Source organism: Lytechinus pictus, chromosome 3 (genome assembly GCF_037042905.1).
Source record: "Lytechinus pictus isolate F3 Inbred chromosome 3, Lp3.0, whole genome shotgun sequence".
Taxonomy (NCBI): Eukaryota; Metazoa; Echinodermata; class Echinoidea; order Temnopleuroida; family Toxopneustidae; genus Lytechinus; species Lytechinus pictus.
The window spans coordinates 71,649,076-71,720,019 of NC_087247.1; the positions used below are offsets into that span (position 1 = coordinate 71,649,076).

Below are 70,944 nucleotides of genomic sequence, written 5' to 3' on the forward strand. Positions count from 1 at the left end.
AGACGGTCCGAAGTGATAGCTGGGTGTAAATAAACAAAATAAAATACCAACGAAAGTTACACAAAAACAACAACAAAAAACAATCAAAATGGTAGAATACATGAAAAAGTGGGTGTTATCATTAAAGGGCATAATTATCCTGTAACGCATTTTAGAGTATATATAGAAAGACGAATTAAATGTTGTATTATATCCGACGCCTTTAGCTCCACGGCGTCATCAACATTTTACAACTCAGGCGGAAAATAATGTTGAAATCATTATTGATGATAAAGTAAATTTACTCGTCTATATATGGCTTGTAAGAATAGTTTGGGGCGGGAAAAGCCTACCTTTGGAAGTAAAGATGACATTCTTGTTTGAAAATGATGGGCAGGTCCCGAGGTTTAACGGATATGAGATGCACATTTTTCATGTTGCCGATGAAAATATTCTTGCCTATTATGTTTTCATAAACTCCAGGAGAAAAATGATAATTATACTTGTGAATCCTCACTGAGCGGTAATTCGATATGTAGAAGTATATGAATGCACAGCGGCCACGGGGCAATAACTCACAAGTGATATATTTCTTTGAATCTAGGCATATACCAAAATAAAGCTCACACTTCACTTTTGGATTCCTACTTTTTTCCCTTTCTCAAGGGCCGCGAAACGGATTGGAAAGTGTGATGGGGTGGGGGCTGCCCATGCAAATAATCATAATCCGATGGTAACTTTTACGTTTTTTTGCAGTGCGTGGGCCGCAGCCCCTCCCCCCGTTTCCGTGGCCCCTGTAATACTTTGATTATTTGTGACATTACATTTTTCTTACGGACCAATTTAATTCATAAGTTTCCGTGTAGCCCTTCTCCCCCTTTTTGGCTGATACGTTTCAAGCATTTCTTTGCTTTTGGAGTTTTACTCTGCATTTTCTGCATTGTTCATGATAGTTATATGCTTTTACATTCTTTATGTCTAAGTCCTATCTTCATACAGTTAAAACATTGTCAATTGTATTTCAGGCCGTATTATGATTATGCTACATGCATTGTAAATTTATTTTGTTTATCCAATCAATAAATCGAAAAAAAAACTTCCAAAAAAGAGTTGGAGAACAATATTGAAATAAAAGAAAGTCCCTTTGAAAATGTGAACATGAAGACTATAGACACAACCGGATATAGGAATTGTATAGCAACGAAAATACAGAAAGATAAAAACAATACTGAATTAATCAAGAACTCATTAATTCCAAATTGACAATGATAAGTGACCAATAGCGTAAAATGGGCAAAAATTGAGTTGGACAGAATGGCGTATCGGGCAAATGTCTTGACATTCCTCATAACAAAACACTGATTGTGATAGATTTTGACCTATTATTGAGATGATAATTTATTTCCTATTGTCTCTCAGTTCTTTCCTATTCTCTTCTGTTTTCTTAACGGTGATTTTTTTATGGGCCGGGGGAGGTGTCCATGGCCCTCACCCCATCTGTAATCCAGCGATTTCAACAGAATATAATTGAAACAAAATATCTACATGGTAGACAAAAATTTTAGTCATGATAGTTCATATCATTGATAAATGATAAAATAATGACGAAATACCATGTGTGGTGAGCGGAAACAATGATGGAACGTTCTGTTATTTGACTATAACAGATATAGGTTTCGATCCCGGGGGTGGGTGGGGTATATATTCCCCAATATAATAATAATGATAACGATGGTGTATTAATAATAGTAATAATAATGTACGTAATTATCATGACGTTGGAAGTGATGGATATCGGATTTACGCACTAATGACCATTTATATTGTTTTTCTCATTATTTTTCTCGAAATCAATTTTTCTTCTAATGTATTGCTATTGAATGAAAACATTCCTTTCGGGAAGTGATACTAACTGCGAATTTTTTTTTTTTTTTAAATCCAAGATGAAATGAAATAATATCCTCATGTTTATATTTTTATACATGATATTATCATTTTGAGATGTACACATCCACGCAAGTAAGCGCATTGCATGGCCTGCTTTTTGTGTTCCGTTTATTTCACCACCCTTTTAAATTTTCTCGAAGTTTCCTTTATTCAGGTTCATGTTGTAAAAGGGTGGAGAATATATAAAAAAGAAATGAGAAGTGAAATTTAAAAGAGTGCATGAAAGGTTTTTTTTTCATCCATGAAAACCGATGACAGTTCATGCAGGGCTGTCGCGCTCGACGTATCATCCATTACATGAACGTGAAAATTAAATGCTCGGGTTTGTATAAAAACTATTATCTTATGCGCTGTCATTGATTACTCATCGACATACATAGATTGTGATTAAAATCTACAATTTTTATGTCAGACTGAATATAAAAATAAGATAGCGCTTCGCGCTCGCATTATTTGAAGAGTTTAGTTGCAAAAGGGGTTAGGTCCACTTTTTACCATTCCGAGAAAAACCATGTTTTTTATTCTCACTTACTGCAATACTCTTATGAGGAACTAAATTGTCATGATGTACTACCCTATCATGTGAACATGAAATTAGGTATGAAGTAAATCTACCTGTCTTCAATTTTTTTCTATATATTCTTTTAAAAATTATCATTGTGGACCTAACCCCTTTTGCTACTAAACTGGAATGAATCCAATCTATTTTGATTAAAAAGGTGATTTATTTTTGCCACTTTTATTCACGTTTTCATATGATTCGAATTTCACAATTTCGTTGTTTTCATCAGAACGACTAAAATTTTAGAGGATTCGAGACAGAAAACAAAACAAATAATGAACAATGGACCTAACCCCTTTTGACAAATGAGCTCTTCAGAATAGTTTGTTTGCAAAAGGGGTTATAGGTCAACTCCAAGAATTTTTTTTTTTTTTTAATTCTCCCCTATTGCAATATTCTTATGCGAAATTTAATGTTTGTGATACCCTACCATGAGAACATAAAATTGGATATAAAAGAAATCAACCAGTCTTCATATCTTTAAAAAAATTCTGTGTGGACCTAACCCCTTTTGCAACTAAACTGAAATGGACCTAACCCCTTAAAAAAAAGTGATTTTTCTTTGCCATTAGATCACTTTTTAATGGAAATTTCAACTTTTTTTGGAATCACCTTATAGAGCTACTACAAATCTATACATTGAGACCAAAAAAAAAATCATATTTGATGAAAAATGGACCTAACCCCTTTTGCAAGTGGGCTCTTCATTTATTGAGCATGATACTCTTCCTAATCATATTATGGTTATAAATAGTGGCTAGAATGTCCCTGTTTTATGTCTAAATCTTTAACAAAAGTCAGTTTGCGCTCCGAACAATATTCGAGATATTTTGTTCTTGGTCTGCCCGTATATTGACGAAAGAAGTAAAGATGAGGAACACTAAAGCCTAATGACTCATATCTGTCGGCAACCAATTACCTCACCCCCCCCCCCTCCGCCACAACCTGCCCCTTCCCGGAGACGGCGCGAATAAGCATGCACCTACTAAACATTAGCACTATTGTCAGTCAGTTTTTTTTTTATTGCAGCTCACGCGCTCGTAGGACTAAATTTAGTTTACTCAAGTATATACTCGACCCCCTATACATGGGCGTACAGAAAGGGCTCAGGACTCACGGTCCCCTCTAAAAGCTGTACCTCCAAGAAAGAAGGATGGGGGGGGGGGCACTCAGTATATAATGCATAGTGGGTATGTGCCGCGAAGGGGACCCCCATTTTTTGACACTCAAATTTCCGTTCCAAGGCATAGCATTTTTGTGTTATTGAGAAAAGAACAAAGAAAGCCGCTCCAAAGCATAGCATTTTTCTTCTTATCGAGAAAAAAAGAAGAAAGAAATCCGCTCGAAAACTTCGCATATTTTTCGTTACGCCGTTCCGGTCGCATTGATCTGCTACAATAAGCTGCAATTTTGGTAAAAAGCGGCCGCAGAGCGCTGTCCGACCACCTCTACGCGAGCGCACTCGGCGCCCGCCGGACTCGCTGCATCATGCACGCATGCCCGTTCCATAGGGATACATACGCACCATAAAAGCGGGGGGGGGGGAGGACAGGGCGGACTTGAGGTGGGGGGGGGGACGGTTCCCCCAAAATTTTTTGTTGATAACCTTTTTTTTTTTGCTTGTCAATTTTGTTTCGTGCGTCCCCCCCTAATTTCACGTAGACCCCCCTGAAATGTTTGTGGTCCCCCCCCCCCTAAAATGTAGGCTGATGACCTTTTTTTCATTTTCCTTGTCAAACAATTTGGGTGATTTCCTAAAATTTAGGTTGATAACCTTTTTTTTGGGAGGGGGAGGGGGCTTGTCAAATTTTACCTGTGTCCATCCCAAAATTTCAGGTGGACCTCCCCTAATTTTTTTTGCTTCCGCCGCCAATGATACGCACTCACACGCTGGCGATCCGTTCCAAGGACCCCCATTTTCACAAACATTTGTAGTTCCAAAAGCCCGGCGTTCCGAGGGCCCTCGATCCTCTTTACAATAAGCCCGCTCCAAGACCCCGTTTTTAGTCTCGCCAGCGGCACACCCCTACCACTTTTTTTGGTCGAGTGCCCCCCCCCCCCGGGGGAGAAAATAAAGACAGAAAAAAGAAAAAGGGTGAGGTATAATAATAATCATGAATATACTTTCAAAAAATTACATTTATGCTCGCCCGCGAGCAGATTTTTTAAATCGTAAAGCCATACACCCCATTGGAACGAAAGATGAAATGAAATCCCCAAAATATAACAATATTCGTGATGTTCTTCGACCCAAGCACGTAGGCAGCTTGACATGTCATTGATTGACTCGTAACCTTTATTATAGCTGGCCTCAAAATAAAAGAAACGGAATAGTAGGCTATATATATTACAAAAAACAGAGCACGCGGTATTGTAGGTGGAGGCTGTAATTTACTGATAGAGGTAGTCTATATAGGACGCACGGTTATTATTTTTCCTTCTTTTTTTCAAGAGTATCATAAATAAAGACATCATACAACACGTGATATGAATCATAATGAGCAAATCAAAAAACGTGATAACAGTTTAGTGAACGGAATTAGAAAAGGAAAAGTTGTGTATAATAAAATGTAACTAAACAGGAAGAAAGAAAGAAAGAAAATAAGAAAGAAAGAAAAAAAAGAAAGGAAGGAAGGAAGAAAGAAATACGAATAGCCATTTTCTTTCCCTTTCACAAGCATCCTTACACGCCTCCCGTCCTGCTCGCCTAGCCTTCCATACACTGAGGAAGTAATAAAGAGAGAAACGAAATATATGAGAGAAAGGAAAAAATCTCTCATATACACACACACACACAAACCCAAATCACCGCAATTTGAAAGAAGTGGGGGTAGCCGGGCTGAACATGCATAACGTCATTGTCGTGATGGTCACTGCACGAAGCACGTTTGACCAAGGATTTGACATGTCCGCGGTATCTGATTCTTTGAAAGTGTGCATTACAGGGGCCTGCACGTCCAAGGCATCTTCCGTATTTACACACGCTTTCTACGAAATCGAAGGAAATATAGGAACAGAACAACCCTGATTTCAGTCTGCGCGGTCAACGTGCAGCAAAGCGGGACTTTGCCCGTATTGTTGACAATGTGATCAAGGTCGATCGTACGTTTCAAAGTAAATGTTGTGCACACGGCACGAATCTGGGCGGTGTTGTCTTGCACTGATCGGAAGTTATCGAATCATTTGGTCTCAAGGTGGCGCTCTTCATATTTCCTTCCTTCGATTAACCATACTTCCAAATAAAGCAGACAATTCGGGACTTCTCATCTATTTTATTTTTTTTGGAAAAACAAAACAGTACATTCTGGCCAATCCAGGCATTGTTAGGAATCAGAACTTGTATATCAATATTGCGGAAAGCAAAGCGCGAAATATATTTTAAAAAATTGAATTAAACCAATGTCACAATTTACCTTTAACAGTCAATTGCCTTGGCTTGACTTGCACAATCAGTCGCGAGTTGGAGCTGTTCACCTATTTCAGCTCAGTCACTCACTTTGAATATTGAATTTGAAAGTGTGTTTGTATCTCAAACTGGTTAAAATTCACAAATGATATTCATGAATACATATATTATTGATATGCCTACAGATTTGAATCTTACAACATTTAGTTATATTTTAAAAGGATCATGAATAACTATGAGTAGGTTAAATTTCGATGTAACGCGGAAAGTCCAATATGGGACTACACAGGCCACCGCGTTCCAGGGAAAATCGAGGCCGCTACGCACGGGCGCCTAAGAAGGCAGCGTACGGTGAAATTCACATGTTGGCGGCTTTATCTATCGTTAGTTTTTATTAAAAAACATATTTATTAGCAACATTATTTCAAAAGCCACCCAAATATTAACGATTGAAATGTATTCTTTTGAATCCTTCGAGCGATAATTCTAAATATCCCTTACTTTCCAAAAAAACGTCCTCCAGAGATACATATGTCAAATCTCACAATATTTCACTCTGAATTTGCTGTTCTTCACATGGCACTGCAGCCTCAGGATGAATTTAACACTTGTAATTGTAAATGACAAAAAGATCGGTATGATCATTTAGAATAATATATTTTTTGAAAGAATTCATAAAAAAGTTGCAGTTTTTTTATATGATTGACTAAAATATATCTATTTTGATTCAATTTTTTTCATGAGAAAAATGGGTCATTTAAAGCGATATTTTAATTTATTTTTTAACTAAGAACCATAACAAAATATATATGATATAAAAGAGGGTGAAAATCTCTTTTATAATCATGCATATTCATATTTTGTAAGGGAACGATGGTTGTGATTGGCTCAGATTTCATGAGACCAAAAAAGGATCCAGCAATCAGCGCGAAGTTTGACGAAATGGAAAATTAATGGCGGCGCCCATAAGATTTCCGGGTTGCACGTACGTGTGCACGAGGGATTGCGAGGGGAACGGTCGCACACAACGGAAGTGCAATGTTGTAAGCCGTTGCGATCGGTCTTGCAACAGTCTTATGGCCCATCATATTATCACACCCAGTCGCAAAACAGGTCTCTGTACATGTAGGTCGCTAGCACATGTGCAAGTGTTGTACGACCTCCAGTCGAGTAAATGCGACTACTTTAGTTGTGCCACCTCTCGCACCAAGTCGTGCAACGTTGAACAACACTCCCACGATGCTCGCCCGACCGATGGTACGACCCCGGATACGAGCTGATGCGAGTGAATCGGTCGTATTTGATCGCGTTCGGATTTTGAACATGTTCAAAGTTCAGATGTGACCAGTCACGACCACCTCGAGTTCGTGCGACCGTCTACAACGACTACGAGTGCTCGCAAGTCACCAAGAGATCGATCGTGCAACAGCAGGAAAAAACTGTTGCAGGCGGTCGTAAACTGGTTGGATGTCAATTGTGAAAGGGGCTGTACGTTCGCATACATGCGAATGCAACAGTAGTGGAATGTTGTAAGCCGTAATTTTGATCGGCCTTGCAACAGTCTTATATTATCGCAACCAGTCACAAGACTGGTCTCTGTAGGTATCTAGCGCATGTGCAAGTGTTGTACGACCTCCAGTCGACTTAATGCGACTATACGTAGTTGTGTCACCTCTCGCACCAAGTCGTACAACGTTTAACAACACTCACACGATGATCGCCCGACCGATGGTACGACCTGATGCGAGTAAATCAATCGTATTTGATCGCGTTTGGATTTTGAACATGTTCAAATTCAGATGCGACCAGTCACGACCACCTCCGACCACCTCAAATTCGTGCTACGTCTACAACCACTGCGAGTGCTCGCAAGACACCAAGAGATCGATCGTGCAACAACAAGAAAAAACTGTTGCAGGCGGTCGTAAACAGGTCGTACGTCAATTGTGAAAGGGGCTTTAGACGGGGGCCGGACAGCCCGACCCTGGGCAGCCCTGGGCATACATGTATGTATTGCCAATGCCATTTGGGGAAATGCATTTGTACGACAATCTATATATTACAATATCTGCGCTGGACGCTGGTCATTAGCCTTTAGATTTATTTGTTATAATGGTCGTACGACTGCATTTCCCAACATGGCAATACATGTGATGAAATGAGCTTTAAGAATTAAAATGTGAACTTTAAGAACCTACTCTTTTGGTATTTCAAACATCATTCTCCGCAGATGAAAACTCTTAGCTCATGCAAATGGTTATTGACCGATCTATTTTAATTTCTGGTCTAATGAACTGTTAAATTAACTGATTAAAGAGACCGTAGTTGCATGAAACGATGCCTTCTACATTCTAAAATTGGGAATATGAGGTACGGACACCGACGTAAGCCTTTTGATGGAAGATGCATGGAAGTGAGGAGAGGGGAAAATTTGCCCTAAAAAAGTTCAAGAAAAAACATAAAACGACAGAAGCAAAATAATGGAAAGCTGGTTGGGGAGGAGGTCATTTATTTATTTATTCTTTTATTTATTTATATATTTATACATATATATCTGTTTATTTATTATGACCTCAATTGAATGTAAATATTGTAATTTAAAACATTTTTTCTTAATAAACACAAATTTTTCCCTAAATTAAAGGAGAATGAAACCCTTGAAACCAGCTGAATCCATATCAAAGAGAAAAATCAAAGAAACATATTGTTGAAAGTTTGAGGAAGATTGAATGAATATTAAGAAAGTTATGAGCATTTGAAAATTGAGATCACTAATGCCATGTAGATCCTCCCGTTGGCAATGCAACCAAGATCTGTGATGTCACACACGTACAACTCCCTCATTACTTTAGTACTTATTTCACTTATATTCTCACTTTTATAGTCTATCACAAGGTGAGGTGTTCTCTTTATGAGAGGACAAGTACAGAGGTAAAGAGATGTTTTGGGGTACATTTTCAGTGTCCAAAAGGGGAGAGTTGTCCAGTTTTGGACACTGAAAATATACCCCAAAACATCTCTTTTTGCTCATTCTAATCATATGACAAACGATTCATCAATGATATAATGTTGTGAAACCTCTGTACTTGTCCTCTCATAAAGAGAACACCTCACCTTGTGATAGACTCTATAAAAGTGAGAATATAAGTGAAATACCGTAAGTACTAAAGTAATGAGGGAGTTGTACGTGTGTGACATCACAGATCTTGGTCGCATTGCCAATAGGAGGATCTACATGGCATTAGTGATCTCAATATTCAAATGCTCATAACTTTCTTATTATTCATTCAATCTTCCTCAAACTTTCAACAATATGTTTCTTTGATTTTTCTCTTTTATATAGATTCAGCTGGTTTCAAGGGTTTCATTCTCCTTTAAGGCTTTTGTTTAAAAAGACTTGATCAGTCGGGGACATCCCGATAGACCGCGGGTCCGATAGACCGCGGGTCCGTTAGACCGCGGGTCCGATAGACCGCGGGTCCGATAGTCCGCGGGTCCGATAGACCGCGGGTCCGATAGTCCGCAGTGTGTGTAAAATTATGATCAGATATATCAAATGTCATCGAGAGGTCCAAAGGTCAAATGATACGAGGCCATGGGGTTCTATCAGGTCGGATCCATGGGGGGGGGGAGGGCCGAGGGGGAACTGCCTCAGCCCCCCCCCCCCACCCCCAGCTCAAAAAAAAGAGGGGGGAAGAGGGGATAAGGGAGAAAATAAAAAAAGAAAGAGGAAGATGGGAAAAGAAGAGAATAGAAAAGAGAGTACGAAGGAGAAAGGAAGAGAAGAAAAAAGAGAAGAAAAAGGGGAAAGGAAAGACAAAGAAAATGGGAGAAGAAAAGGGGAAAGAAGAGAAAAAAAAGAGAGGAGGGAAAAGGAAGAGAAGAAAAGAAAGGAGAATGGAAAAGGAGGAAAAAGAGGAAGGAAGAGAAGAATATTTAAATAGAGGAAGATGGGAAGAATGATAAGAAAAAAGAGAGAGAGGAAGAGGGGAAAAGAAGAGAAGAGAAGAAAGCAAGAGAGAGGGGAAGGGGGGGGGGGAGAAGAAAAAAAAGATTAAAAGAAAAAAAGGGGGAAAGGAAAGAAAAAGAAAAAGGGAAAAGTAAAGGGAGACAGAGAAAAAAAGAGGAAGAGGGGAAAAGAAAGAAAAGAAAAGAACGGAGTAAGGAAAAGGAGGAAAAGAAGAAGAAAAAAAGAGGAAGGAAGATAATAATATTAAAAGAGAGAGGAAGATGGGAAAAGAGAAGAAAAAAAGAGAGAGTAAGGGGGGAGGAAGAGAAGAAAAACGAGAAAAGAGAGAGGAAAAGAGGGAAAGAAAAGACAGAAAAAAGAGAAGAAAAGGGGGAAAGAAAAGATGGGGGAAAAAGAGAAGAAAAGGGGGAAAGGAAGACAAGAAATGAGTGAAGAAAAGGGGAAAATAAAGAGAAGAAAAAGAGAGAGAGAGGAGGAAAAGAAGAGAAGAAGAAAAGGGGAGAGGAAGAGGGGGAAAGAAAGAGAGAAAGAAAGAGAAAGGAAGGAAGGGGAATGAGGATAAGAGAAAGAAAAAAAGAAAGAAAAGGAGATGGGAAACGGAAAAGGGAGATGTTGACCTGCACGTCGATTTGATTGCGCCAAAATGACTTTCGAACTATGGGGCGCCGAACTGATGTTTGAACTGGAGGGGGGCGCCAAATTGATATTCGAACTAGGGGAGTGCTAATTTGAATTTTGACCATATGGCGACAAATACATGTTTCAGAGAGGGGGAGGGAGGGCAAAGTTATATTTCACATGGGGGCGCCAAGTTTATGTTCAACCGAGGGCGACAAATTGACCTTGAACTTAGGGGGCTTAATGCAAATTCATTTTCGACCGGGGGCGCAACATTGCTCGTATTGCCTGTTTATAGTGAAATATATGTCCTGCCCAAAAAACTTAAATTAATGCGGCTGAATTAAAATATCCCGTTTTTACGATAACAGACAAAACCAATGTTTTCGAGTTTTAAGTCTGTTTAGCGAGATAGATACCCTGTTCAGGGTCACAAAAAGGGTTATTATCAAATTCAGCTCGCGCTACGCGCTCGAAATATTTGATTAATGAGGTATGCATCCTCTGCATCAATCCCACATGGAAGTGTTAATGTTTTTCAAGTCAACATACATTGGCCGATCCAGGGGGCAAAGATTCCCCCCCCCCCCCATGGTGGCGCAAAAAAGGGGTAAGAAACAGAAAAAAAGAGAAAAAGGACAAGCAATTAGAATAGGAATTATACCTTAGTCTTTCTTAAGTCAGTATATAAAAAAAATGAGCTCGCGCTTCGCGCTGGCATCAATAAATTGTTTAGTTATATACGCATTCCGACCTTACAGTTTTTTATGCGAACGAGAAGCACAAGCTGAAAATATTTGATATTCTAACCCGACAACTGAAAATGTATTTTTCATTTCATCAAGTTTTCAGCTAGCGCTTCGCGGTCGCATTCATTTCTTAATAGATATGCATCGTGTTCATCATAACAACCACTAACATAGGCGGATCCAGGCGGCCCGAGGGCAACCTCCCCCCTATTGACAGAGCAAATAAATTGGGAAAAACGGGGAAAGAAAAAAAGGGGGGAAGAAAGGAGAAAAAAAGAAGACGAAACATAACAGGAGGAAGACGAGTGAATAAAATAAGGTCAGGAGAAGACTTGGAAAACAATTTTTGAAAATATTTAATGTCACTATATTAAAGGTTCGCTCGCGCATCGCGCTCGCATTGCCTGTTCGATGAAATACATATCTTGCTCAATATGCTGATATATAGTTTAAAATAAGTTAATATCAACATAATTCAGCTCGGACATCGATCTTTCATTATTTTGTTTTATTTACCAATTTATGTTTTTAAGTGCTCTGGAAAATGTCCGTTTTATGGTTTGAATCAACATTTACAACATTTTGTGCGCTCGCACTATTTGCCAAGTAGGCCTACCTATTGTCTTTTTGTATTTCATATAAGATTCTCTAAATATACCTTTTCAGGTGTCTCGATTGTAAAACAATAATAATAAAGGCCTATGAGCTAGCGCTGTGCGCTCGCATTTTGATTGATGAGTTATGTATACCTATATATTAATTCTATAACAAACTACTTAAATCCCCCCATTAAAAAAATCCGGATCGCGATTTGCGCTCGCATTATTTGCTAAAAATATATCAACCAATGAATCCTATTCATGATGACAAAAATACTTAAAATATCCAGTTTTCAGGCCTCATGCACTGTCAACAAATTTCACACACTAGGCTTAACAGATGAATAAATATTAAATAAAATTTGTATGAATTCATAATAACTAAATTGTCCCTTTTTCAGAAATAAATATCGACAAGTTTTAGGAAAAGAAATAGAAGACAGTCATCATTCTTATATGATGACAAAATGTACTTAGACCTAAAATGTCTCGATCCTAGGTCAAAATAATAGTAAAATATCAGCTCGCGCTTCGCGCTCGCATTATTTATATAGTGCTATCAAATTTCACTATATACACAGTGCTGTAAACAGTGCTTAAATTGACCCTTATCGGAATTTCAAATATTATTTTCAGCTCGGGCTCTGCGCTCGCATTATTGATTTTTATGATGAAAAATGAAATGTATTCAGATTGCCAGGATTCTGTCGAACTCTAAAACACGCGCACGCATGTTTTTTGAGATACAAAGCTTGATCTTATTCAAAATGTGCTAAAATTATCCAGTTTCGGATCAGAATATCAAAAATGTTCTGCTCGCGCTTTGCGCTCGCATTATTATTGTAGGAAGATACAAAAAATTACCCATGCTTTTTCATGATTGACAAACATGAATCGAATGTCCCAGTGGGGGATTTGAAATCTCATCTTTTTAGGTTGGAATATCAAAAATGTTCAGCTCGCGCTTCGCGCTCGCATTGTTTAATCGTTGAAATATGTATCGTCTTAATGGCTAACTACAAAACATCCTTAACAAGTCCCTTTTCGACCAGGCCAGAACGAATATTTAACATTTCTGCTCGCGCTTCGCGCTCGTGGTAATTATCTAGTTACATACGCGTCCTGTTCAGGTTCACAAACATTGCCCAAAATGTTCAATTTTCAGAAAAAATAGAGAGAAATGGAAATGGATTAGGATGAAATATGATATTATTTTCCAAATATTATGTCAAAATCTATCACAACCTTGTATTTTTGTAATAAAAATGTCGGCATATTTGCTTGCTCGCTTCACTCACTGGCAACTTCTTATTAATTTTATGCGATACACCATATCGAGCCCCCTCGAAATTGTTGGCTCATTACGGCACTGGGACAACCCCTTCAAAGAAAAAAAAATCAACTTTGAGCGGCCGATCGGGGAAAATATGGGTGAAAAAATGGCCCCTCCCCCTATTGGCGGAAGCTGGGTCCGCCCCTGACTTAGGCTTTCAGGATATAATACATGAAAAATCTATTTTAAAAATCAGATCGCGCTTTGCGTTCTCATTATTTATTTAGGCCATGTGAGATACCTCAATGTGTTTTTAAGAATGAAATCTCAGATTTTCTTTAACGTCTAATCCCCTCCCACTTCATTTATTTTTTTAACTCGGTGCCGTCGCCACCCCCCCCCCCCCCCCCCCCCCCGTGCACCCATGCTGAATAAATACGCCACTGATGAGGAGAATTAGTCGATTGCTTCGAGATTGCATTATTCCCAAGAGGTTACAATTAATATTATTGAAGGGTATTCTAAATCAACAGTACAGAAACTACAGCTCCCGTTCACACAATATTCTAGTAGGGCCTACTCTGGTTAGAAGTTACACCAAATTGAACCCCCCCCCCTCCATCGCTCGCGCTTCGCGCTCCCATTGATATCACATTATATATTGATGGATTTTTTTTTATAGAACACATGAAAAAGTGGTCTTTTTTTTAATGTGATTTTAAGTTAGCCTGGCCAGGAGGGAGTGGGCGCCATTTTTCGAAAAGTACACATGGGCGCCAAAAATCAGGTCAAATTCCCCCCTCCCTCACCACGAAATCCTGGATCCGCGCCTGGGTTCTATAACAATAACCCAATTAGGGCAATCACCCCCTGACAACTACTTCAAGGAAAATATTATCCCCATATTTTTACCGCCGGGGACTGCTACCCCCCCCCCGGAAATTTACTCTCCAGACAATTACCCCGGATAATTACCCCTAGTACGGAGCCTTGAAAATGCCATCAACGTGAAGACATGGCGTGGTACTTTATCTTGCCATGTCTTAATTAATCATTGGTGGCGGAAGGCAAAAAAATTTAGGGGGTCCACCTGAAATTTTGGGATGGACACAGGTAAAAATTTTGACAAGCAAATCAACCAAAATTTATAGGAGGGACCACCAACATTTCTTGACAAGAAAAAAAAGTTTATCAACCAAAATTAGGGGGGGGACAAAAAGATTTTAGGGGGGCCACCTCAATTTAGGGGGGGGACGTAGAAAACAAATTGACAAGCAAACAAAAAGGTTCTCAACTAAAAATCTAGGGGGGACCTAATAATAAGCTTATTTAGTCGACAAGGCAAGATAAAGTATCTCGCCATGTCGTCAAGTCGATGGCATTTTAGAGGCTCCGTATGGCGTCTAGAGGGTAAATTTCCGGGGGGGGGGGGTAACAGTCCCTGCACGATAAAAATATGGGGATAATATTTTCCTTGAAGTAGATGTCAGCGGGCGATTGTCCTTTGGGTCATCGTTATAGAACCCCATGGACTCGTATCATTGGCCTTTTGACCTCTTGATGACATTGGATCTCACTATATCCTGATCATAATTTTGCACACACCGCGGACTATCGGACCCGCGGTCTATCGGACCCGCGGTCTATCGGACCCGCGGTCTATCGGACCCGCGGTCTATCGGACCCGCGGACTATCGGACCCGCGGTCTATCGGACCCGCGGTCTATCGGGCTGTAACCGATCAGTCAGCTCACTGACCAGCAGCGTATATAGCTAGGATTTTGTCAGCAGAGGAGCACAGGGGCGGGGCTTGGTATTTTGCAGGGGGTACCAAAATAGATTCATGTATCAAGTATTTATTATTAAGTACATATTAGCTTTATTCTCACAAGCACGATTAAGTATCTGACAAGGCCTATTTGAATAATGCAAGCGCGAAGCGCAAGCAGTTTTTGTATATGCCATGAAATTCGGAGCTGAAAGTTAGAAAGTTACACAATTCGTAAGTGTAATCATGAACATGATTCGAATCTAATTGTAATGTTAAAATTTCAGAATTTTTTCATATTTTGACATGACAACGGAGCATTTAATACATATTTTTTTATTTTATAATATATAGGGTATTGATGCGAGCGCGAAACGCAATCTGATTTTTATATTCCAATCCGTAAACTGGACATTTTGATGATGTTTTGAAATAAAGAATGTTATGTATCTGTTTTTAAAAAGCCAGTATAAGCCGAGCTGGCTTTTTTTTTAAAATTAGAAACGAAACATTCTAAGGCGCGATAGCTCAATCGGTAGTGAGGGGGTTTGGGATTCCGGGGGCCTGGGTTCGATTCCCACTTGGTGCGCTAGTGCCAAGTAAGGCATTTAAATGCCTTACTAGTAATGGTAGTAAGGCATTTTAATCCTCATTATAGGTCCCTCGGAGTGTACCTTAAGCCATCGGTCCTCTGGTTGATTGCTTATAGAGCATTCACGCTTTCTTAGCAAATGAGGTAAAATAAAAATCGTCAAATCATGAACAACAATGCGAGCGCGAAGCGTGAGCTCAAAATTTCGAATTAAACGAATGATTTTAAACATGTTTTTAATGTAGAAAAAGATGAATATCTTACTAAACAAAAACGTTAGCGCAAAAGCGCGAGCTTAAATTGGGAGAGACTAAGAGCTAAAAATTGGACATACAGTATGCACATTTATTTAATAATGGACTGGATGCGTATTTAACTAAACAATATGAGCGCGAACGGCGAGCTAAATTTTGTTAATTTTCTAAGAAGTTGACACTTCAAGCATGTTTTTTAAAAATAGATAGCAAGTTGTTTATCTCATTTATTAATGCCAACGCGAAGCTCGAGTCGAAAATTTATTCGGCATCTTTTTGTAATCCCGTATAGGGTGCCTATCTCGCTAAACCAAAATAAAATATACACTCGAATCGCGAGCAGAATACTTTGGGTATATTATCTTGAAAATGGGATACTTTCAGCTCCATGTAACCCTTTCGGACACTACACATGACCTTAGGCACCGGGGAGGGGGGGGGGGGCAGAGACAGTTGCGGCCAGACATTTTGTAACTCGTTATAAGTATGTACTTATTCATTGAATTATGTTTATAATGTACGGCATCTTCAATTTTACATTCAAAATGCCCCCCCCCCCATCCCCGATAAATTTTGCATGTCCCCTTTCGGAAAATATATCTTCCATCTTACTTGAAAATTATTTTAATATTTGTGACATTAGAAACGATCGATATTCAATATATGAACCAATTTAAATTGAAGAATTTAAGTTGTAAAAAAACTTAGAACTATTGATAATATTCACAAACTTTTATTTTGAGTAGATCACGATTTTTAATGTCATATTGCCATATATATGTGTGTGTAATATTCCAAATTGAAATTGAAATTTAGTAGACTTATAATTTGAAACTCTAAATAAAAATAATTCCATATCAAAGATAATAAAAAAATGATGATAATCCGTCAAAATATCAAAATGCGTGATTTTCGACAGTCTATTAGATTTTACGCTAAAAATGATACTTTCACGCAAGTGCACTTGGCACCCGCCCGTACGTTATTCCTTAGTATTTCCGCAAGAATTTTAGCTGGGATGCAAAGAATTGACAAATTGTGATATCCAATCAAAAACTCGCTTTAGTATGTACTTATACATGTAATTAAAAACTCGCTTTAGTATGTACTTATACATGTATTATGTACATAATGTACGATATTTTCAATTTTTCTTTCAGAATGCGCACCTGGTAAATGCACATTGTCTCCTTTCGGTTAACATAAAATGAGATATCTTCCATCTTACTTGAAAATTCTTTTAATATTTGTGGCATTAGGACATTTACTATACATTCGATGGATAAACGCATTTAAATCGAAGAATTTAAGTTGCGTAAAAAAACTTCAAACTATTGATAGTTTTCACAAACTTTTATTTTGAGGAAATCGCGGTTGTATGTTTCACTGTGCCATATGTGTGTGTGTAATATTCAAATTTGAAACGCATATTTATGAAACTTATAATTTGTAACACTGAATAAAAATAATTGCATATTGAAGATAATCAAAAGTATTATGATAATCTGTCAAAATATCAAAATGCGTGATTTTCTACATTCTTTCAGATTTTACGCTAAAAATGACACTTTCACGCAAAATTGCGCTTGGCATCCGGCCGTACGCTATTCCTGGGTATTTTTGCAAGACAGTTATCTGGGATGCCAAACATTAGCAAGCATTAACAAATTTTGCCGTCCAAAGTATAAAAAAATTGTTTTGGCCGGTCTACTAAAATATGATATCATAAATGAATTCCTTGTCATAGAAAACTATGAAATAGCTGTATTATTCATGTTTTCGGGCATTCCTTAAAATATAAAATGACAAAGGAATATATATTTATATGTAATTATATTGTTAATTATGTTAATTAGCGCAGTATACTGATTACGCTAATTACATTTGTTAAACAGGGAAAATAATGTCACAAAAGAATTTTTTTATCATAGAAAACCATGGGATAGCTTTAATTGTTTATGTTTTCAGGCTTTCTCAATATAAAATGACAAAGGAATATATATATATATTGCACATATTATGTTAATTACCGCATTATGCTAATTACGAAAATTACATTGGTAAAAAGGTAAAATAATGTCATAAATGAATTCCTAGTCATAGGAAATCATAGGATAGCTGTACTATTCATGTTTTCGGGCATTCTTGATATAAAATGACAAAGAAAGACATATTTATATGTAAAATATTGCTCATAGGTTAATTAGCGCATTATGCTAATTACGCTAAATAAAACAATAACACTTGTTAAACGGGAAAAATAATTTCACAAAAGAATTCCTCATAGAATAATACCATAGGATAGATGTATTATTTATGTTTTCAGGCTGTTGTAGTACTTTGACAAATAAATCTAGTGCATTATGTTAATTATGCTAATTACAGGACTGCATTGGTTAAAATGGAAAAACAATGTCACAAATGAATTCCTCGCCATTGAAAACCATAGGATACACTGTAGCTGTATTGTTCATTTTTTCGGGCATTCTCGATATGAAATGACAAAGAAATATGTACTTTTATATATATTACACATATATGTTAATTAGTGCATTATGCTAATTATGCTAATTACAGCGATTACATTGGTTTAAATTGAAAAAATAATGTCATAAATGAATTCCTCGCTATAGAAAACCTTGAAAGGGTTAAATTGTCTACGTATTGGGCATGTTCTGGATAGACATCCACAAATACATATACATGTATACAGTGTATTACACTTACGCTAATTAGCTCATTATGCTAATAAGGCTGATTACGATAATTGCATAACTTAAATATTCAAAATATTGTTATGCATGGATTCATCGTCACAGAACCTCTTAGAAAAATGATATTATTTATATTTATGTTTTTAGTCTTTCTGGTTTAGAGAAGTACATGTAGCATATTACATTTTGTACATATGCTCATTAGATGATTATGCTAATTAGGCTAATTAAAAAAAATGCTCAAGGTTGCCAAGGTGGCAACCAAGCTGAATTTACTTCAATACCCATCTAGAACACAAATCAACAAAAAAACCTTGTACTTAACAACTTTTCCAGGTCTTGTACATGGCCTATGAGACCATCTACTGGACTACTACGTCATTAAGAAAGAAGTTATGACAGGTTCGGAGGTGTCATAAATATTTAGTGAGGTTGTTGTACCCGATCTTGGTAAAGAGGGCTTCGTGAAACGGTTAGCGGACAAGTAGCTCACTATCTCAGATTTAGTCAAGAAGTTAGACTTATGACGGTGTTGAGAAACGGGCCCGAGGAGTTTTTTAACATTTTTAATTTTTTTTAAATTTTTCCTCGACCTCGTACACAGACGGCTCGCTATCGTGCAGCCACCATAAGGGGGTTTACCGTTTACATTAATAACAATGCAAAATCCCCCCGACGGGGCTCATTGATTTTTGTCTTTTATTTCATAAAAAATATATAACAAGAACTAACTTAGTAGTACCGTACTACTACTACGTCTACGTGGTACTAGTATGGTTGAAACTAGGGCCTTCCCAAATTTGAAAAAAATATATATACCGGTATATTTTTGGCTGATCCAAAGGTTCGATAATCCTATGCATCAAATTATAATAAAGAAAACAAAAATCAGGTTTAATTTTTCCTAAAATGCCTTTTATGTTTTTCAAAATTTGCATTGCATATTCAAGTTCTCAAAATTATTGGGGGCATGTATAAATTATGCTTGCCTCCACTCATATTTTAGGGGTGATCGTCCCCGTGCCTGCTCCACAATCGATCGAGGCCTGTAGCTGTCTCCTGTTATAATATAGGTTACACATCGTAATTCCGAAGGTTCGTAATTCCGAAACACGTAAATTGCCTATACCTCGATGTTCGTTAATCCGAAAACGAAAAAGGGTTTGTTAATCCGACCATTTGTGGCGTTATTCCGAAGGTTCGATTATCCGAAAACTAAATAAGGTTCGTTGTTCCGAAGGTTCGATAATCCGAAAACGAAATAAGGTTCGTTGTTCCGAAGGTTCGATAATCCGAAAACGAAATGAGGTTCGTTGTTCCGAAGGTTCGTTAATCCGAAAACGAAATAAGGTTTGTTCCGAAGGTTCGTTAATCCGAAAATGAAATAAGATTTGTTATTCCGAAGGTTCGTTAATCCGAAAATTAAATAAAGTTCTTTATATTTATTTCGAAGGTTCGTTAATCCAAAAAATGAAAACCGGGAAAGCATAGGAAGGGCAAGTGTGATGGTGGGGGGGGGGGGGGGGAGAAACACCGTTGCTGTTCAATTGTTACGAGGATGAGAAGGCAAGGGCGGCTGAACAAATTTTCGTTTAGGGGGCATAGCCAAAAATGACACTCAAACGTCAAAATGGGCACTTTGGTGATATTTTCACCATGAGATTATCATCTGCGTGAAGTCATTGTGTGTTTTATAATAATTAAGTAGAAAAAAAGCCTTTTAGAAGTGACTTCTGATTATGGAAAAAAGTATATTTAGGCTTTATTTTTCGCGAGAGAGTATAATGAGCGAGCGGTTTGGAAAAATATTCAAAGCTGAAGTCATTTACTGTTAAAATGGCATTTTTGCGAGGTGTTGCGAGCGTGCATCACAAGCTCAAACTTTAGGGTATTTCAATAAGAAATGAAAAAAAAAAAATTCCGAGCAGGTTTCTGCTATCATTAAAAAGATATCTAACAATGGACCCTATAGGGTCCGTGATCTAACTAAAGAATTAACACAACCGCAAAGCAAGAACTTAAATATACTGACCAGAAAAGGAACCTGTTAAGGACTGCATTTAGTGACCTCTTTAGGATACATATTTCACCAATCTAATAATGCGAGTGCGAAGCGCGAGCTGAAAAATTGTCATATTCCAGCCTGAAAATTAATCTAAAATGTATACTTTAAAAAGAGTATTTATTTTGAAAAAAGGAAATTTCCCATTTTGGAAAATTAGCATTTCCCTGTTATTTTTTTGGGGGTGCAAGTGCTCCCTGCCCCCCCCCCCCCTGGGCGGATCCAACTTTCGCCAATAGGGGGGGGGGGGCGAAATTTTTCTCACCCAGAATTTCCCCGATCGGTAGCTCAAAGTTGATTTTTGTTTGTTTGTTTCTTTGAAAGGGTAGTCCTAACAGTCAATAATAAGCTTTATTCTTATAAAATATGTAATAATATCATAAGCCCTTTTGAAATGCGAGCGCGAGCTATAACTATTTTTTTTAATATGATGGGCAATATGTTTGTGATCTTCAAAACAAGATGCCTATGTAACTAGATAACAACTGCGAGCAAGAAGCGCGAGCAGAAATTTTGAATATAAGCTCTGACCTGATCTAAAGGTGACATGTTAAGGAATTTTTGCAGTTAGCCATGAAGACGATACATGTTTCAACCAGGGGCGGCGGAACGAATTTACCTTTGGGGGGGGGGGGGCAAAGCCAAAAAAGGTGCACTTATATGCCAAAACGGGCATTTTGGTGCAAACTGATATTTTCACCATGAGATTATCATCTGTGTAAAGAAGTTGTGTTGTAGTAATTAAGTTGAGCAAAGTTTATTTAATTGATTTCTGATTGATAAGATATATATTTAGGATTTATATTTCGCGAGCAAGCTGTTTGGAATTTTTTCAAATCTGAAGTTGTAAAACTCGCTTGGTCAATTATGGACCTAATTACTGTTGAAAGGGCATCATTGTGAGATGTTGCAAGCGAATCACAAGCTCAAACTTTTGGAAATTTCATGTAGGCCTAATAAGACATAATAATAATAATACATGTATTGGTATTATTTACCAAGGGAAGCCACTTCAGTTCTGAAAACTGTTCTCCTAGCGGGCCATGCTTTTATTATTACCCCGGCTTTAGCTGGGCTGCCTAGGTGCACAAAGCAAGATATTTAATGAATTTCTTCCTACCGGGTACCCATTCACCTCACCTGGGTTGAGTGCAGCACAGTGTGGATAAATTTGTTGCTGAAGGAAATTACGCCATGGCTGGGATTCGAACCTACGACCCTCTGTTTCATTGTCAGAAGACTAATCAACTGGGCCACAACGCCCCACATAAAAAGTAAACAATCCAAGCATTTTTGTAATCATGAAAAAAGGATTAACATTGTTAACACTAGGCGTAATGATCAATAAAATTTTATTAACATTTATATTCTTTTTTATTACCATTTTTATGATGATCATCGTTTAGATTATGATCATCATTAGTATTATTTTCATTTTTGTTACCAGCAGAAGCTCTAATTAAAAATGACATCCCCTCCAATACAAATCCTATTATCTAGCGGTTACTCGCGCGCGACCAACACACTTAATCCCCAAATCTTAAACCATTTGCTTAAGCAGCAATTGCTCAGATAAAATCGAAATTAAGCATATGCTTGATCCGGGCACCTATTCTTAATGCAATACATGCTTTAGCCACAGCACACACATGTATCATCATTCGTTATTACTATTATTGCATAATATCCTGTTTTCTTGTAAGGACAACACCGTTCTTGTTACCAAAATGAATTAATTTCATTTTCGAAAATACGAACCTTATTTAATTTTCGGATTAACGAACCTTATTTCGTTTTCGGATTTACGAACCTTCTGAATTACGATCCTCATTTCGTTTTCGGACTTACCCTAACGAATCTTCGGAATTACGAACCCCATTTCCTTTTCGGACTAACAAACCTTCGGAATTATGAACCTCATTTCGTTTTTGGACTAACGAACCTTTGGAATTACGAACCTCATTTCGTTTTTGGACTAACGAACCTTCGGAATTACGAACCTTCGGAATATCCGAATTACGAATGTATGCGATAATATCGTACTCATGCTTTTTGAAATAATCCATTCTTAATTGTCACAATAACCCCTCCCCACGACTCTTTCTAGCTCTAACTTTTATTTAGCTGTATGCGCTTACAAAATGATGTCACAATGCAGGCTTCGTGTCACCGTTCGTGCACTCCCCTTTTCCTTGAAAATTTTGCGCGATTTTCTTTAACGGCGCATTTGATTGGATTAAATAGATGCAGAGTGGGAGGAGCTGAAGATAACACGGTTTTCAGAATACCGATTTGGAGGTATGTTAGGGGCGTGTTAAATCAGAGAGATAACACAATATTTAAAGGTCAAGTCTACCCCAGAAAAATGTTAGTTTGAATCAATAGAGAAAAATCCAACAAGCATAGCGCTGAAAATTTCATCCAAATCGGATGTAACATAAAGTTATGACATTTTGAAGTTTGGCTTATTTTCCACAAATTAGTTATTTGCACCATTCAGTGACATGTAAATGAGATAGTCGATGATGTCCCTCACTATTTCTTTTGTTTTTTATTGTTTGAATTATACAATATTTCAATTTTTGCAAATTTGACAATAATGACCAACTTGACTGAGCCACAAGATGTCAAAACAATGGTAATTCACATATCCAGGAAGGAATAAAATTCCTTTCACATGACAGTGAAGAGAAAATTAGAATATTTCACATTTCGTTTAATAAAATACAAAAGAAATAGTGAGTGGATGATGTCATCAGTCACCTCATTTGCATACCGACCAGGAATAACAATGCAAAATCCCCCCCCCCCCCCGACGGGGCTCATAGATTTTTTTCTTCATTTCATAAAAATATATAAAAAGAACTGGACCAAAATAAAGATTATTATTCCGTTTTGGCCTGAAAAGCACCAAAACGGGAAAAAATAAACTTATAAAAGGACAAAAAACAGTGACTTCCTTCGGCTGTCGCGCAACTCCACTTCCCTGGTTTATTAGAACTTAATACATAAACATATGGCCATAGAGTCCCTGTACAGATCGAGTTAGAACTTTGGTCTCTGTAATTGGTGAGTGGAGCCAGCGGAACAACCAATATAACAGAGACCAAAGCTTTTGGTCTACCCTGTCCCATGCTATTACCATGGTAATGCAGTTTCCAACACATTCATTTAGAAAATGAATCTTGCATGTCTTTACCCAGGGATGAATATTCATGCCAGCTTTTGATTAGTGATATATTCTCTTCAAGAATTCCAACACTCCTTACAGAAAGATTTCTTTTTCAATCGCAAATGTCATAACTTTTCATCTCTTGTTGTGGGTTTGCACTTTGATACATTACTCTTCATTATTAAATTTTATACATTAACAGTTCTGAAATACATATTTTTTGGTTTAATTGTCAAAGCATTTCAAAGCTGATTTGATAAAGGGAGATACAAATCCTTTTCATTGAGTTTACAGTCATTAAAATTACCCTGTTTAGGTGAGGATATATAAAAAAAATCAGCTCGCGCTTTGCGCTTGGATTACGCCAATGAGATACATCTGTAAATAGTCCTTAAAATTTCCCCTTTTCAGGAAAGTATATCAAAAATTTAAACTCACCTATCCTTCTTGCATTTATTGCTTGGTTAGATACGCATCGTGAGATTACTTCTCCCTAAAATGTCCCCACTGCCGGTCTCAATATCAATAATTGTCAGCTCACACTTTGCGCTTGCATTACTTGTTTAGATATGCATTATGTTAACGATTACAACAAAAATATTAGAATATTCATTCTTAAGATCTTAAGTTGATTTATTTACTGAGATACCTATCATCTCTTTCCTAAAAAGGGCCATTTTACATAATCCTTTTTCAGGTCTGAATATCAGTAATTTTCAGCTCGTGCTTAGCACTCGAATTAATTGTCTTCATTAATACACATTTTCATGATTAAAAAAAAGAATATTCCGTCTAATGTCTTAAATTTGAAAAATATTCACACTCGCACTGATATGTTTTGTTTTGACTGGTCGAGTGAAGAATATATATAATACACTTTAAAAGGGGCGTGATTTTAGCGCTTGCCCTTGGCGCCGTTGGTCCTAGATACGCCACTGACGACAATATGCATGAAAATCATCCGGGTCTGGAGACTTGGAAATATCTAACTGAAGCAACCTTTTTTAGAACCATATCCTCACTAATCTCCATGGTATCAAGCATCGAGGTGACCACACAGTCAGATGGAATAGGAGCATCTCCTACCGGTTCACACTTGAAAAATGATGTAACAATGCTTCAGCCTTCTCATGGTCATTTACAGTGAGAGTTGGCCCATGCTCAGAATCAGAGAAAAGCGGGGGTATTAACTTTCATCTTGGAACCAACATAATTCCAGAATTTCTTGGGATTAACCCGAGCTTCACATGCCACATTCCTCTCTTTTTGTTTCTGGATATTCCTTGTCAAAGCCCTAACTTTGTTGTAAGAGCTTATTATTTATAAAAAAACTTTATGTATATTGTTGTTAACCAAAGTTTGTTTGTTACTCAAGTAAAAGGTATTCCATAACAAGATCGGATGATTTAGAAATACAAATCATTGTACTATCACTGAGATTTTCCATGACTCGGCCTGTGGGGATAGGGAATGATACAGGCATGAGGAGCTTTTGCACTTCACTGAGTTGTGCATATAACTGTTTTGTAAAAATAGCGAAATATTTAAAGTACACACCCAAAGAATCAAAAGTATTTTATAATGACTTTTTGTGGTCATCATTGTAAAGGGGAAGTATTACTACTCAGATATATAACTTCACTTTTTAAAATAGTGATTAGAGTTTGCAGAAATCAGCTCTAAAAAATGACTTATTTTCATGGCATATTTCTGCCTTCGTCGGTCCTCCGGCGAGCTCCAGCTGAGTGACGTCACACCAAGAGCAGTAAGCAGCTGAGCCGACAGCAGCCCATTGAAGACGATCTTTCCAATCAGCGTTTTTTGCTCTTAGAATTGTTTATTCCTCTCAAGATTGGTCTTATTATATAGATAAAAGTTTGAATTTTCTGAACAGTAAAATGAAATGCACATTTAACATATTTTGGTAACCGATATTCAGCTTAGAAATTTTTCTTTTAAAGAAATATATGTGAATAAACAAAGCATATTTTCACTTAGAAATCACACTTGCGCCACATTGATATTATAATCAATATAAAGCATACACATTCTTCTTCACGACTGAACAAAAATTATGAAATTTCATTCCGTAGCAAAGTCAGGAACCACAAAAAACACGGCAATATCCATGGCGAAATGATTGGAATTGCAGTTGAATTGCCGAAGCATTATGAGGCAACAGCGGCGAACGGACTTTATTTCATATTAAAAACCCAGAGAAGAATGAGAAACGGTCGGTGGCCAAATCTGTAAGACGTTGTTTTGATGAGTGCGGGGACCCTGGTTCGAAACTCTGATTTTTTTTTGGTCCGGGGATTTAAAAAAAATTAAATTCCTTCCCTGCTCCTACCCAGCTCTTTTTTTCTCTTTTAATTTCATGTGAGATTCTATTCAGACCTGCATTTATTAAATCTTCTTAATTGCTGCTTTTGATTTTCAAGTTCTTGATTAGATTCTACACTTATTTGGGCAGGGATGGGAGGGGTAGAGGATGAGTTAAATGTCAAGTCCACATCAACTAAAAATTATTTGAATAGAGTAATTTCCCTTGTTTTTTTTTTAACTCAAAACAGTTATATACACAAAACAATGATATAAAAATTAGAGTTGATTATGTCACTCACATCACATTCATTAAAAAAAAAAAATTGGCATTTTATTTTTTATTATTTAAATTTGAATCAAAGTTTTTATGAAATTTTCTGCAATATTTTATTATTTTTCTTTAAATTCAAATAAATTTTTGGTTGGGTGGACTTCTCCTTTACTCTTCACATGGAATGCATAGCGATATTTATCCAGAAACAAAATTGTCTTAAAATATGCAAACCAGTAATTGGACACATGTGGTGGTTTCAGACCGCCTCGAAGTTCGCCAGTTCCAGGTATTCTCTGATCGGGAAATTTACCCCGATCAGAAAATACCAGGTATTTTGGTAATGTGAAAGCAAACTACGCGTAATTTCCCCGAAAGAAAATACCCGCTAAATAGTAGGTACTTGGCGAAATTACGAGAACTTTCGCGGGGATTTTTCCAAGGTCGCAGGTATTTTGGCAATGTGAAAGCAATTTACGGGAACTTTTAGCCCAGCGTGTCGTTGGGCGCGGGCGCTGTGGGTGGCTGCTGGGCTAGTGGTTTTGAATCTCGCGCCTTGCCTGCTTATTAGACCATACTGCGCATGCTCCTAACTTCAGGAATTTATCCCAAAGGATATGTTTCGGGGCGGTGTGAATGCAGGAATAATTAATGGGTATTTTTTAGCCTACAAATGTTCTCGTAATTTAACGGGGATTCTTGTGATCGAGGCGGTTTGAAACCACCTATGTTCACTTTCCTTTCATCCAGGCCACTTCCTCACATCCACCAGGCTTACAGTCTTATAACAAACGTGATGAACCATCACACAACTGCACACAACATTCACAGTGCTTCACAATAAATATTTCACTTTTGTTCATACATGCAATGAATATTGTGGAAAACAAATAAAAGGCGTACCCATATTCAAATACCGTTTAAAAGGACAAATATATTATACCTTTCGAGAAAAAAATTGTGACGATATTTACACGACACTTGACTTTCAGCAATCAGCACGTTAGATAACTGATACAGAGTTGCTAGCAGAATATAACTATGGGGCATTGCAAGAAACTTATGTTCAAAGCGTAAGTCTCAAATTCAAATTCAAGCGTAATAAGGTAGAGTTGCACGTGCAATTCAACTACATGTTTGTGTTTAATCAAAGGACTTACCCCTGATTTGGGACGTGTGATTGAGTAGAAAATTTCTCACAAAATGCCCTAGTTACATTAAAATTGTTCTTTCGTTTTAAATTGTGTGTTCTTATTTTTGACAAGCTGTATTCCTGTCCAAGTCAATGTTACAGTCCTCTCCAAAACTGCTCTTAAATTGTTGTTTCCAAGATCAATAAAGATAAATTTCCTGTTGTATCATTATCAGTCCAAAACTTGCAAACCGTAGCTCCAGGAAAACAGAGTGAAGAAAAAAAAATGGCTACATGTCCAAATCAGTTAAAGGGCATGATGGAATCTCCCAGCTAGATTGAAGTAGTAAGCAGAGACCAGAGTCAGCAAGTGTGTAGATCTGTATGTAGAAGAGAGAGAAAAAAAGAGAAATATTCTAAAGAATCAAATCAAAGTATGAATTTTATTATGTTGATGATCATGAAGGACTACAAGAAATACTGTCTGCAACAGCCACAATATTTTTGAACAAACTGGTTAATAAATGTACTACAGGCTACGGTAGGAAGTATGTACACTAGTAGGAAGCCTACCAGACATTTTTAGTTTGACTTTAATCAGTTTATATTCTAGTTTTGGTGCACAGATTATCATCATCATCTGATACAGGAATAAGACAGTGCAGTGGCATGTAATTCCCGGTCGACGACAAATAATAGTAGGTTTAGACTGGGAAAAGTTCCACTCAGAGCACCAGTGCTCTACCTCAAGTGATGTTCGTGTAGGCTCCATTCCACTACCGCTACACTACATGTACGCTACCCGGGTAGGTGTAGCGGTAGTGAAGTGGAGCCTACACAAACATCACTTGAGCCGTGCTCTCTGGGTCATTACAAAGAGTGCATTTATCTTCACTGTTGAAAGAAACACCAGACTCTAATTTCGGTCAGGAATCAGGGTAACCACTGCTGAAATTTTGTCTGGCTTCATGACATCCTAATTCCGAGTAGAATAAAAAAATAGCTTAATTAAACATTCCTCTGAAACAGCAGATTTTTCAGTCTAACCAAGCCAAGCCATTGCCTGGCCAGTTTATTTAGAAATCTGAATGAAGAAAAAATCTGCCGCAAGAACATAAAAAAGACTTTATGTAGTCATTGATGGTAGTACAGCATGAAATAATGCATGATTCTAAAATTATATTAGATCTGTATCTGTCATCTGACCTGAATGCATCGTCAGTCAGACGCCAGAACAAGTACAATTTCCAAACATGCTTACCTTGACTTTAAGGTATGACGCCTTTTGTGGATGGATCAAACAGCGTAACGTGCAGCATCAGCCCCCTGCAGTGCCCCAGCGGCAAGCAGTGAATGGCCCGCTACAGCTTGGAGTTTTTCAATAAACACTGACTCACTCACTGACTGACTGGAGAGGAGCAACACAACGACGACTGTCCAGTGGACAAAATCGGTCTTTACAGTTCACAATTCAATAAAAACGTGCAAAGTAACACAGTTCTGGTTCACTTTTGGTCTGAAGTTGTCAAAAACAGAAATCGGATATCACATTACATGAAGAAAACAGTAAATTCGGAAGATATTGAACAGGTCAGTATAAAGGTGATTCAGTGTATTATGCACAGAGAGATGATGAGCTCGTCGATTGTATAACGTCATTATTCTCGACTGTTTTCGGCTGCGTGATTGTCGGTCTGGGGGGCTGAGAAGGGTCTCTAATAATTTCATTTCTTGCATTTCCACGACATCTATAAGACTTTTTAGTGACATATTTGTGTATAAAAAGACAATACCTTTCCATCCATATATAATTTGTCTATAATCATCACTTTCGTGAATTTTCTTCGAGTGTGTACTTTAAATGTCTTAACTTTCTTGATTTACATCTGATTTTGATGAAATTTTCAGGGTTCGACCCACTGCTTGTTTGAGTTCTCTTTATTGATTCAAATCAACATTTTTCTGGTGTGGACTTGACATTTAATTTTACAACTTCAAATTTAGAGATTCGGAAGAAGAAGAATTACTCAGATAAGCTAATTTTCTCATTGTTTTTCTTCTGAAGACTAAATTACTATTTTGGCTATTTACAGAGAATCTTCCCTAGCAACTTAGTGTTGGTTGTAGAGTAGCAGGTCACATAAAGCGAAAGTTTGTCCTGATTTGCTGTAAGAATACATGAAAAAGTGATGAAAGATATTGGTGAAGGTTTGAGGAAAATCCATTGAAGATTGAGATTTTAATTTTAAGTTTTTATTTGTAATGTCATATACAATCAGCTGCCCCACATGTAATATAGAACACATAAATTTCATTTTTTTGAATAATTCATGATGAATAAAAATTTTCTTCATTCAGGAGCGGGTGTGAGATTTGAGTTTCTCTGTTGATATACTGAAGGCACAATAAAACCCATTTTTATTTTTTGTAGAAAATTACATTTCATTGATTTTTTTTGTCTCTATAGACTATAGGCGCTGCTTTTCCGACGGCGGCAGCGTCAAAACCAAATCTTAACCTAAGGTTAAGTTTTTGAAATGACAGCATAACTTAGAAAAGTATATGAACCTAGTTCATTAAACTTGGACATAAGGTTAATCAAGTATTACTGAACATCCTGCCTGAGTTTCAGGTCACATGACCAAGGTCAAAGGTCATTTAGGGTCAATGAACTTAGACCGGCATTTATGAAGACTACACCTGACAGGATAAAATTCATCACTTGAGAGAGTAAAATGGCCCTAATTCTTCTGCCAGTAAAGAAAATAGTTCCAACTTCCAAAGTAGTGAAATATCTTTCCAATTTGGAAAAAAGGAAGTTCAGTAGGTACCCTCCCTACAATCAGTGTGAGATTGTCAATCATATTCATTCATTTTTGTCAATCAGCAATATCAAATTAAAAAATTGAAAATGGGTTGGCTCGAATGAATATTTTTTGCCTGCCAGTTATAATTAGGCCCGTGTAACCCTGTGTGAGTTTCAGGTCACATGACCAAGGTCAAAGGTCAATGAATTTTGGCCATGTTGAGGGTATATCTGTTGAATTGTCATAACTTTGAATGTTTATATATCTTATTCATGAAACTTAGACATAAAAGTAATCAAGTATCACTGAACATCACTGAACATCAAGGTCAAAGGTGAAGTCGCCACCTTCCACTTTCCTTGCTTGACCAATAACTCAATTTTCCATGTTACAGACGGGCGTATTATGTGCTCGCCTTAGGGACACTCTTGTTTCTGCTATAATTTTTACAACAAACTTTTTGCCAGGATGAACTTCCCCTTTATTAAGGTTGATTGAAGTCTTAACACTAATTGATTTTTCTTATTTCCTTGCTTTAAAGGTTTACAGTTCTACTTAGAAGCAAACCATAAAGAACTTCAATGTTCAAGATGGATCTGAGTGTAATTCTGTTGACAGTACTCTCATTTGGCATAGGAAGTTATACTTTGAAAACTACTGCACAGGATTTCAGAGTGGGAGCCTTCAGTTTGAAAGTTTTCGGGCAGACAAAGATAACAGATCTATCCATTGTGGCTACAATTGCCAGGGTAAGCAAAGTAAGATTTATTTTCGACGTTCGTTCATGTCTACATTGTTTTCTTTGATAGTGAGGGGCTTTGGAATGTGATTTTTGTCGTGCTTAATTGCATAGCAAGTGGCAACAGTGACGGCGCATCAGCATAGAAATCCTAACCTATTAAGTTTTTGAAATGTCATAACTTTGAAAGTGTATGGATCTATAGTGAAGGGTAATATAGTTCAGGGTATAAGAGTAACTACTGTAATCAAGTATCACTGACCCTATTGCATGAGTTTTAGGTCAAATCATTAAGGTCATAGGGCCAATAAACTTTGACCAAGTTGGGGGTATTTTTTAAATGTCATTATAAATTTGAAAGTTTATGGATTTTTATAGGCCCGTCCTAGACGGGACGTATTATGGTATCATGCTCAGTGTCCGTCCGTCTGCTAACTTTTCCTTGTGAACACGATATCTTGAGTTTGACTTAACTTAGGCTCATATAGTTTGGTGTGTATGATACTAGCATGGATCCCAGGAAGCCAGGTCAAAGGTCAAGATCACAGTGCCATGTTTTCATCTTACCCTTCTGAAGTCCTTGTTAACGCGATAACTTTATCTTAGGCTCATATAATTTGGTGTGTATGATACTAGCATAGATCCGAGGAAGCCTATTGATTTTGAGGTCAGAAGGTCAAAGATGAATTCGCCACCTTCCATTTTTCTTGCTTGACCAATGACTCCATTTTCCGTGTTACAGGCGGGCGTATTATGTGCTCGCCTTAGCGACACTCTTGTTCAACTTACACGGTATCGAGTCCCTCTGATCGTCTGGCACAAATTTCAGGTCACGTGATTAAGGTCATAGGTTATGTAGGGTCAATTAACTTCATGTTTGGGTTATCAACATGGAAATCTTTAATAACCAAGTATATTTTTATCTTGCCTGCACAGCAGAGCGAGAACTCTGCCGCTTTTCTTGCAATGGTGGCAGTAGACGTTGTCAACATTGAAATCCCAACTAAAGTTCATAACTTAAAAAGTATATGGACCTATTTTATTTAACTTGGACATATAGGTAATCAAGTATCACTGAACATCATGCCTTTGTTTTAGGTTATATAATTATGTTAGAGGTCATTTAGGATCAATGAGCTTACGTTGTTGAGGGAATCAACTTCAAAATCTTAACCATGGTTCAGTTTTTGAAATATCTTAATTTAAAAATTATGGCAAGTTCCCCAAAGTCTGCGCAGTCCCCCTTGTCTGCGCACATGTGTATATCTGCGCGATTCTAGTAAAAGATACGCAATGAACACAGACTTTACACATGCAATACATAGAGACATATATCCATTAAAAATCTGACTCAAAATGGTGGGAATTATAATGAATTTAGGGCATTTCATGTGACGACCTTAAAATACAGCCTTTCTCAGAATCAAAATCCCTGAATCGTGTGCAAAGTGAATGGGTGCGCAGACATGGGGTACCATTTTTTTTCAATCTGAAAATGAATGCCCGAGGTTTTTTCCAAGAAAATCCTATATTTCTTTCAAATTTTTATGAGATGTTTGGTACACTTGCTCATAATAATATGAGGAAAATCATTATCTGAAAGATTTTGTGAAATAAAAAGAAATTCATGGTAAATCTTAACTCAAATTGTTAGGTGCACACTGCGCAGACTTGGGGACCACTGGTAATATGAATCTACAGTGTGAGCAAGAGAAAGACCTTGACACTTTTTTAATTACCCTTTTTTTTTAAAGGGAAGAAGAATTTTGTAATTATTTTTGTGTGTTTAGATAGAGTAATTCTTCCTGTTTCCTTTGATACCAAACTTGTTGGGATCCAAATCATCCCATTCACAGTTGACTAAACAAGAGTGAGTTAAACTGACTGGTTGAAAACCCTTTCCAATCAAAGCCTTGCATTGATTTAGAGCTGTTGCAGGAGTCGGTTATTCATTTCTGTGATAGGCCCAATCCACTCTAATGCGATGTCAATCTTTCGTTGCCATCTTCTGGTGATTGCTGCAGTGTCTTAACAGCTTCAATGTTCTCTGGTGTCCATCTTTTTCTCTAACAATCGTTCCCTCTTTTTGTGACTTGTTCCTGCTATCATGTAATTCCTCATGTTAGGTAGACAGCTTAACAGATTGGGCATCGTGTGTTGGGGAATCAGCAATGAAAGCGTTGGAAAACCTCAATGACAATGTGAGTCCTTGCAGTTTTTGTTTTACAAAAAAGGCTATCTGTCATGGGGGAGACTGTATGTACCATTATGACAGCATGCAAGCAGATCATGCAAATTTCAATTGCATTAGCTTAAATAATACCTTACCTGATTAGGAAGAAATTCTTATAAAAAAAGATCCATTGTGCAACAGCTCCAAATCAATGTAAGGCTTTGATTGGAATTGGCGCAATAGGTTTTCAACCATTCAGCTGAACTCACTCTTGTTTAGTCAACTGTGAATAGTTGGTATCAAAGGAAACAGGAAGCGGGACATTATCAAACATGCAAAAATGATTACAAAATTCATCTCCTCTTTTAAACAAAGGGTAACTATAAACATATAATTTTTTTTTTATTCACACAGTCACTCTGTAGTTCATGAAACTTTGTTATGAGAGTAATAGTCTTACATGTACATACATGAGTTTCAGGTAAAGATCAACTGTTATTTGGGTCAGTAAACTTTGACTATGTTCCAGGGTATTTTGTAAAATGTCATCATAACCGTGAAATTTCATTTATTGATTGAATTTAATACAAACAAGTTGCATAAAGATCATCTTGTGGCTCACATTTCATAATACAGAAAATATGATATTAATAGAAATAATCAAAAACAAAAGAATACAAACTGAAGAACACTGCACATTTCATATTTCTGTTCAGTGCCAGGGGAGAGCAACTTAATTGGTTATTTGATGTCCCCTGGCCCCACAATAAAACTAACTTAAAGACTTAAACAGTCCATTTTAGAAAGGTACATGAAAACAATCATATCAGGTGGATCTAGATTGATCATGAAACATGGACTTCAGGGTCTACAAAACTATCACTGATCACAGTACTCTAGTTTCAGGTCACATGATTTAGGTCATTAGGGTCAATGAATTTGGACCATGTTGTGGGTTGTAATAAGAAATATAAAGACATATTTCATGAAATTTGGACCTATATTCAAGGGTAATCGTTAATCTTATTACTGATAATATTTGTATGAGTTTTAAGTCATGATGAAGGTCCGAGTTTATTAAGGATTAATGAATTAAATATTTTATTATAGTCAATAGTGGTAGTAAAATACGAGCTGTGATTGGCTAGATAGGTACCACGTGACCTCCCTGTACAATATAACTTTTGATTTTTGGAGGGTAAAACCTGTAATAAATGAATGGGGAGAATATCGATTATTTTGTTTTGTAATTGATATATTTGTATATTGATGCCCAACAGTAGCCTTTTTTCATTTCCGATCGCAGATAGAAATGCAAATTTACTTGGTTTTACCCTTGCTGTAGACGGCAAATTTTGATTATCGGTACCTATGGTAGGTAAAGCTATCGGACACTTTTTCTGTCAATTATTCGTTGATCAACGACCGGAAAAAACTACAAAATGGATAACAATTGTTGATTTCCTTCCCTTTCGCAAGTTATTAGACGACAAGGATTCCACGCGGACTAAAGGAGTGACAATTTACTCTTTGAATATCGTGAGGTCGTATTGTAGTAAAAAATAAGTGGATTTTGCAGTACTATCTAGGCGATGCAGTGCCCCAGAACTGAACGACTTTCTACGGTCTTTCTATGCCGAGCTATGCCAGGGTAACGGGGGGTTTTATGCAAAGAGGTCGATGATCACTCTTCGGTACAGTTTGCAGCGTCACTTTTTGAAGCACCGGCAATTCGATATCTGTAAAGATGCTGCATTCGAAGGATGTAATGAAATGTTCAAAGCCATACTCCACAAATTGAAGGCTGAGGGGAAAAGGTGCAATTTGACACAAGGACCCGGTTACACCTGAGGACATTATGAACAAAATCAGGGAGTCTTTTGACATTACTGTACCAAAGGATTTGCAGAATAAGGTGTTCTTAGACCTCATGTTACATCTCTACAACCGGAGCAGGGAAAATCTTTGCCAAATGAAGAAAGATTTCGCCGTACAGACAGATTCAGCTAATCAACGATACGTCCATGTTGTTCGAGATATGATTACCAAAAACCATTGCGGCGAACTTAATCATGATGAAAAGAGGATTGATTTTTGGTGCATAATGCAGAATTTGAATTTGATTATAAGGTTCCTCCCTTGGACCGCGCAAATTCTCCAGACGTCACTGTTTATCACCAGGAGCTGGACATAGAGGAACAGAAGATCTTGCGTCCAGAACTGAACCTTATGTAACCTTATGTATGAAGAAAGCCAGGGTGGACGGATGTATGCAACTGGTAAGTCTGACTGCCCTGTAAACTTGTTTCTTGAATATCTCTCTCACCTCAATGAAAACTGTGATGCACAATGGCAGCAACCGAAGGCAAGAAGGCCTGCACAGTCAGCTAGCCCTTAGTATGACAATGTACCTGTTGGTTTACATACTCTTGGAAACAAGATGTCAGTGATATCGAAACAAGCACAATGCTCTAAAGTGTATACCAACCACTGCTTCTGTGCTACAGCCATCAACAAACTTGATAATGCTGGCTTTGAAGCTCGCCACATAATGGCAATTTCAGGCCATCACTCTGAGAACAGCATCAAACATTATTCAAGAGTTGGAGAAAGTCAAAAGAGGAGAAAGACTTTGACCATTGCTAGTAACAATGAAAAGACAGCATCATGTTCTTCAACTACTTCTAAGTTCGTTAGGATTTCTAGCACTGCCACTACTAGCAACATTCCTCAATCGCCTTCACCACCACAGGCACACGCACAGTCATCACAACTTGTGGTAAACAGTCAACCAACTTCCTCCCCTATCAATATCAACTCTTCAGTTTCCTGTAAAATGCACCTCCACTTCCACAATTGTAAGGTTAAAATAGTATGTAATAAAAAATAACTAAATTGCAACATACTAGAATAGGTCTAGGCCTAAACTGTCTAGATCCAGACCCAAGACTTGTGTAAATATTTTGTCATTTTTAAACTCTTGGAATGGACCATGCATAGATTTATTTGGAGTTCATTTGTTGCTAATTGGAGTTCATTGTTCTCAGGTGTTCAATTAGAATTTCACAAATATAAGGTAAGTAGAACTTATGCCATCTAGATCTACACTATATTAAAAATCATGAAGGGGGACTTAGATCGAGTGATCTGTTTACTATGATAAATAGTGAACATTCTATTATACAATATTACTGGACTATATGAACTCTAAATATGAAATTATCCCTCATGCAGGTCTATTTCACCTCGGCCTTTGGCCTCGTTGAAATAAACCTGCTCTGGGGATAATTTTACATTTGTCATACATGTTTACATGTATAACAAAGTATATTGTACGATAGATTGAACACTAATATATAAATTTTTTTTTTAAATAAATATAATTCATCTTAATCGTTTTTCTTGCTGGCTGCTGCTATATTGAATCGCGTAATGCAGAGGTGTTCTACTTGTTTAAGTTTTATAACAGTGTTTGTTGTACAATTCCAGGTCATCATGCGCTATGACATCATCTTGCTACAAGGAATCATAGATAGTGAGGGCACAGCAGTTGATGATCTTCTAAAATTAGTTAATAGGTTCGTATTCCTTCCTTGTTTTAGCATAAACAAACTTTGTTATCTCATCATAATATCAATACATCATGCCCCCCCTCCACAGGAGATAGATATAACTCTCATTAATTATTACCTGAATGCGGGGGGGGGGGGTACTCAAATTATAACATGATACCTATGTGCCACACCAAAGTAAAAAAAAATAGGGGCTCTGGTTCTCTGGAACTAAACCTTGGTCTTAAAATAAGGCTCTCTGGAACTGACCATATCTCCAGTTACTCCAGTTTAGCTGACTAGTACAGCCTAAAAAGAAAAAGTAAGAAGATACATGTAAATACATGGATTTTATTAAAAACATGTCTTGCAGTACAAACTGTGAATTACAATTAAGAATAATCATCAGATATAATTAAATATACATTATTTATAACTATATAATATTTGGATCAAGAGGTCATTGTCTCACATGAAGAAGTTCGGCAAAGACTTAGTAATCGCCTTTTCTGTTAGGCTACAGTCACAACTTCCAAAATTAGCCTGCTTGGAGACTGGGCGGCAAGATTTAGCCAATTACGCCCGGGCAGCGATCAGCGGCCGTCTGGGTACCACTGGTTTTTTGGGCATTGCTCGGTCACCGCTCAAGATTTAGTGCAGAGTTGAAATTCTGGCAGCGCCTGCTCACTTTTCACTCGCTGCCCTAAATACGCTTGTTGTCCGGGCGCCAACACAATCAAGCGGGTGCCTACGAACGATTTTGGTTAAAAAAAATTTGGATGACAGGCTGTTGAGCGGTCACTGGCCAGTTGCTAGCCGCTTGCCACTCACAGATTGGTTGATGATCTCGCAGCCCATTCGAGATTAAACTATTCAGGTCAGAAATTGAACTCGTTGGATCATTTCTATTTCGAGTGGTCACTGGTCGCTGGCTGCTCAAGATTGACAGCAACCTAATGTATTCCCAGGTTGATCGCAGTCGTGTACAGATGCCCTGCTGATCACTGGCCTTACTCTTTGCAAATATTTGAAAATAGGCCGGTGGGAGACCGCCCTGGAAATCGGTAGGTTGTCAGCCGATCACTGCTCGGAAGCCAAACGTTCCTCGATTTGACCCAGATTTGGCCTTGAGTCGACCGGTGTCCGATGGGTAATTGACAGGGCACTACTCGGCCACCAATAAGCCTTTCAGCTCGACTTTAAAAAATATCGTTGGGCGATGCCTAAATTCCAGCGTTGCCCAAGCAGGCTACTAATCGGTCGGTCGCTGCTGTGAGTTGTGACTGAAGCCTTAGTCTGTTGATCTGTTAGTCTGTTACAATAATGTTCAGTTTTTGTTTAACTTGCTATCATTTCTTTATTTCTGCATCAATTAATATCATGCTTGGTGCATATGATCCTGTGGTAGTACCACATGTGTGTCCATTAGGGTGATGGGGTCAAAGGTCATGTGATAATGTTAAAATTTTTGTTTAACTTGCTCTCATTTATTTATTTCCGCATCAATTATGTTGACACTTGGTACATACCACATGGGGTCCATGAGGAAGATGAGATCAAAGGTAATCTAGGGGTCAAAAGGTCAAATGATGATGTTAAAGTTTTGTTCAACTTGCTCTCATTTCTTTATTTCTGCATCAATTATGTTGACACTTGGTACATACATGATCCTTGAGTAATACCACATGTGTTTCCATGAGGGTGATGAGGTCGAAAGGTCAAGTTTTCATTGGAATTGCTATCATTTCTTTATATGTGACTCGTCATACCGAAATGAGAGACAACTCAGAATTTTTCAAATCCAAGTTTTGTAGTGATTATTGTTCTCCGTTTCTTTACCTTTAATTTGATATATCACTCGACCCTTAAGAGTAAATAATAGTGGAGATATTAGCCTTAGAATGCAAGAAGAATTGGGCTTTTGAAAATAAAAATCAAGAGAAAAACGCCTTCGAAGTTTGACTTCCGTTTTGAATCCGCTCCATGAAAAAATCTATTTTGCCACCGCCGAGCTAACCGAAATGTCCTAGCAACCGCTTGCCAAAGAAGCCGAAACGATTGACCAATGAGGAGGCTGCATTTGGAACAATAGTGAACTTGCAGGTCACGCGCGACTGCAAGACGAAACAAAGTTAATGTTCTGGTTCGATATGTCAATCCACTGATCTTCTATACAGATCAGTGTAATAGCTCCATAGTTATACTGGGGTTTTATAATTATATTCGTGAAAGAAATAATTGTCATGATCTCCCTTTTTAATGAAATAAAAGGCAGGGAGAAAAGGTCGGACCTAAAACCAGTGAGGAGGGAGTATACCAATGATTTTCATTGTTTCATCGTCTTGTTTAATAATAATAACAATTTCATATACCGCAAATTGCCTCTAAGCGGTTGTTTGAATGTCGATCGCGTTTACTCTCACATGTAATCTATCAAGCGAGTCATTATGACCTAAACTTTAACCGCATGTTCTAATTAAAAGAACTATCCGTTGTAAAATGGTAAGAGAAGCCTTCAAAATATTTCAATTTGAACCTTATCTTTATACGAAAGGCTTGTTTTATCATGTTTCATGAATGCTTATGTTAGATTGAGGCAGTGAGAACAAAAAACGTGAATAATTGCTCAATATCGTCTAAGGCATTTAATGTGCAATGCTATTTTATCCTGCTTTCTAATAAATGGAAATTCTATAGGCATTATTGGTAGCTTGGTGTGCACTTGTTTAAAAAAATTATATATATTCTAACGCAGTAATACAGATAAAGAATCAGAAGATTGTTGCAAATGCCTTGTGCAACAATGATGTCTTTGTAAGATTGAATGATTAAAGAAAGAACAATAAAAGCTGTTCGATATTTTTTCGCACGTGTTCACTCTCAAACATATAGAGGATTTAAAAAAATAAGATGAAAAATGGAGGAAAAATACGGTGGGCGTGGGCAGGAAAGAGGAAGAAGAAAGAACGGCTGTGAAAAAAAAATAGAAGTTCGAATGGGGAGAAGAACGAATAATACAGAGCAACAAAAGAAATAAGAGGAAAAAGGATGAGGAATAAGACGGTGGGGTGAGCAAGAGAGAGGAATAAGAAGGAAAAAAGGGGGAAGAAATGAGGTTAAAAAATATTGAGAGCAGATCGACGGGGGAGAAGAAAAAGAAATGGAGGGGGAGAGGAATAAGATGGTGGGAATGGGCAGGGGAGAGGAAGAAGGAAAACATAAATATATAAAGAGGAACGAAAGAAAAAAAGAGGAATAAGGCGGTGGGTGAGGGAGGGAGAAAACAAAGAAGGAAAAAAGAAAGAAAACCGGCAAAAAGAGAGAAGATCGAATGGTGAGAAGAACGAAAAACAGAATTATGTAAATAGAAACAAAAACAAGAAGAAAAGGGGAAAAATTGAAAAAAAAGTGGAGGGTGACAAAAAGGCAAGAGAGAAGAAGGAAAGGAGGGGGAAAAATAGGCAGAGAAAAAAAAGATCGAAAGGGAAGAAAGAAAAACAGATTAAGAGGAACGAAAGAATTAAAGAAGAGAAAGGGGATGAGATAGAATAGGGGAGGGGGGTTAGAGAGAGGAGACCGAATGACCTGAATAAGAAGAGCGAACGAAAAGGGGGAGAGAGGAAGAAAGGAAGAAATAAAACACAAGAAAGACGAAAGAAGTAGGTAAGAGAATAAGAGAGAGGGAAAGAGAGAATAGATCTGGACACAGTCGAATGGAACAACATGACAATGACTTTTATGAAATGTTTATTTCAATATGTATATTTTAAATGACTAATATTTTCAATCAGTGTCTTATACCATATCCAAAAAAAATGCACTAAACCTTCTGCATGGTCGTTTCGGCCATTTTTCATTGGTCGACGTTAGCTGTCTCAGACTTTCTTTTTGTACAGTTATTTCTTTCGCTTTCTCTATCGTTCATTCAAACATGAAAACATAAATTAATCCTCGCAAACAAACCGTGTTCTGAATACTTTGCGTCTCTGCATGACTTTTATTTCGCGATTATAGCCAGGCTAATACTCTAAATCCAGTATCAATCTATCGCTAACACCCCCGCCTGGTACTATTATCACAAAAAAATAACCCTTTAGAAGTTGTATCCCGTTTGTTAACTATTGTCAAGAAGCCCCCCTTTTAAATTTCAGAATACGCATTGAAATCGATGCTTTTGATCTTTCTTTTGAAGCTGAATCATTGAACCGATCGATCGAGCGAGCGGCCGCCGCCAGGTGTACACGAGTTTAAATGAATAGCCAATCAACAATGGCGTACATTGCTAGGGGCGGAGCTTAGTATGAAGCGAAATTCGATCAAGTCGAACGTGCCAAGTATCAGAAATTTTTGATTTGACCGAAAAAAACACTCGCAGAAAAACTGCTTTTTTATCACATTCCCGTCATCAATTTCACTCATCTTTTTCACAGAGTAATTATGAAACATGGAAGAATCAGAAAATGAAAAAAAAAAAATCTTCACAATTTTGACTTTTTTATTTGTGTGTCGAATTCCAAGGAATTTTGATTTGCGACTTGTCTCTCATTTCGGTATGATCGATCACATATCTGCATCAATTGTGCTTATCCTTGGTAGAAATGATCCTTGGGTAGTGTCACAAGTGTGTGGAAGATGATGGGGTCAAAGGTCATCCAGGGGTCAATAGGTCAAGTTTTTGTTCTCATTTATTTATTTGTGCATCAATTGTATTTACACTTGGTGCAATTAACCATTAGATAATACCACACATGTGTTCATGAGGATGATAAAGTAAAAAGATCATATTGCATATTTTATCGATCGCGATATCTGGTGATGCTTGTGGTTCGTGAACCACCTTGTTTTTATAGTGCACTCGAGTATCAAGGCACCCCAAAAGGCGGTACTTGGACTCCTGGAGACAAAATTTGGACATTAATACCTTCATCTAAAGTACACCATGAAAATGAACCAGTATATATACTTTACATGATATACAAATACTTTAATCGAATACTAATACTCAAACTGAAGAAAAGGTTTGTAAATATTTTGTTAAGAGCTTCCATTAATAACTATCAAAATCCTACAAAACAACAAAAAATTTCATTAAACATTATTAATAAACAATTAGCATAATTTATACAAAATCAAATATCAAACTGATTGAAATCTAATTACTTTTTTGTATCTTAAAACCAATGAGATTAAGCTTAATATTGCATGAAGATGAAAAAGGATGTAGTATTTAAACACCAAATGTTGGAAACGATGAATACATTGGGTTATGTAAGAAATACATAATATTAAAATATTTAAACAATTATACAGTATATGGTCGATTGAAATTCATTGTCAAAGACTACTGATTGGTTTGTAAAATGTAATAAAGTATTTTATATTTTTTTTATTTAATTTTGAATTTATGTTTAATTTAGTTGTCAGAATCAGAAACATGATAATTTTTCTTATATATTGTTCTGTGAGAAATTTCATGTACAGATTAGACATGAATGAATAGAATTATGTTTTCTTTCAGTGCTATTTTTTGTGGAAGCTATTTTGAATGAAAAGTAATGAAGTCTGTCCTTGGAGATGAAATGAAATTGCGTTCATGAAAATAATAGCCTCAATGTGTGATTTTCCCTTTCATTTACAGTGTAGAAAGTGATGATCCATATTCAATGATTATTAGTGAAGGTTTAGGTAGTTCTTATACCAAGGAACACTATGCATACTTGTACAGGTGAGTAGCCTAAAGTTTAAATCATTTTGAAGTCCAGTCTTTGAAGTTGCAATAAATCTATTTGATTGTTTTCCTTTTTTTTTTTTTACCGGGGCTTTTGGTATTAAAGTTCCCAACATTCATTAGGTAATTAATCTATGCACTAATAATTTATAAAATCTGTAGAATGTTGTGAATCCTACTCTTTCTTCTTCATTCAATACCTTACAACCACATTCTTTGTACTGAATCTGAAATTACTGTATATGTAATTAATTTCCCCGAGATTTAGTATACAATGATTTCTTAAAGGTGTCTACATTCACTTGATTTTTTTTCTTCCTGGGTTTTATTTTTTTGTCTTCCTGGTTTGTTTTTCTTATCAATCTAAACAATATAGAAACAAGATGATTAAAAATCCAAACTATTTATCTTGAATAAGTCCTTTGTTAATATTAGCCTATGCCTTTAATCCATCAAAATACGTCTTAATGAAGTAAAGTGAATCTGAAAACTTCATCAATTCTGATGAATTGCTGCTAATTCTTATGAGAAAAAAATGAATAAATACAAATTTTTCCCCATTATACTAAGTACAAATGTGCCATTAAAAGGTACAAATTTGACATTGAGTTAATGAAAGTTATTGGCAGAAAAACCAATAGGCAGAATGTGTAGCTGTGGGAAATAGCATTGAATATTATTGTGTATAATATGTTGTTGATCATTTGTTACGGGATTATTTACTAGTCTGTTGATAATTGCCATGTATTGTTACATGTGTTTTTTTGTGTGTGTGTGTCATAATCTACAGAAATCTGTCCAACCAGTTTATTCAAGTATACTTGCACTTTTTTGCATTAATGGCTTACTTCACAAAACAAAAGTCACACTTGGTGATCGTGCATTTGCACTTGCTGCCCCCAAACTATGGAATAGCCTGCCAAGAAGCTCTCCATCCTCGACTCTCTTCAAATCAAAATTAAAAACATATCTCTTTAGTTACGAAAATTTGCTGTGAAGACAAATAAAAAGAGCTCTGAACAAGCACAGCTGAATACATCCATATAAAAGCTGCGGTATACAAAATAATGTTTATCATTCATTGCCCAACTATATCATAAGAAATAAGCCACAAGTATCCAAAGTACAGTGCATCTCAAAAAAACTATACACTTTTGAAATGGCTGCCAAATAAAAAGTATCACTTTGGGGGAAAAGACGTATATATATGGAAAGACAATAAAGTCAACTTTCAAATGACACCAAAAAGTTGGAGAACTATTCATGCTTGAGTGAGCACTACCCACTTAAACAAAGGGTATGAAAATTAGGCTGAGCAGGAATTAGACTACCAATTTCTTACAGTTTTTTGAGAGACGAGTCTTTGGAACTTGGAAAGTTGAGGGTGTTGTGATAAATTAATGATCACTCAAGATCAATTTAGGTTGTTTGAGCAAATTTCATGAATTATTGAATTGGAATTTAATGCATGAGTGAACATGAATTGCAATTTTTAGTGGAGCATTTTAACTTTATTATGTGGATCTCAGCAGTGTGTTCATGGGAGTCAGGAAAATAGGAGTGATATAGGACTTTTAAGCGGGTGAAGTAAGTTGATAGGATAAGGGTCAACAGAACATTAAGCCTCCCTCCTACTGGCCCTCCCACCCCCCCCCCCCCCCCCCCCCGTTGAGATCGAGACTGATTGCTAATACAAGTCCAGAGTGGACTGTCAATGATAAATTCTGAAAATTAGGTCATCAACGTTTACCTATCAATCATTCAATCAACAATAATTTATCAGTAAATCAACTCAATCGATGTGATCAATCAAACATTCATTTTTTTCAATAAATTATCAATCCAACATTCAGCTTTTTAAATGAATTATTTCATAAATCATGATTATCAGTCAATTTGTTAGTAATCATCTAACGAAAAAAAAAATCTGACCCATCAGCCATCGGTCACTAGGCAGTTAAATTTTTAATACCATCCAAGAGAAAGAGAGAGGGGGGGGTGGAGGGGAGGGGTTGGGTACATGACTTGTAATTTGTAAAAGGACACACAGAAGAAGAATGCCCTTTTAACCAAGTCTTACCCTATCTCGGCCCCTGTATGCAACAGGTACCATCATATTACTCTGACTCTCACAAACACACTCAGCATGAAGATCCACATGATAAACTTAAAATGCTACATTAAAGCTAAATTACAGTAGTTGCAGTAAAATACTGATTTCGTGAGAAAGTCTGTAAAACCAAGGTGAAGTATTACTATATCATCGTGGATCTAGATCTGGTACAGTTACATAAACCAAACTTTGTGAAATCATACTATCTAAGCTAAAAAAACAATCACACTGAAGATCACCAACACAGATAGGCACACGTGGGACAATGTATTATTATTGCTGGAATAAAGACCCGACGGAAGTGACAGAATCCGTGCTTATATTTCTCAGCAATTACACAATTTCTTCCAAAATCCTTTGGCACATATTTTTTATTCATACAAACAGACACTTTGGTGATCATTATATTAAATTCTGTAAAAAGTCATTTGGAGATCGTCCCCAGAACCGGAATTTATCTTTAAAGTTACAATTCCTGTACACTCATGTAGTAACTCATGAAATTTGCTTAAGAATGCAAAACTTATCTCAATTCATTACTAATTTAGCATAACACCCTTAACTTTGCAAGTTACAAAGTACTCACCTCTCAAAAAGTGGAAGACTAATCAAAAGTTGTGCCCACCCTAGCAAAGCTTATACCCAGTCTTAACAGACACTTTTCTGACTACCCTACCCCGATAAAAGCAGGGTGAAGGAAATCCCCATTTCTGTTAAGACACTCCCACTGGGAGGATAGCAGGACAGTGTCGGGAAGGATGTTTCCAAATTTCGGCCTGCTCAGACCAGGGTGGAAGCGAGGTAGAAAAACAACTCTTAACGCCCGGACGCATGTTCTGTTAAGACGCGATCAGGGTGCAGTCTGGCTGAAAAGCTCTCCCTCTCCCATTCGTTTCTCCTTTTCTCTCTCTATTCCTCTTTTTCTCTCCCTCTTCATTTCCCTTCTCTTTTTCTTTCCCTCTCTTAAGCATGTTTCTTTTCTCTCTATAATCTTCCTTTTCTCTCCTCTCTCATTTCTCTTTATCTTTTACCCCTCTTTTCTCTCTCTCCTTTCCCTTCTCTCCCCCTTTTTTATCTTTCCTTTTTTTATTTCATATCTCCCTCTCCCTTAATTCCTTTTTCTTTCTCATTTCCTCTTCCCTTATCATTTTTCTCCCCTTTCCCCCAACCTTTCCTTTCACTCCCCTTTTCTATTCCCTTCTCATTTTCTTTCCCTTTGTTTTGTCCTCTCTTTCTCTCTCCCTCTCCCCTTTCTTTTCTTTCCCTCTCCTTTGCAATTTCTTCTATCTCTCCCTTTCTCTTCTCTTTTTCTCACTCTTATCTTCCTTTCTTTTCCCTCCCCCTTTCATGTCTTTATTCTCATCTCTTTTCCCTTCCTTTTCTTTTCCATCTTCCTTTTCCTTCTATTTTTCTTTACCCCCCTTTCCTTTCCCCTCTCTCCTTCCTTTCTTTTCCTTCATTTTTTCCCTCTTTCCTTTCCCCCCTCTCTTCTTTCTTTTACTTTTCCACTTTTCCTTCCTTTAGTTCTCCTTCTGTCTCTCTCTTTTTTCGGAGGTGGGGGGGGGGGGCATTCATTACCATGGAAACCTTACCAGGGTAGGATGTTTAAGTGAGTGTCTGTTAAGATGGAGCAAGGAGGCTACCACCTGTGGTTTTACTGCCTCATTGAGGAATTCCATCCCTCCTTTTCTACCCCCCCCCCTCTACCAGGGCACTGTCTATTAAAACGGGGCTCTATAGTCTCTCAGGAGGGGAGAAGGGGGTAGAGGGGTTGGGTTGGCTAAATGTCCTTTTGACCGATCCCATCAACTAACTTCACCTACTTAAATCCTATCTCACCCCTATTTTCCTGACTCCGATAAACACACTGCTGAGATCCACATAAATTAAAAATGATGCACTATGAATTGCAACTCACGATCACTCTTGCATTAAATTTCAATTTAAAAATTCATGAAATTTGCTCAGACAACTTAAATTGATCATGATTGATCATTAATTTATCGCAACACCCTCAACTTCGCAAATTCCAAATGACTCGCCTCTCAAAGACTGTAAGAAATTGGAAGTCAATTCCTGCCCAGCCTAATTTTCACACCCTTTGTTTAAGTGTGTACTGCTCACTCAAGCATGAATAGTTTTCCAACTTTTTGTTGTCATTTGAAAGTTGGCTTTATTGTCTTTCCATATATATAGATCTTTTCCGGCAAAGTAACATATTTTTTATCTGGTAGCCTTTTCAAAAGTGTATAGTTTTTGAGACGCACTGTAGATCGGAATTTCTTTGGAAACATAAAACATTGTATGCTCTGAAAGATTGAGTTTTGATGAGGTTAGTAGTTTATCTACAAAAAAAATTGATGATTCTGATCAATATGAAATGGAAAGTGTATTAATGCAATGTTTGATAACAAAATACAGATTAATTAATCTTCAAAATTTTTGCACGCCCAGTCTCACAGATATCAATCAATCAATGTCATTTTGTAGTAGTAGTAGTAGTAGTAGTAATAGTAGCAGTAGTAGTAGTAGTAGTAGAAGTAGTAGTAGTAGTAGTAGTAGTAGTAGTAGTAGTAGTAGTAGTAGTAGAAGAAGTAGTAGTAGTAGTAGTAGTAGTAGGAGGAGGAGTAGTAATAGTAGCAGTAGTAGTAGTAGTAGTAGTAGTATTACTAGTAGTAGTAGTAGTAGAAGAAGTAGTAGTAGTAGTAGTAGTAGTAGTAATAGTAGTAGTAGTAGTAGTAGTAGTAGTAGTAGTAGTAGTAGTAGTAGTAGTAGAAGAAGAAGAAGAAGAAGTAGTAGTAGTAGTAGTAGTAGTAGTAGTAGTAGTAGTAGTAGTAGTAGTAGTAGTAGTAGTAGGAGGAGTAGTACTAGTAGTAGTAAAAGTAGTAGTAATAGTATTAATTTTCTGATTCCATGATACAATATGTATTACATATATATTTACACAGTACAGATAAACAAATTGTATAGAAATAAAGCTGAATTGTCTCGATTACCAATTATCAGTTATGCCAAACGGAGGTTATAGAAACAATCAAAACTGTGAGAAAAATCATTGCATTGCAAGTGTAATTTTTGTCTCACCTACATAGCAGAGCAAGACTTTATGCACTGGAGTTGATATTGAAATCTTAAATGAGGTTAAGATTAGGAATTGTCATCATTACTTAGAAAGTATATGGACCTATTTCATGAAATGTTGACACAAGGGTATCACTGATCATCTTGCTTGAAATTTGGGTCATATGCGGTTTAGGTCACATGATCAAGGTCTAATGTTATTTAGGGTCAATGATCTTTGACGATGTTTGGGGTATCAACATTGAAATTTTAAGTTGTAACCAAGATTAAGTTTTTGGAAAATCCTCATAACTTAGAATATGGACCTAGTTCATGAAACTTTGATGTGAGGGTAATCAAATATTACTGATTGTCTTACATGAGTTTCAGGTCAAAGGTTATGGTCTTTTTATTTGTCATAACTTTGAAATTTTTTGGATCTAGTTAATGAAAATTGGATGTATTAAGTATCACTGATTGTCTTGCATAAGTTTCAGGTCACATGATCAAGGTCAAAGGTCATCCAGGGTCAATGAACTTTGACTATGTTGTGGTATCAACATTGAAATCTCAACAAAGGCTAAGTTTTAAATGGCATAACTCTGAAAGGAAATGGATCTTTTGCATGAAACTTAGACACAAGGATAATCAAGTATCACTGATCATTCTTTGCGAGTGTCGGTTCACATAATCAAGGTCAAAGGTCATTTAGGGTCTATGAAGCTGCTATGAATGATTTTTGTCTTGCCTGCATAGCAGAGCGAGACTATAGGCGCTGCTTTTCAGACGGCGGCGTTGTCGTCAACATTGAAATAATCATAACTTAGAAAGTATATGGATCTAGTTCATGAAACTTAGACATAAGAGTAATCAAGTATGACTGAATATCCTGCTTGAGTTTTAGGTCACATGACTAAGGTCAAGGGTCATTTAGGGTCAATAAACTTAGACCATGTTGGGATAATCAATATCGAAATCTTAACCAAGGTTAAGTGTTTGAAATGTCGTCATAACTTAGAAAGTATTTTTACCTAGTTTATGAAACTTGGACATAAGGGTGATAGTGTATCACTGTAGATCCTGCCTGAGTTTTAGGTCACATGACCAAGATCAAAGGTCACTTAGGGTCAACAAACTTTGACCATGTTGGGGTTATTTGTGGAATTGTCATCATAACTTTGAAATTTTATGGATCTAGTTCATGAAACTTAGACATAAGAGCAATTAAGTATCCCTGGACATCCTGTGCAAGTTTCAGGTCACATGACCGAGGTCAAAAGTCATTGAGGGTCAACAAACTGATAATTTTGGGGGTATTTGTGGAATTGTCATAACTTTAAAAGTTTATAGATCTAGTTCATGAAACTTGGACATAAGTGTAACCATGTATCCCTGAATATCCTGTGCGTGTTTCAGGTCACATGACCAAGATCAAAGGTCATTTAAGGTCAATGAACTTTGGCCGTGTTGGGGGTATTTGTTGAATTGGCATCAGAACTTTAAAAGTGTATGGATCTACACATGTAGTTCATGAAACATAGATATAAGGGTAATTAAGTGTATGAATGATTGTTTTGCACACGTCTGAGGTCACATGATCATAGTCAAAGGTCATGTTGGGTCAATGGACATAGTATTTTATTATCATTTTCATGAGTGTTTTCTTTTGTTAAAAATTATTCAATAGCTGTTTTCAAAGTCAGCACTGCTGCTATATTGAATCGCGTAATGCAGGCGAGACAGCCAGAGGCGTTCCACTTGCTTTAATAAAAGTAATAGTTGTTTTCAAAGTCAGCACTGATGCTATATTGAATTGTGTAATGCAGGCGAGACTGCCAGAGGCGTTCTACTTGTTTTTCATTTCAGGAGTAGCAGAGCCAACTTGGTGAGAAGTTACACATACAAAGACACAGGGGATAGGTTTGAGAGAGAGCCATATATTGCCATATTTGAATCTCGTTACACAGGTAAGTACGTTTGAATTATGAGTTTCGGTAGTGATAGTGATGTGTCTTAAGAATTCACATGCTTCTAAAGTAGGAATAGAAAAAAATATGTTAGTGTAAAAAGTATTAACAAAAAGCAATAACCAATTGGAAGAAAAAGAAAAGTATTAACAAAAAGCAATAACCAATTGGAGGAAAAAGAAAGATATCAATGGAGGATGAATGATAAACTATTTTGAATCAACATATTTTCTAAATTGCATTTTACTTTTAAGGAAACACATATGGTCCTATAAACATGTCTAGTGTATGATGATAAAAATGTTGCAAGTATCAATAATTGATTTTCATGATTGCTTGTTATGATTAAATACACATACTTAATTTCTAAAAATCAACCCTGCAGTTTATTACTAAGCTTTGTATTAAAGGGGTTATTAACAGCCTTTAATATACCTTTAATCTAATAACCAATACAAACCTCTCAGTCATTGATTGTTGCGTAATTCCAGGCTTAAACATGATTTCTTAGCAGTTGGATACAGCTAAACTAACTATTCTATAAAATTTATAATTGAAGCCGAAGGGCCATCTTAGGTACTCACACATTCTCTTTATATGTGTTGAAAGATTAGTCTCATTAATGGCATAAAGAGCGTTGGGGTGGCCATGGACCTCCCTCCCCCCTCCCCCCCCAAAAAAAAAAATCATAATCAAGGAAAAAAGGAAACAAGAAAGAAAAGGAAAGGGTGAATTACAATATTATCTATTAAATATCAAAATCTATCTCAAAATAATATTTTTTGTCTCACCTGCGAAGCAGAGTGAGACTATAGGCGCCGCTTTTCCAACGTCGGTGGCGGCGGCGTCAACACCAAATCTTAACCGAAGGTTAAGTTTATGAAATGACAGCATAACTTAGAAAGTATATGGACCTACTTCATGAAACTTGGACATAAGATTAATCAAGTATTACTGAACATCCTGCTTGAGTTTCATGTCACATGACCAAGGTCAAAGGTCATTTAGGGTCAATGAACTTTGGCCAAATTGGGGGTATCTGTTGAATTATTCAATTCAATTCAATAATGGTTTATTAAAACATGCATCGCAGCCAAAGGCTGAATAAAAACATGTGAACAATTTACAATAACAGAATAATACTCAAATACAAACATGAAATGATATTAATTGAATAAAATTACTAGTACTTCTTATTATAATACAAGGAAATAAATTGTTGAAAGTAAATAAAATCATACATTGTATTGAACATTATAAATATTAAGTACGCAAATTATAACCACCACAATGGGGCACATTGTACATGCATGAATGAATTTAAGTATTAGAAAAGACAAAAAAGGGTAAGGATAAAGACAGCATAGGGAGACAGACAGAGAAAAGGTGAGTATTAAGGGGAAAGGGTAATTAAAAGGAGATATAGATAGAAAGTACAGAGAGAGGATTGGGCCATAAAGATGAAGAAAGTAGTGGCGAAGATTAAACAGAAAAAGTATGCATGTGTGACAACAAAATAAGTACAGAGTAGGCTGAGTGGGACAAGGCGGTATAGAATGAGGATGACTATCCTAGCAAATAAAACTATATTTATCATATCGTCCGGGGGGGGGGGGTCAACAAATTTATCTAGTTCTCATTTAATAAGTCTATGAAGTAGGGGATGGGACTATTTCGGAATCGGCTGGTTTTGCATTTGAATTGATTGTACTTAGGGATTTTCCTTAGCCTTTTCCTTTTGGGAGGAGGGAGCCTAGTTCTGCAGTGTGGATTGATTGTAAGAGATTTAGCAAATTTTTGAGCAAGAATTTTCTGTCTAGAATCCAGAGTTCCAAGGTTGATTGTTTGGCAAGCATCTTCATACGACGAGTAGTTACGTCCTGATATAATTTTGCAGACTCGTTTCTGTACTCTTTCTAGGTCAGCGATCTGTTGTTTGGTCAAAGCCCCATTGAAAACCGGTGTGCAATATTCTAATAAGGGACAGATGTATCCAACAAAGACAGTTTTTAGGTCTTCAATGGGCATTCCATATTCAATTCAATTCAATTTTATTTTCCACATATTGAGTAAAAAACATGCAATATCATTACAATCGAATACATACATAGATAATAACAATACAAGTATAAATATATTACATAAAAAATACATAGAAGATCAAATTGTGGAGGGGATTGACAAAGGCCATATTGATCTATCAAGGTCAATCTCCAGTGAAAGGAAAAAAAGTGGAATACATAAATTACAAATGAAAAAAAAGATACTTGACCTCAAAACCCCAGACAAAGCAAAAGAAAGTAAAAGATGAATAAAGGGGAGGGAGAGGCAAATATAAAACTACCTTAAGGAGTAACAAGGGAAAATTTATATTTTCGTTTTGAGTGATCTGAACATATAAAGTTTCCTTTTACACTTCTTTAGAATTTCACCCACATGTTCATCCCATTTCAAATTTGACTGTATTGTTACACCCAGTATCTTAGTGGAAGTGACGAATGCTAGACAAGTACAGATTCACCAATGTGTAGGTCATTACGAATAGGGGGTGTTTTCATGAAAGTTACATTCATACCAAAGCACTTGGAGGGATTCAATTTCATATGGTTATTTGTCGACCAATTTTGCAGTTCATTGAGACATTCTTGTATTTTGGGGGGTGATGATATTACTCTACATTCTGCCAAAGTTAGGTCATCAACATATTTGAAGTAAGGAATAGTCGAAGAATTACATGCGTCATTGATCATAATCAGAAATAGTAATGGACCTAGTTTTGTACCTTGCAGTACTCCAGCATTATTTTCCAAACATTGAGATATTTTACCCTGATACTTAACACACTGTTGACGACATTCTAGGAAATCAACAACCCACTGAATTAAGCATGGTCGTACATCAAGATCAATCATTTTACGGATAAGGATGGTATGGTCAAGCCTGTCAAAGGCTTTACTAAAATCAGTACACACAATGGTAGAAAGCGATTTACTTTTTTCTGTATTTTCAAAAAGACAATGGAGAAGCTGTACCAAATAGTGAGTAGTGGAAAGTCCAGTCCTATTACCAAACTGACGTGAATCAATGTGTTTTTCAATGTCTTGCAAAAGCCATTTTGCCACAAAACATTCAGCTATTTTGGCAAAGTTACTTGTGAGAGCGATTGGTCGAATGTTGTCGATAGACGCTGGCAGTGCCTTAGGTATCGGGGTAATCTGGGAGAGCTTCCATTGATCTGGTACAACCCCAAGTTGGAAAGAAGTGTTCAAGATATCAGTAAGGGGCACAGACAATTCAAGAGCAAATTCCTTTACAACATACATCATAACTTCAAAAGTTTATGGATCTGATTCATGAAACTTGGACATAAGAGTAATCAAGTATCTTTGAACATCCCGTCCGAGTTTCAGGTCACATGACCAAGGTCAAAGGTCATTTAAGGTCAATGAACTTTGGCCATGTTGGGGGTATTTGTTGAATTACCATCATATCCGTGTAAGTGTATTGGATACTTGAACATCTCATGCGAGTTTCAGGTCACATGACCCAAGTCAAAGGTCATTTAAGGTCATTGAACTTTGGCCATTTTAGAGGTTATTATTCGATTGCTGTCATAACTTTCAAAGTCTATAGATATAGTGTATAAAATGTGGATATAGGGGTAATCAAGTATCACTGACAAGTTTTAGGTCACATGATCAAGGTCAAATATCAATGAATGTAGTATTGTATCATATGAATGGTTTATTTTGTGAATAATTATTTTATAGTAGTTTTCAAAGTCAGCACTGCTGCTATATTGAATCGAGTGATGCAGGTGAGACCGCCAGAGGCATTCCACTTGTTTATTTAAAAGGTCACAATTTTTGTCTGCCCCATTCGCAATGTCTGGCCCACTCAATATTTTTTTTGCTTATTACACTGTACTGCTTTGAAAAATTTCAAGTACAGTAATTAAAGGCCCCTTTGATTCCTATAAAAGAGACTAGATCAAGAGAACTTGTTGAAAAATTAAAGCACAATTTGCTGTGAAGTTGATCATGTTCAGAAATAAACATAATAAACTAAACCTGGATGTGCATGTCTTAAACCATGGAAGGCAAGGGCTGTGGATGCATTTTAGTATTGGGAGCTTTTGATATAAAACCCAGTCTATGACATGTATTCTTCTCTTCTTATTCATGTTTATTAAGATTAGGTGCATATTACTCTGTACATTTTATTCATGGCATGGCCCCAATGCAAATCAGACTCTGTATCTGTTTGGGTTTTTACCGTGTGAAGATTAAACTTATCTATCTTTCTTTAATGCTGCATTTTCTTTATGCATTGGCAGTAAAGCTGCCTTTCCTAAATCAGAAAATACTGTAACATGGATGAGAAAGCTAAAGCTCTATAATATAGGCCTTAGATATTTCTTGTACCCTGTCCAATTTGTATTTAATTAATACTAAAGGAGATTGGAACTCTGAAAAGAAATACATGTAAGCTTGTTAGAATTAGATTTTAAAAAATCATTGAAAACGAGCATTTGCCAAGATCACTAATGATTGGTAATGTGACCAAAATGTATGATGTCATTCATTCATTCATTTCATTTATTTCCAAATCTCGTAAAAACATTAAAATAAAATAATGGGGGAGCCAGCAGAGGCCATTGGCCTTTCATAGGCTGGGCTCCACAATACCATAGTGGATTATACAAAATATATAGAGAGAAGGGGGGGGGGGGAGTACATGGGAAAATTGTAAACCTAACTAGTTACTGTACTTATTATTCCTTCATGAGATGTTTTTTATACTTTCATTTAATAAATGAGGCAATACATGTAGTTGGGGACATTTTGATATCAAGTGGTATTTCATTCCAAATAATTACTCCAGAATATTTTACTGACTTTCGTGAAGTCTGATATTTTAGAAGAAGAATATAAAAATCATTGGCATGTCTAGTATGATGTGGATGGACATCTTTCGTTATTTTTAACATATCATTAAAAATGTGGGGTATTTGAAAAATGTAAAGTACATTCAATTTCCTAAAAAGAGGTTCAGATGGAGTTCTCGGATAAGAATTTGTAACTGCACGTATTGCTCTTTTTGTAATACATGCACTTATACATGTATTTAGAAAAGTTTTAGCACAATGTCTCCAAGTCAAAGTACAATAAGAAAGATGAGGAAAAATAATAGCATTATATATATTAAGCAATATTTTCAAAGGAATTAAATGTCGTATTCTGTATAATATACCAACTGCACACGAGATTATCCGCAGGATAATATTAATGTGAGGAGCCCAAGTAAGATTTTCATCAACTGTCAATCCAAGAAATGTGGTATTTGAAACATTGTTTATTTGAAAATTATTTATTGTAACATCACAAATTTGTGCTGATAGTTTTTATTTTTTGTTTAAATATCATGTAATTTTTTTTAGAATTCACAAGTAATTTGTTAGCCAAACACCACAGCTCCCAATTTTGGTATTTTAGAAGTAATTATATTTGATATTTCATTGATGTTTTTGCCCGATACAAAGGGTTAGTGTCATCTGCAAATATGATATGCATATTGCATATCATTAACATATAATAGAAAAAATAATGGGCCCAAACCTGTAGAACTTCCCCAATTACTTGTCTTTATTTAAAAATTTGTTTTATCTAGTCTATCCACAGATCAGGGTTTTTTTTTTTGTTGCATGTTAGAACATGTAATAAAGGTTTCATTAAATATGTCATGGACAGAGAGTTTGTACTATCATTAGAATGAGATAAAATAGATGTTTTGGGGTATATTTCCACTGTACAAAGGGGAGAGTTGTACCATTGTGACATCACAAATCTTGGTCATTGCCATATCTCTAAAAATTCAAATGCTCTTAACTTTGTTCATTGTTTGTCCAGTTGTTTTCAAACTTTCATTGATCTTAATCTTTAATTTTTCTCTTTTCATACAAGAAATTTGTTCTTAGGGTTTCATTCTATTTCAATATGCCCAAAAGTGATCATGACCTTGAAATATCAATATATTTAATGTCCGATGATGGATTGTTGATGATGACTATTATTTTCTTGATATCAGCTGTGTCTCCATTTGCCGTTGTTGGAATCAAAACCACATTGGAGGAAATAAATCTTCTGGCTGATGTTGACAGTGAGCTGGAAGTCAAGGTGCGTTTTCATATTAGAGACAATGAATTTATTTATCTCCATTATGTAGATTAGTATTCTGTTATTTTTTTCAAAAGTGATCATGACCATGAAATATCAATATATTTAATGTCTGATGCTTGCTTAACATGTTTATGAAACTCCAGGAATTTTCAGTACAATGAAGGAACACCATGCCATATGTATCCTATCCTGAATCCTTTTCCAGGGATAACGTCTGACGATATTTTTATGCCCCCGAAGACAAAGTCCGGAGGGGGCATTAAGCGTTGCCCCTGTCCGTCCGTCCATCCTTCCGTCCGTCCCCCACTTGATTTCCGCGCAATAACTCGAAAAATATTTAATGGATTTTAAACATTTTTGGTGTGTAGGTAGATGACACCAAAATACAGGCTAAGTTTGTATTCGGAGTCCGCAGGTCAAAGGTCACAGCTCATTAAATATGCGAGTTGATTTCCGCATGATAACCTATGAAATATTCAACAGATTAAAAAAAAATTTGGTGTGTAGGTAGATGACACCAAAATACAGGTTAAGTTATTGGAGTTTGCAGGTCAAAGGTCACAGCTCATTAAATATGCGAGTTGGTTTTTGCATGATAACCTATGAAATATTCAACAGATTTAAAAAAAATTTGGTGTGTAGGTAGATGACAACAAAATACAGGCTAAGTTGGATTGCGAAGTCCCCAGGTCAAAGGTCACAGCTCATTATATATGCAAGTTGGTTTCTGAATAGTAACTTAGGGAATAATCAACAGATTAACAAAATTATTGGTGTGTGTAGGTTTCTGCACAATATTAAGTTCAATCGTATTGAATGAATTTCTGATCGCTTTAAGGGGGGGGGGCATCTGTGTCCTTTGGACACGTCAAATTTCTAGTTTGTAACTAAAATCATCCTCTTTAATTTTTACATAAGCTTATTGCCTTTAGAGGTTCTTGGAACGCTTGAATATTTTGCTCTTACTCTCAAAGGCCTGTTAACTTTGGTTTGATTTAAACTGGACTTCAACTCTGGATTTAACACTATACCCTGCACTAAACCTAACATTAAACCCTACTACAACCCTCACCCTATCACTTGAACAAAATAAATCACAGAGCAATTGCTGCAGGAGCAAATACCATGTCACCAATATAAAACAGGTCTTAAGATTATGGGCTAAAGATTATTACAGGTGAAATGATCTTAGCAATGGTTCAGCATTGATTTTTAGAGTAAAAAACCTTGTTTGTGATAACTCACCAAGGCTATGTCCTGTTTCTCCCATGCAGAATGTAATCTTTGCTGGAGACTTCAACGCTAATTGTGGCTATGTATCCAATAATCGATGGAAAGAGGTGGAATTACGTGAAAACCCACGGTATAAATGGCTAATAGAAGATGATGTGGATACTACACCTTCTGATACAGACTGTGCCTATAGGTATTGAGGGGCCCCATGTCTTTACACCTAAACATGAACTTAAGATTAGATAGGAATTAAACTGATTTAGAATAGTTTCATAAACCTTGCTTTCTGAATATATTGAATTGTACTAAGCTACATGTATCCATTACCTAGTCAAAATTTTACCATGTGATTTTCTTATGAATAAACCTACTTTTGTATATTATTTTGTGTTATTTAACCACTTGACTGCTATAGGCTGTAATGCGCACTGACCCCCCTGGTGCTACTGAATGGGACTAACAAGTTAGATCTATTTGGGACTACAACCGACAGCAACTTGGGGGAAAAAATTATAAATAATCCCATCACTTTCCTCATCACTATTTCCAATATCCATTAAAAAAAATCATCCTCCCCTTCTGACCCAGATCTTTCACTAAATTTATCACTCCTATATCGTCAAAATCCTTTGATTCACTTCTCCACTGCGAGTCGCCATTTTGAACTGAGCGTCGTACACTTTCACTATGGCAAATTGAATACAAACATTTATAAATCACTGCAAAAGTTTCGATAACTTTTTTTGAATAGCGCCATCTAATGTCCATAGTCTGAAATTTGATATACACACGCTGTTTTCATCGTAGGGGTATTGACAGCGTGGTGCTGACGCCTCAAACAGAAGATAGGTCGAGCACGTAATATTACGTGCCTCGCACAGATCGTACGCTCACCCAGCACGTAATATTACGTGCTACGCAGTCAAGTGGTTAATGACCCAGTCAATCCACTGCCCCTGTAAGTTTGCTAAAGATTTCCTTTTCACTGTAAACCGTTATTACTGAATAATTCTAATTCATATTCCCAAATTACCAATGCACAAAGAAGCTTTTAAGAACCTGGCCTATTGTTTGCATAAATTATTTTTAATGGTTTAGACTCTCATTTCTAATATGTTTTTGTTATGCTAAAATTTAAAGTAATAACTCTATATTACTTACACTCATGATTTATAGAAAATGATTTATTTGTAGACCTTGAGCCCAGTGTACCAATGATAAGTGCAAGTAACGATGTAACAAGATTATCTTGGTAGGATTGTCATGAACAAAAAACCTTCTCAGTTCATGCACACTTACTATTCATTCCGTTCTGGATGAAGAGGTCTGTTCAACACCATATATCTTTTATTCTTTAGATAGAATACAAATCAAAATGATTAAAGCTGTGCGTGAGGGTCAGGCCTGGGTCAGTGAATATAGAACTACTATTCCCCTTTATTGTTAGAAATTAATTGTCTTGTGTTTCCAACCAAATGATCTAATCTTTAGCCAGGATCACTCAGCAATAACAGATTTCATAGCACACAGAATTTCAACTTTGTGCAAAGGGAGTTATTTAATTTGCATGAATACATCAGTGATTCAGCTAGATCCTAATTCTCATTCTAATAAGAAACCCTCTTATCCACCTAGGCAGTTGTCACTTGCTCTTGTCAATTGCTTGCCTGAACAAAAAGATTTGGCCTTATCAATTTCTTTTAATTTTTCTCATTTCTAGTTAAGCAGTGTTTTTATAGAGAAATGCATTAGGCATCATTGTTTAGATCAACTGATGTCATGCCTTTCTCTTTGCAACATCAATGGGTTATTAGTTTAGAGATCTCACAAATTGTCGGCTATGAATAAGCTGTGAAATCTTAAGTAATATGTATTATCAGGTACCAAGGAAGACCCAATAAAAATTGAAATATAAGGGGATAGTACATGTCGTCACTGACCACAAAAGAGTGCAGTATGAACTTGTTGGGCAATCTCATATGAGTGCACTTGTCAAAATTTTGTAAAAACAGTGCGTATTTCTTAAAATTTTGTTACACTTCCTTAATTATAAAACCTACAATGTACATCAAAGGTCTATCTGAAATGTAAAGCTATTGAATATTGATGGTTTTGCCACACAGCATGTATAATAATGAACTTGTGACCTTTGTGTTTGACTAATGCTTAGCCCCGCTTTTCCTTAGCTGGGTGTGGATTCAGACTACAGCTCTTAGCACCGTAATAAGCCAGCTACATGTAACCCTGCATTTTAACCTGGTCAGATAGTTTGGTACTATTTAATATGCTAGCCCATTGTGGTAAAAATTGGTCTAAGACCAAAGTTGTCTATACCCAGGAAATTGATAGGGATACCCCCCGTATCCTATTCCTATTTCACAACTAGATTTCCTTTTTTTTCTTAAAGTTTTGCAGCAGGATAAGAATAATTTTCAATTGGTGAATAAGTAAACAACTGGCATAAAAATATTGTCTAAGTTAACCAGGTTTAACTAAACTATGGCTATCAGAATACCACCGAATGTATCTTTATGCACTTATTTTCCTTTTATTTACAAATAAGATGTTGTCACATACATGTGTACATGTATGAGAAACATGCTGTTTTTATAAAGAAATCATGAAAATTTACCTGTTGTTTGGTGAGGTGTTGCTTGCCAAAACAGGTTCATTCACCAAAATGGCCTTTAAGTTCTCAAATGATCTCTGACATTCGTCAGACCAAACATACTTCACTTTTGCCTTCAGCAGGTTTGTCAAAGGACTAACCACTGTACTGTAATTTGGAACAAATTTCCTGTAGAAGCCACTCATACCTAAGAATCTGAGCAATTCTTTCTGAGTTGTGGGTATTGGGAAGTCTAAGATATCTTGTATCTTGGCTTCTCTTGGTAGCACTTGCCCTTGACCAACCACATGACCGAGATATGTGACCTTTGCCTTGGCAAATTCACTCTTCATCAGTTTCACTACTAGGTTGGCTTTGTCCAGCCTGTCAAACAGTGCCCTCAAATGATTCAGATGATCATTCCAAGTATCACTGTACACTAGGATGTCGTCTGTGTATACGACACAATTGTCAAGTCCAGTAATCACTTGATTTGTTAACCTTTGGAAGGTTGCTGGTGCATTTTTCATTCCAAAAGGCATGACTTTGCATTGAAATAAGCCTTCAGGTGTAACAAAGGCTGATATCTCTTTGGCTCGGTCAGTTAGTGGCACTTGCCAATATCCTTTGAGCAAGTCTATCTTTAGGTGGTTTCAAACCGCCTCGATCACAAGAATCCCCGTTAAATTACGAGCACTTTTTTAGGCTGAAAAATACCCATTAATTATTCCTGCATTCACACCGCCCTGAAACATACCCTTCGGGAAAAGTTCCTGAAGTTACGAGCATGCGCAGTATGGTCTGACAAGCAGCAAGGCGCGAAATTCAAAATCACTAGCCCAGCAGCAACCCATGCACGGCGCCGCACCCAACGACACGCTGGGCTAAAAGTTCCCGTAATTTGCTTTCAGACCGCCAAAATACCCACGACCTTGGAAAAATCCCCCCGAAAGTTCTCGTAATTTCGCCAAGTACCTACTATTTATCGGGTATTTTCTTTCGGGGATATTACGCGTAGTTTGCTTTCACACCGCCAAAATACCTGGTATTTTCTGATCGGGGTAAATTTCCCGATCAGAGAATACCTGGAACTGGCGAACTTCGAGGCGGTCTGAAACCACCTTTTGTGATATAGGCAGAATTTCCAACTCTATCAATACAATCTTCTAACCTAGGAATTGGATACAAGTCGGTCTTAGCATGGACCTATCACAAATGGACATTCAACGAATCCCCTCCTTTCGGCCGAAGACCGTCACTGCTAATCCTTTTATAAACAGAGCGCTGGCAGCTGACGCCCATCAAGCCGGTCGTAAAACACGCTATCACTGATGGACAGCGGAAATCAATTGTACGCTGCTCCTACCCATTGCGATGTTGTTCGTTCACTTTATCAAAAGCAACGCACAGCAGCGAACGTTAGCGCTATGAAAATGATTGCAGAAACAAGAAAACAGGCGTGCTTAAACATATTTTTTTACATACATCGCAAACAACCGCACATGAAATGCATTGACATCGCCGTGCAGATCAGTATATCTCCAGCTAAAAAGCAGTTGAAATTTGACAGAGAAATGTGCGGAAAAACGTTAAAAATGCATCTTTTTCGGCCAGTATTGATGTCGAAAGTAGCGCTTACCTTCGGTCAGAGGTTGATTTTCATTTGGGCATAAAATTCCACAGGATTGATGAAATTTAACGGGATTTTTTTTATGGTCAGACGACAATCGCACATTATAGACCGCCTAAAATAATGTACTGAAAAACCGGATATGAATTCCGAATTGCATTCTAGGTAATGTAGGGACTTTCCCTATTGGCAACCGGGGCAAAAACATGACCGTCTTTGGTCGAAAGAGGGCCAGTGATCGATCGGTGACGATCAATGGCCGAAAGGAGCCTGTGTAAACAATCGCCCCGGGCGGTCGTCGTAAAAACCGTGTAAAGAGAAAGTTAAGGGTTAGACAGCAATTTTGACAGCTGGAAACAGGTGGTGGTCATAAAATGCTCTCGTTGAATGTCCATTCATAATAGGTCCATGGTCTTAGTTACTGCATTTACAGTGTACCTTTCGGTAATCAATGCAAAATCTCTGAGAGCCGTCTGGCTTTGGAACCATTACAATAGGAGAACTCCAACTACTCTGACTCGGTTCGATTATGTCATTATCTAACATAAATACCCTTTTTACACAGGATTTTCTTAGCCCCAGACTATCGCTATCCCCGTACTATCCTTAAAGGAGAATGAAACCAGCTGAATCAATATCAAAGAGAAAAATCAAAGAAACATATTGTTGAAAGTTTGAGGAAGATTGAATGAATAATAAGAAAGTTATGAGCATTTTAATATTGAGATCACTAGTGCCATGTAGATCCTCCCATCGGCAATGCGACCAAGATCTGTGATGTCACACACGTGCAACTCCCTCATTACTTTAGTACTTATTTCACTTATATTCTCACTTTTATAGAGTCTATCACAAGGTGAGGTGTTCTCTTTATGAGATGACAAGTACAGAGGTTTCACAACATTATATCATTGATGAATCATTTGTCATATGATTACAATGAGCAAAAACAGATGTTTTGGGGTATATTTTCAGAGTCCAAATGGGAGAGTTGTACGTGTGTGACATCACAGATCTTGGTCGCATTGCCAATTTGAGGATCTCCATAGCATTAGTGATCTCGACATTCAAATGCTCATAACTCTTTTATTGCTAGTCCTATTTTACTCAAACTTTTGTTGATCTTATTCTTTGATTTTTCTGCTTTCACAAAAGCTAACTTGCTCCAAGAGTTTCATTCTCCTTTAACCCCGTACTATTTTTTTTCCTTTTCACACATGCCAAATTGTTATTGCTAACCCCGGATAAGAAATGCTTGCTTTTCACACACGAAACTCGCTAACCCCGGACTAGTGGTAGCTCATTCACTCGTACCCTTTTTACACACGCTAAAATTTCCTCAACCCCGTACTATAGGTGGGGCTAAATTGCCATTTAGCCCCACCTATAGTACGGGGTTAAGCTTAGCCCACTTTCGTTTTACACTAGCGATCTTAACCCCGTACTATCGCTCTTAGCACCGCAATTGCTGGGATAACCCTGCTTTTTTGCAGGGCCAAATAATCCCGTACTATAGGTGGGGTTAGCCCACTTTGCAAAAATGCTGTGTAAAAAGAAAGTGGGCTAAGCTTAACCCCGTACTATAGGTGGGGCTAAATGGCAATTTAGCCCCACCTATAGTACGGGGTTAAGGAAATTTTAGCGTGTGAAAAAAGGGTAGACCTGTATTTCCTTATCCACCATTTCCAACTTGCTTGGATTGAGCCTATAAGGATTCTGTTTGATAGGTCTTACATCACCTACGTCTACATCATGTACAGTTAAAGGCGTACGCCCTGGTTTGTCTTTACACACATTCTCATAGTCTCTTAACAGGCCTGGGGGCCGTTTCATAAAGCTGTTCGTAAGTTAAGAGCGACTTTAAGAACGACTGGTGATCCTTTATTGTAGTAAATGGTATATTCATTAGCGATGGTTACGCGCGTAAGAAAGGTTCACCAGTCGTTCTTAAAGTCGCTCTTAACTTACGAACAGCTTTATGAAACACCCACCAGATATATCATTTCTCTGATCTTCAGGCAGGTGTTTTAATGCCTCATCCATATTTCCTAACATCTCTGAGTAAGACAACTTTACACCACATGGTTCGTTCTTAGATACATCTGTATAAGACAATTCATTATCTGTCTTTCCATAACATTCATCTTCATGTACATCTACATGTTTCTTGTCTTCTTTGACCTGTGTTGTACCTATTGGCTGACTAGCCTCTCGCTCAAAGTATTCTTTCAACATGTTTACATGACAAACTCTTTGAGACTTTCTGATCAAAGACTTACTGATCACATAGTTGACATCATTCAGTTTCTTTTTGACTATGTAGGGACCACTAAACCTAGCTTTCAAAGGCTCACCTTGCAAAGGCAACAACACTAACGCTTTGTCTCCAGACTTGAAACTTTGCTCTTTTGCATTTTTGTCAGCTTGAGCTTCCATTTTTCCCTGCGACACTTTCAAGTGTTCTTTAGCCACATCACAGGCTTTTGAGAGCCTTTCTCTAAACTTTGACACATAGTCTAGAAGGTTTACATCATCATCCTGAACCATAAACTTTTCTTTGATAAACTTTAGGGGGCCCCTAACCTCATGACCATAGACCAATTCAAATGGACTAAAACCTGTGGACTCATTAGGGGAATCCCTAGTTGCAAACAGTAGGAATGAGATCCCTTTATCCCAGTCATCGGGATAGTCTTCACAATAAGCCCTAATCATGGTCTTCAGGGTCTGATGATAGCGTTCTAACGCTCCTTGTGACTGTGGGTGATAAGCAGAGGACTTGATCTGCTTTATTTCCCAACTCCCTCATAACTTGCTGAAATATTCCTGACATGAAATTTGACCCTTGGTCAGACTGAATTTCCTTAGGCAGACCATAACAAGTGAAAAACTGCACTAACGCCTGTACCACTGTCTTTGCAGTGATACTCCTCAAAGGTATCGCCTCTGGAAAACGTGTAGACAAGTCCATAATCATCAGGAGAAATCTGTGACCCGATCTCGTTCTGGGTAAGGGTCCAACACAATCAACAAGAACCCTAGTAAAAGGTTCATCAGATGCAGGAATGGGTATCAATGGAGCAGGCTTGATAGAAGGCTGTGCCTTACCAATAATCTGACATGTATGACATGTCTTACAGAAATGCACCACATCCTTGTGCATCTTAGGCCAATAGAAATGCCTCATAATTCTATCTTCTGTCTTTCGAATACCGACATGACCTGCCTTAGGTAACTCATGAGCCATTTTCAGAATATCTGTGCGGTAACAGGGAGTAACAACACCAATCTTCATCAGCTGGTCTCCGGGGAGGTCTCCACTTCCTCATCAAAATGTCATCTTTGACATAAAAGCACTCAGGAACCTTATCAGCCTCAGAACATGCTTTCTGTGACAAGCTTTTCAATTCTGGGTCTGCCTGTTGTGACTGTACAAGGGAGGATTTACTAAACAAATTATCATTGTTAGCAACAGAGCCTTTAACACTATCCCCATTCAAATCCTTGAAAAAGGTTTCAGCTAACCAGATATCAGTACTCTCCTCTACATCAGCAGATTCCGCATCATCCTTTTCAGCTCTGCGAGTCTGAGGCCTAGTAACAACACAATCCGGGAAAATCCCTGGAAAATCTTCCTGCAACAATTCAGTTTCAGCTACCTCAACCGGCTTCCCCGAAACCACTGGAGATGCAACAACTCTATCTCCAGCCAAGTCGTTACCTAACAAGAAATCAACACCTTCCATGGGTAATTCTGGAACGACACCAACAGTCACAGGACCACTAACTAGGTCACACTTTAAGTCGACCTTATGCAAAGGAACCGACATGTAATTTGGGCCAATACCTTGAATTAAGACTGGCATTCTCTGAACTCTCCGGAGGAAGAGCCAAATCCCCTGGTACCATCAGGGACTGTGCAGCCCCTGTATCCTTAAGGATCACTGACCTACCAGCAGCACCAGCCAAACAAGGGGATACTTTACCATCATACAAAAAGCTTCTAAAGCTTTCATCAACCTGCTTGACTTTATCAGCAAATACCAGAGAAACACTCAACATATTGAATAGGCTCTGATGGGACAAACTCCATCGAGGGAACACTTGTTTGCTTGACAAAACCCATGTCTTTCTTAGTTTTGGTTGGCATTCCAACCAATTTCCAACATGATTCTTTCAAATGTCCCGATCTATGACAATGAGTACAAATTTTGGAACTACGACTCTCAGACCTTTTGGTTGATTCTGTGCCCCCACTAGCCTGATTCTTGTTAGTGTCTTTGTCCTTGCTAGCATATTTTCCCTCACCAGGTTTATTGTGGGATTCAAATGACCCTTTACCTTTCTTTTTCAAATAATTCTTGAAAGGAGGCCTATCTCCACTACCCTTATGTGTGACCTCAAATTCATCAGCTACTATGGCTGCTTTACTGACTTCAGTAACTCTATGGTCATCTAAGTGAGATTTAATGCCAAAAGGAAGACTCTTTTTTAGTTCTTCTAGGAGGACAACCTCCCTAAGGTGAACAAAATCTTTGTCAACTTTCAGTGATCTATACCACTTATCGAACATCATTTCTTGTTCCCTAGCAAATTCAACATAAGTCTGGCCTGATTGTCTTTGCATGTTCCTAAATTTATGTCTGTACGCTTCTGGTACCAACTCATATGCATTGATAATAGTTTCTTTTACTGTAGCATAGTCACATGATTGCATTTCAGAGAGCGAATAATAGACCTTTGCAGCCTTTCCAACAAAAACACTTTGGAGAAGAGTCCAGTATTCCTCAGGCCAATTCAGTCTCTTGGCCACTTTTTCAAATGACACAAAATATGTATCAACTCCCTCTTCATCAAATTTTGGCACAAGGCGATTGTTCTTCGCCACATCAAAGCATTGGGGAGATTTCTCTTTAGCAGAGTTAGTATTTGCTTGAGCTAACTCCATTTTTTTCAATTTTAACTGGTACTCTAATCTCATTCTCTCCTTTTCAATGTTTATTTTCTCCTTTTCAAGGTTGATTTTCTCTTTTTCCAATTCAATGTTTGCCAGTTGAATCTGAGCATCATCTGAAATATTGATAGAAGTTTCAGCTTCCTCTGTAAGCTTCATGTGACTAGCTAACAAGTCAATTATCTCTGCCTTCTTTAAACCTGGGGCTAGAGATACACCCAAATGATCACAAACTGTTATCAAATCATCTTTTTTCAGAGACTTCAAATGCTCACATGACAATTCTGGCATTGCAAGAAATTCCTCAACATCAAATGTAGCCATGGTGGAATATACAGAAATACAAGCAAGTAATAATACAGTATATTCCAGAACTTTCCAAAAATTTCCAAAATGTGTTTTTAATTCAAATTGGCTTTTGTTTCGAAATGGCTTTCGTCTCAAATTGGCTTTTGTTTCCCGGACAAGCCTCCAAAATTATTTGTTACGATACTGCAACAAATAACAATGAAAATTTAGTTTTAAATTTGATTTCCTTTTTTTTTATTACAGGAAATGCATGTACATCAATCAACAAAAATAAAAACAAAACATCTTACATGTCTTGAAGAGTTAGATGTGCAATCCAAGTTTATGATATTATGTCCCAATAAAATCCAAGTTGGTTGGCGAGGATTTCGTAAATTAAAGTTCACAATGATGGCTATGACGAAATTGATGTTGAAGCATACCTGCCAACCATTCCGATTTTGGCGGAATTATACCGATTTTTCGACCTCCATTCCGAATTCCGAATTTTAAAACCAAAATTCCGATATTTGGGTTAATCAATATAGTGTTGAAATTATTGAAACGGCTGTATAATGCGACTAACGCATGCACGGCTGTAAGATGCGACTAACACATAAACGACTGGAGCGCACGGCTACGCAAATGCGCTAGCTACACGATATACACAGAGAGCGACTTTAAACGGCGCGCGAACACTGCTAAGTGCGCAGTTCCATTGTAAATACATGTGAAAATTAACGAGCGTACACGCAACGGCCACACTTAGGGCGCTACATTTTGAGGTGTTGTCGTTAGCGTTTACTTCCGGGAAAAAAAATGGCGGCTGACATCGGCTAGCGAAAGAGCTAGTTTTTAGTGAGGACATGTTTTCATAATCCACGAACATCGGAAAAACCGTGAAAAAGTCATATTTTTAGACCCCTTGTTTCCTAACTACGATGTTAAGAATCACCGATGGTGATATTTTTGACGGGAAACATGGTGATTTAGGTAAGAAATTCTCACTTTTTATTTGAGGTTTGTGCCCATGTCGCCTGATGATTTTGTAGTGTGGGAGTGAGTTAGTGATGTAGCGTACATGTCTAGAGTGTGTTGGTGATTACAGTGGTATATTGCTGAGTCTGCTGATGATGATGAACGGCTGAAGGTCGCATGAACACCGGCCCCCGCCCGGCCGCGTACCGACGCAATTGCTCTTAAGTTAGATCTATCCCTACGCAATTTTAACATTGATCTGTACTTTATTTTTTGAATAATTGTCAATTTTTTGAGGAAGAAAGATTATCAACTTTCGATCTTGGGTTGAGCCTTCGGAGCGGAACGCCAAATCTACTTTACTTGCTTCGCTTGCCTAAACTCCCGGCGCCCGCCCAGTGGCTGCGCCTCAGCCTCCCCGTCTTACCGGGGCACCGCAAGTGCAGTGGTGGGTGCGGGTCGGGCGCATGCAGCCGTTAGTTTCGGCTCCGATTTTGTCATGGTTGAATATCTGCTTTCTTCTACCAACAAGCACTTATCCAATGTAGGTTATGATATAACCTTGTCCTCAGTCAGTAACCCCTGTGTGGTGAAATAACATGAATAAGACAATGTCAATGTTTGGCTTATTTTCTCTTGATGCATGAAATGATAGATAGGCTGGATAATAAATGTTTGATTTTTTGGCTTGTCAGTTTTTAATACAGTAGGGATAACTTAAATCTAAATTCATCATAAAAAATATGCCTTGGCCCAAAACTCAATTGAAATCTTGAAATTATTTTTTGTCTAATTAAAAAGAGAATCTATGGAGATGAAGATCTGCATCAATCTCACTTTCCAGCAATAGAGGGCCTCACAAAAAAATGCTCAAAATCAAAGTTTTTAGAGAGCTCTGATGAACAAGAAAAATTATCCCTAAGTCTATATAGATTTAAATGAAAACAAATCACACCTGCATGAAACTGGGTGTTTTTTGTCACAGAAGTGATATTTTAAAGACCCTTTTTTTATTTTTAATTGATAAATGAAGGTAGACTCTACATGTAGGTCATCCTCTGGTGTGGTAATGAGGGTAAATTTGCTTTAAAAAGTGTAGGGAAATGCTACTTTTACATGCTGAAAATGCAAAGAGTCCCTACCGTTGGAGCGGCCGGACACCCGCTCGGCGCCCTCGGAACTTTGATACTGATTTTTTATTATCAAAGGTTGGCAGGTATGTTGAAGTATGAATAACAAGAGTCACTGTAACGAGTTGAAATGTCCGTGAAGACAATGTTGATGATGATTAACAGTCAATTTCAGCAATCCATGGGTTGAAAAGCGTTCATTAAAACAGCTTGATGATTTCGATGAGAACTGAGAATTCCTCTCTCAAAGTAACTGCAAACAGTTCATTGATGGCGTGCAAATAATTCCACAGAAGATAAATATTCCAGGTGGAAATAAACTCTGCTCTGACATAAAGTCTGGCGTGAAACTCTGAGTTCTGATCTGATATGATGTGATGTGATCTCCTTGAAGAAACTGCCAGCCTATATATAAATTATTCACTATTCTGGTAGCTTCTAATATTTACTATTCTGGAAGCTTCTAGTATTGTTTACAAAAAGAACATTCTACCAATTTCTAGAGCAATCAAATTCTAGAAGACTCTTGAATGACCTCAGTGAAATTAACAATTGTAAACAACATAGCTAATCCTATTGTTCATTTCCACTACCACTGGGAATCTTATTGTGTAGCAATCTCTATTCAGAAATAACAAATGCCCTTTTTACACAGGATTTTCTTAGCCCCGGACTATCGCTAACCCCGTACTATCCTTAGCCCCGTACTATTTTTTTTCCTTTTCACACATTCCAAATTGTTATTGCTAACCCCGGATAAGGAATGCTTGCTTTTCACACACGAAACTCGCTAACCCCGGACTAGTGGTAGCTCATTCACTCGTACCCTTTTTTATACACACGCTAAAATTTCCTCAACCCCGTACTATAGGTGGGGCTAAATTGCCATTTAGCCCCACCTATAGTACGGGGTTAAGCTTAGCCCACTTTCGTTTTACACTAGCGATCTTAACCCCGTACTATCGCTCTTAGCACCGCAATTGCTGGGATAACCCTGCTTTTTTGCAGGGCCAAATAATCCCGTACTAAAGGTGGGGTTAGCCCACTTTGCAAAAATGCTGTGTAAAAAGAAAGTGGGCTAAGCTTAACCCCGTACTATAGGTGGGGCTAAATGGCAATTTAGCCCCACCTATAGTACGGGGTTAAGGAAATTTTAGCATGTGTAAAAAGGGTAATAGAGTACTCAAAGATTACTCATGTCTAACAAAGCTTTACTGAGACATTCTGGAATATTCTTAATCATTCTATGCTATGAATATCCTTAAAGAGAAAATAACTAAATAAATGAATGTAATTGCTCTTACAATTCTACTTACAGTTACCTTTTAATTATTGAATAACATTCAAGATACTTTTACTGGTGTTTAAAGCATTACATGGCCAAGCCCCTAGTTATCTTTCAGAATTGCTTTCCATTGCCATCAACCTCACAAAATCTGTGAAGTGATATAAGGATAGATTCCTGTTGAAAATACCCTACCCTAAAACCAAAGCAACTCTGGAGATAGTGCATTTAGCTACACAGCTCTGAAACCAACTTCCCCTTAGAATTAGAATGGCCCAATCTGTAACTGTTTTCAAAACATTATTGAAGATACATCTGTGTAGGGAAGCATTGAAGTAGATCATCATTTTTAGTATAAAAGTAGTATAAGCAATATGAGTAACCAAAGCACAGTATTAAACCAAACCAAATCTTCTAAATGCATAGAGACTATATGTGTTATGGGACTCTAAGAACTGACTATTATTATTATTATAATCATCAATGTTTGAAATAAATATTAAAGCTAAATTACAGTAGTTGCAGTAAAACACTAATTTCGTGAGAAAGTCTGTAAAACCAAGGTTAAGTATGACTTTATCATCGTGGATCTAGATCTGGTACAGTTACATAAACTGAACTTTGTGAAATCATAAAATCTAAGCTGAAATACGATCACACTGAAGATCGCCAACACAGATAGGCACACGTGGAACAGTGTATTATTATTGCTGGAATAAAGACCAGACGGAAGTGACCGAATCCGCGCTTATTTTGCTTATTTCTCAGCAATTACACAATTTCTTCCAGAATCCTTTGGCACATATTTTTTATTCATACAAACAGACACTTGGGTGGTCATTATATTAGATTCTGTAAAATGTCATTTTGAGATCGTTACCAAAACTGGAATTTACCTTTAATAAGCATTATGAAGGGTAAAATGCATGGTCAATATACCAGTAATGCAATTTAACCATTGCTGCTATTATGCAATAATGATCAGCATGCTTCCTTGTCTTTCATATTCATGCGAGAGAAGTATTGTCTCTTTTCAGGTTTGTGATAGCTGGTGCTGGTATGGAATCTTCTGTTCTCCCATGTTCTGCTTCAATCTTCAGATTCGATGTTGAATATAATCTGACACAA

The 70,944-nt window shown here is 37.2% G+C and overlaps 3 protein-coding genes across 4 annotated transcripts in view; all 3 read left to right on the plus strand.

Annotated features, from left to right (window-relative positions):
- The first annotated feature begins 30,740 nt into the window (after positions 1-30,740).
- LOC129256744 (deoxyribonuclease-1-like) lies at positions 30,741-59,755 on the plus strand. Of its 2 annotated transcripts, none has more exons than XM_064097674.1 (6): positions 30,741-30,949; positions 36,602-36,690; positions 42,302-42,388; positions 49,431-49,531; positions 55,619-55,707; positions 56,985-59,755. In XM_064097674.1, exons 1-6 carry the CDS (start codon positions 30,782-30,784, stop codon positions 57,141-57,143), a joined length of 693 nt encoding a protein of 230 aa, XP_063953744.1. In that variant the 5' UTR covers positions 30,741-30,781; the 3' UTR covers positions 57,144-59,755. The 2 variants fall into 2 exon arrangements, with proteins under 2 accessions (XP_063953744.1, XP_063953743.1); XM_064097673.1 differs by having other exon boundaries at positions 30,746-30,958; positions 56,985-57,172.
- On the plus strand, positions 33,133-36,400 carry LOC129255358 (uncharacterized). The gene is made up of 4 exons (XM_064097817.1): positions 33,133-33,140; positions 34,702-34,915; positions 35,511-35,891; positions 36,347-36,400. The coding sequence occupies exons 1-4, from the start codon at positions 33,133-33,135 to the stop codon at positions 36,398-36,400; spliced, it is 657 nt and encodes a 218-aa protein (XP_063953887.1).
- An 11,101-nt stretch (positions 59,756-70,856) lies between the features above and the next one.
- LOC129255357 (deoxyribonuclease-1-like) overlaps positions 70,857-70,944 on the plus strand; it is a 16,365-nt gene continuing 16,277 nt past the window's right edge. Inside the window, exon 1 of the mRNA XM_054893718.2 lies at positions 70,857-70,944. This exon is cut by the window's right edge and continues 6 nt beyond it. Within this exon, the coding sequence (XP_054749693.1) occupies positions 70,876-70,944 (69 nt within the window). The 5' untranslated portion in view covers positions 70,857-70,875.

Coding starts and splice junctions, on each gene's coding strand:
- LOC129255358 (XM_064097817.1), top strand. Junction 34,916..35,510: donor CCATACTCCACAAATTGAAG/GCTGAGGGGAAA, acceptor GCTAGCCCTTAG/TATGACAATGTACCTGTTGG. Junction 35,892..36,346: donor CACAGTCATCACAACTTGTG/GTAAACAGTCAA, acceptor TCCCTCATGCAG/GTCTATTTCACCTCGGCCTT.
- LOC129256744 (XM_064097673.1), top strand. CDS start 30,782: ATGTTCAAGATGGATCTGAGTGTAATTCTGTTGACAGTACTCTCATTT. Junction 30,959..36,601: donor CAATTGCCAGGGTAAGCAAA/GTAAGATTTATT, acceptor GTACAATTCCAG/GTCATCATGCGCTATGACAT. Junction 55,708..56,984: donor ACAGTGAGCTGGAAGTCAAG/GTGCGTTTTCAT, acceptor TCTCCCATGCAG/AATGTAATCTTTGCTGGAGA.